We start from the raw sequence: 56,942 nt of genomic DNA, 5'->3' as shown, positions 1-56,942 counted from the left end.
CTGTTTATTATTCCAGCCTGGGTTTTTTTTATATTAACATTTCTGTTTATTGCTAATACAAGTGTTTATTCTGATAACAGGATATGACGTTTGTCCTCTATTATTTTATGCATTTTTGCTTACCACCCTTGTTGTTACCTTCATGAATTAACGCAAGTCTCACATGTGGGCAAAATATCACAATGTTTGCCTTTTAAACAACCTATCTATTAAAAAGTTCACCCAAAAATGAAAATTCTGTCATCATCCACCCTCAGGTTGTTCCAAACCTGTATACAATTCTTTGTTCTGTTGAACACAAATGAAGATATTTTGATGAATGTGGGAAACTGAACAGTTCCGGGGCACCATTGACTTTTTTTTTCCTATGGAAGTCAATAGAGTTACAAACTTTCTTCAAAATATCTTCCTTTGTGTTCAGCAGAACAAAGAAATGTATACAGGTTTGGAACAACTTTCATTTGTGGGTGAACTTTTGGGAGCCTATTTTTGCTACTCATATTGGGCTAAACTCAGCAGAAACATTTTAAAATGTAGGCTACTATAAACCTACTTAGTCTTTTACAATAGACTTACGAAGCTAAGTAAAAAAAAAAGGCACAATACTCGCCTGTAAAAAACTATGTCTCATAATTGGGCTTGATGCAAGTTCCACAGGCAGACAGGCAACCAAACAGTGCTTTCTGTTGTGACACGCTTTGTGAAACAGGGCTGCAAAAAAGACAGAAAGCGATTGTGAAATGGCGTGAAAGTATACAAGTATACAAGGCCTAGGCTCATAACACTCTTTAACATATTTTTCTCTTTTCTGATTTGTAGCCCTGCCACTGAAATTTGAATTATTGGGTGTCTGATTGCAGAGTATAAGAGGTGTCCAGAATGCCAGTCGTCATGCTGACGTGACCTTCCTGCCATTTTTCCGTTTAGTGTGGCCAGGCAAGGCTAGAGTGTTCTCGATTCTATTCCTGCCCACCACGCACCCACAACATGAACAAGTTGTGGCAACACTCGTGTTACTGAGTTTTAGCAGTTGCAACGATCAGCAGGGTGTGTTGCATCTGCAGTGGTGTGTGCGTATAAATAATCCATACCCATTTATAATCCATGAATGTCACAAAATAAAAATTGTAATACTTTTTTTCATGAAATGAACAGCCCTCATTATGTCCATTAATATTTAATTAATAATGAACTACTCGTGAACAGACAGCATTGGGCCAACTAAAACTGCAGTGGAAAGTTTTCAGAGATTGTGAAATGACCTGCATACACAGAAACTGACCAGACTCGTTCTGTTACAGATGTCGTGATTATCTCTTTTAGAGCTTGTCTGCAGCAGAGAGATTTAAATGGTTCATATTATGAGAAATCAAATCTTCCTTGATTTCATTGTACCATGAAAACATACTGTAACTTTCAAAACTTCCTCACAGTGTTGGGGAAAATTACTTTTAAAAGTAATGCGTTAAAAAAAGTTTATTTTTCTGGAAAGTAATGCCTAATGTAGTTTTGTTAATTGGCCGTGCTTGTGTAAGGATCACCAGTGAGAGTGCCCTGGATAACCATCAGAGGGCACTCCAACCCGGACAATCACCGCACAGCCACAAACTAAATTTCCCATAATCCTTTGCCCAGACTAATCAGCCAGATCACATTCACCTGTATGTCATTACCTTGTTTAGCTCACCCCATATAAGCCTGGCTTTCACATTCATTCCCAGCACAGTCTTATTTAGTGTTTCTACTGCAATTCCAAGAGTCTTTGTATCCTGTTTCTCTTGATTCTCTGCCTGTTCTCTCGGATTTCCCTTTTGGCCTGTGCCCCTGTTATTGTTTGGACTGATTACCCAGTGTTTTTGACCTCTAGCCTGTTTTCTGGATTATGTCTTTGAATTACCCTCTGTTCAATAAAACTGCATTTGGATCCTCAACGTTGTCTCAGATCATGTGTGTATGTGACTGCTTGCATGTTTTGGTCACGCTTTAGTTTTGGGTCCAATTCTCACTATTAACTATGACTTTTGCCTCAATAAACTCTTAATTACTGCTTATTATTAGTTAGTAAGGTAGTTGTTAAGTTTAGGTATTAGGTAGGAATACCATAGGATTCAGGGATGTATAAGTGTGCTTTATAAGTACTAATAAGCATCCAATATCCTGGTAATGTGCATGCTAATAAGCAACTAGTTAATAGTGAGAATTGGACCCTAAATTAAAATGTTACCAAAAGTTCTATTTTTGACAAATGTAAACTTTTTTTACACCAAAAGTTAGATGAATAAGCCTCAGGCTGAAGGAAATGCAAATGCACGCGTGTACAGTAGCTCAAACAAACCTTCAAACTTTGCTGCCATTCTGGATTGCAGAAGAATAAGATGCAGGTGAAGAAAGTTCAACACTCTTACGTGATGTTTATCTAAAGTAATTTTCGCTAATGTCATTTTGACATTGGTTAATAGAGTGAGATTAAATACATAAAGTATATTTGTATTATTTACCTGTATAATTATTGCAGGTTTGCGTGATATTCTGAGTTTGCATTTCACTGTTTTTATTCATTTTGAAGAATACTGAATCTGTTTTTGTGCAAGTGAGATGAGTAAAATGCATGGTCACAGTTAGTCTACAACAACCAATAACCATCATGTTTACACAGCGCACACAACTCCTCTGCACTTATGATTTCTCTCAACATGGGGACAGGAGACGTGTCAGTCAATACATGGGAAAACAAAGTAACTTGAATAAAAAAAGTAATTAAAAAAGTAACTGTAATCTGATTACGTCACTTGTAATGCCTCCATGTAGATTTGAGAATAAGCTTAAATTAAATGTGAATAATTCCTCATGAAATTTGAAAATAAAGTAAAAGTGCATGAATACTGTAAAAAGAGGCAAAGTAATGGGTGAAAAGATGTTTAGAAATCTGGAGTAATGCATGAAAATGAATGCTGGCACAGTCCCACTCGTTTGCCTTTGCATGGCACTGTTAACTGACGCCTCCTGCTGGATCTGATGTGTCATTGCTGTTCTCAGTGTTCCACAAGTTCTCCAGGAGCTTTTTAAGTTCACTGAAATCTGGTCTTTCGTCAGCTGATTCTCTCCAACACATCAGCATTATGTCATAGATGTGCGATGGGCACTTATTGGGCGCAGGCATCCTGTACCCCGAGGAGATCGTATTGTATACCTCTTGATTCGAGAAAGCTGTAAAAATATACAAAGAATTAAGGTGAACTCTAAACCTTGCTCAGATCTACATGAACAAGAAGATACATGAGTGGTGTACATACCTGGATATGGGATTCCACCATAAGAGAATATTTCATATAGGAGGACTCCAAATGACCAAACATCAGATTTATTGGAGAACCTTCCATGGCTGATGGCTTCAGGAGCACACCACTTATATGGTATCTTTTGATCAGCAGACGAGTAAATTGGCTCCTGTGAAACAAAAGCAACCACATATTTTAAAAGCAAACTTTAAGAATTAATATTTTACAGATGTTTTTGAATAACTGGAAGGGAATCCTCACCTTTACGATTCGAGCCAGGCCAAAGTCGGCCACTTTACAGATGTTGTTGGCTCCAACTAGAACATTTCGGGCTGCCAGGTCTCTGTGGATGCTGTTCTGTTCCTCAAGGTACGCCATCCCATCAGCCACCTGGCTCGCCATTTCTATTAGTGTCAGAGCTTCCAGTTCCCGCCCCTCCTCACCTATGAAGGGAAAATTGAAGGAATCATGTCTGTCTGCTTCAGGACTCAGGAAAGGTGTGTATATATAAGTGTGCAGTGTTGGGGAAAGTTGACTTATTACAATATTGTGTTACTCTGCCAAAAAAGTAACTAATACTGAAGGAGCTTTTATATGTATACAGTGATAGGTGTCGTATTCCTATAGTTAGATGTGGATCAGCTGAGTCAGCTGATGCGAGCTTGACTAACGTGACCTGCCAGAACTTGATGTTTACACAGCACACACAACTTTTGCACTTGCTCTCAATTTCTCACAACATGGGGAAAGGAGACGTGTCAGTCAATACATGAGAAAAGAAAGTAATTTGAGTTACTTATTTTAAAAAAGAAGTAAATTTAAAAGTAATGCATTACTTTACTAGTTAATTAAAAAAAGGTAATCTGATTACGTAACTTGCGTTTCTTTTAATGTGTTACCCCCAACACTGCAAGAGTGTCTGTGTGTATATGTATTTGTGTATATATATATCGGTATGTGTGTGTTTGTGATGAGCTTTATCATTTTAAGTCGCGACGAGCAGTTTGTGAAGAAACAAGATGGACTCCTCACATTTTCTGGTATGTGAGTCATCATATTTGGATAAACTTCTATAGTTGGGAATGGGAGATTTAATTTTTGTATTTCGGTTTGCTCCAATAGCAAAAGAATAAAATCTGTAACAGCATTTCAACAACATTCCAAAAGAAGGAAAAAGAGATAGATATTGATTTCAGCAGTCAGAAGAGAGAAAGATGTCAAATTTGCCATCATTCCCTCAGCTGTTGTATTTGAAACACTCTTGCTGCAGTGTTAATTGATTCACATTTTGTCATTTACTATCAAGGTAATATAACACAAAGTTGACTCAGTTGATAACTGTGGAAACATGTCGTCACAGTCTGTCAAAAGGCTCCATTAGAAGCAAAAACTAAATATAATCATTTGGATTTATAGTCTTTTATGTTATTTTTCATTTAATTGTAATCTGCATCAAAATTACTTGCATTTTATTAACGATAATTCAATTTCAACAATACATGTCATGTGACTGATGATTACTGTAGCCGCCTCAATTTAACCGGCAGCACAGAGCGCGAGCGGCCAATCATCTCTTCCTCTTTATGAACGAGGTATCATTTTTGGTTTGAAAAGGTGTTTCGCTTTTACTTTTTCATTTAATTCAAGAACCTCAAAATGTGTTTCTAGTCAAAGCGACTCAAAATGATGGAGCAGGTCACATGTAATCAACAAGTTGATGTCTAAAAACTTTCAGAATAACAGCTGAAATATGAGAGTGAAAGAGATTTTGACCTCGGAGAAAACTGAGCAGGTTGCCTTTTTCCATAAGCTCAGTTATGATGTAGAAAGGGATGGAGCTTGTGCAGACGGCAAAGAGTGTGATGAGATGTCTGTGTCTGAGCTTTTTTAATATTTGAGTCTCCAACAGGAAATCCCTGTGGTTGAGAGACTCTAGAGGAGAAGGAGAAACAAATAAACATCAGTAGGGAGCAATATAGCATTTATGAATACATCTGTCAAAATATGGAATTTACTCTTCCATGGGAATTTTTTAATAGGCTGAAAGACATGAGCTTAAACAGAATTTTAGAACTGTTCTTCGAGTTCACGGTGTTGTGCTAACTCTACTGGCTTAAGTTTATGAGGGCCTCCAGCTCTCACAATCAAGAAACACTGCATTTCTCGCATTCATGCATCTCGCATTTCAGGAACAGAAAAAAAACGACGCAAATAGGCAAAGAGGAAGTAGTCCATTCTAGTAATCCACCATACATATTCCCTCATTTAGCCTTGAATTTTATTTATTTATTTTACTGTACATGCACCAACCCTACCATTTCTTTTGAGGATTTTGACGGCAACATTGACCATGCCTTTCCATTTTCCACGGTAAACATCAGCAAAGTATCCTGTACCGAGCTTCTCTTCCAGTGTAAACTCTTCCTTAGGTAACTCCCAATCATCTACTGTTTGATGGGAAAGATCCTGTTGTTTTGGTTCTGGCTGTTAGCAAAACAGAGAGAAACTCTATGAGGAAAAGTACACAGTAAAACAGACAACTGCGTTTTGTTACATTTACATATTGTATATTCAGTGTGTGGTGATCTGCTATTAATCTGATATACAGGAATCACTGTATATAGGCAGAATATAAATTTAAATTTAACATTACTAGTGATTTCATCTAAAATGTACGGACAAATGCTTGCTTATTTCAAAGGACAATTTGCCTCAAATTAGTATTTGATAATCACGTCTTCCCATAGACAGTCTTTTTCCTCATGTAACAGGTGTTTTCTTGTGGTAGGTCTCTTACGATCTTAGTTCCTCTTAAATAGCACATATTAAATGTCACAATGAAAAGAACATATCAGACACACCCTATTCACTTGCTTAAAGAAATAGTTTGCCCCCAAAATGATTTAACAAACCCTCATGCCATTCCAAATCTGGAAACTAGAGCTTTCAAGTCTCAAAAAAGCATTGTATTGTGAAAGAAACTAGTTTTGTGAACCAGATCAAATGATTCATTGAAAAGAGCAGACTCAAAAGAGGGATTCGGTCATGAATCGGATGCAGCTGATTGTCCATGAATATGACAAAGTAAGTACAAACTAGTACAGTTGTGGATTTCCTGATTCCAGACTTTTATTGAATAACCTAAACAAAAATCTATCATATGACTTCAGAAGACTTGGAATTAACTGCACAAGTTGTGTGGCTCACTTTTATTACACTTTTTGTGTCATTTTGAAACTGTCAGGCCAAAGTGTGGCCAGTTATTATTCAAAAAGTCATACAGATTTGAAATGACATGAGTAAATATTGACGGAATTATTACATTAATGACTTTCTGCATTTTACTTTTCTTTTTTGATTATTTTACTCACCCGTACGCAGGGACGTGTGAGACGGTTCCCAGACCTCAGGGAATTCCTCCTGTAGTGCTCCACCAGCGTCTCCAGGCTCTGAAACATTTCACTCTGATCCAAATAGAAATTTCCATTCTGATTCTGATGGATCTTAATGTGTTTCACTTCCTCGTCACTGATTACCACTGGCAGAATGACACACAGAGAGAAAGGATGCAGACAGCAGAGAAGCACTGTTTAGATGTGATCTGATGAAATGCAACTGGCATGAATGAACCAAATAGGCGAGAAGAACACAGATAGAAATGCTTGCACTTTTAGCAAGTCTATATATGACTGGATTGACTACATTTCCATTGTAACAAAAACAAGTGACTCAAAGATTATTTTTCTACATTATATAACAATGACATTAGTTATGCCGTGTTACTTGTTTAGACTAGTGTAGGCAGAACCTGATGTAAAATTTCAATACAGTTCAATACAGACGACAATCACTCTGACATACCTGATAATACACACCCTATGTGATCTTTTTCACTGTGTCGCACCAGGAAAGCACCTACTCCATTCCCTGGAGCCATAAGCAAATTCTGGGTCTCAAAACGGTTCAGTGTCCCAAAATACCAGCTAAAGAAGAGCACAGTCAAATCACATGCATGCACCAGAGTTTGGACAGGACTGCATTTGTCTTGGATGCATGATACATATGACAATAATAAATCGACAGTCTGTTTCCTATGGAAGCTTTTGGAAAAAAAAAGAAAAAAAAGGTATGCTAATTGAGACCTTTTGTCTTACAATTTTGAGGGGTTTTTGGTAACACTTTAGAATACTGTTCCTTCATTAATGAATAACTACACAGGAACAAATGAGTAATGCACTATTAACATTTTAGTAACTACTATTAACTAACAAGAAACTCTGATTAACGAATTAGTAAGTCATAGCGTTCAGTCAAATGTGGTAGTTCACTATTAGCTAATCAGTAACTACTATTTTTCATATCTCACTGAAGACTACTAAGAACTACTATATACAGGTTCATAATTAATATTAATAATGCATAATATATAATAAGGTAATGGTAACTCATTAGTAATTAATCAAGTGTTACTACATCCTTCTAAAGGAACTACTAATAATTTGGATCAGTATTATAAAGTGAAAAACATGATAAATACCTAATATTGACTGAAGTCATTGTAAGCTTTTAAGGCTTTTGTAAGGTTTTTGATAGTAATGACTCAAGTGTTAGGCTACTACATATTTCTAAAGGAACTATTCATTATTTGGATCAGTATTCTAAAGTGAAGATCATGGGAACACACTAGTAATGACTAAAGTGTTACCAAATCCATTGGAAGGAATTACTATTCAAAATCTTACAAAAATCTCAAAAGCTTACAATGACTTCAGTCAATATTAGGTAGTTATCATGTTTTTCACTTTAGAATACTGATCCAAATAATTAGTAGTTCCTTTAGAATGATGTAGTAATACTTGAGTCATTAATAGTGGGTTACCATTACCTTTTATTATAAATGATGCATTATTCATGTTAATATGAACCTTTAGATAGTAGTTCTCTGGGAGGTATGAAAAAAATAGTAGGCTAGTTATTGATTAGCTAATAATGAACTACTACATTCATCTGAGCGCTATTACTTACTAATTTGTTAATCAGAGTTTCTTGTTAGTTAATAGTAGTTACTAGAATGTTAATAATGCGTTACTCGTTTGTTCCTGTGTAATTCTTCATTAATGAAGGAACAGTATTCTAAAGTGTTACCGGTTTTTTTTCTTGTAATTGCGATTTTATAACTCGCAGCTGTTCAGCTCAAACTGAGCTCTTTTGCATCCGTTCCTCTCGAAGACGTGACTTGGTGAGTTTGGCTTAATTTTCAGTCACAGTGGCCCAGGAGAAATGTAGCCTACGATTTTGGATATTTTGGTTAGAAATATATGTCAATCAATATTAATTTACAAATTAATAATTTATGTTATTTTTTTCAATAGAATAATGATAATACGAATTAGTATGATTTAATAATTGATAATATTATTATTAGCCCTACTTTTATATTGTCATTAGTAACTAATTAAGTTTTCATTTTTCACTGGTCGTGTCAGCGCTCAGAGTTCTGGACTCTTTCTATTTTCTGTATAGAGAATAGTCTACTTACGGTTGCTCTTTCACAGTTTGCCTTCTCGCCAGGTAATTTTGAGGAACGACGCCCTTGGCTGTCACCTTTCCATTTCCGTCCAGTTTAAAGGCTGTCCACCAGTCACCCTCGCGCTTGTAAATTCGGAACTGCTCTCCGTCCTGGAAGGACAGCTCCTCGTCCGCGCGGGCCTGGAAGGGCCATAGCGCCGTGTATATCTCACCGTCCGCCGTGTATATCTCACCGTCGGGCTCAGACGGAATTTGTGTCTGAAGGTCGTCAGTTTTTGCACATTTTTCAACTTCAGGCTTAGACGAGTTGAAAAGTCTTTCACGAAGCGCCTCCAAACATGGGCACGAACAGCACCCGTTCTTGAACATTTCATTTGAATGTGAATCTATGACTGTAACAGGTTCCGGACTGATGAGACGAGGAAGCTGGATGGATCCTCCATCGGCAAGTGTCTAAACTCGAGTGTGAGAGAGAGACTGGGAGGAGCACAGACAGGTTGTGTCTTACAACAACAGCTGCCAAACGGGACTGCATTTCTGATAGCGTCTGTACACAAGAATGTTGTTAGGTGTTGCACAAAGAGTTTTGAGACACGACCAGTCAGGTACGAAACTCCTCAGGGCTACACTGCTTAAATATGCTGTTCTAACAGTTTAAATATAGTGCAGTATAAGCAATACGTTATTTGAACATTGACTTAAACAGCAGTCTAAGGCTAAGCTATATTGCATTTTATTTCAAGATCCAAAATGATATTGAGTGTAATCATACAAAACACCTGGTCTTTATGCCACTGACTTTGTTACATCAGTACTGATTTTTTTCTAAGAAGTGTATAAAGGCCCAATTTAGGACAAGAAAATAAATAGTGATCATGATCACTGAAAGAAAAGCAGACTACAGTGTGACTTCAGTTCACAGATTTTATTCAGACAGCTCTGGAGGAAAGAGCAACTCAGGTTGCACTGCAGGTGCTTTCTCTGACCACAGCGATGACACCACATCGAAAATTTTAAAATGTCTTAGAATGAGTCTCTCGGCAAAGTGATATGTAAAAGGCAGGAAAATCACCCACCTGTGCTTCTCATTTTTTTTACATTTTTTTTTTTTTTACATTAAACAAACAGAAATGAATTTTACCTGCCATATTCTCCATCTTTTAGGCGCTTCACATGTATATATATATATATTTATGTTTATCAACACTTTTCTAAAGAGTTCAAATATTCAGCCACATGTACTGGATTCACTTTTAAATCACAATAAATATATAAAAAACAAACTAAACACAATCATACATAGCAAATCCAATATAATTGGGTTGATATTGGAGAGAGGGAGGACTCGTCAGCCAAGACGTACAGACCTGGTTAAAAAAGAAACACAGATCCAAAGGGTTCCTGAGGTTTGCATGTTCCCCGTACATAAGAACAGTGTAAGGGGAATGGCTTTCCGACTCACTGAGAGGCTTCTGACCGAGGTCAAAGAGCACAGGTCAGTTGGTTTATGAGTTGGGTGGATCTACCCCATCCCAAACGTGACGCCCCTATTCTATATTCCCAATAAAAACATTTAAAAAATGACATGACATCAAGTTTTTTTTTATCTTTTGCTTATTCTCTAGAACAAGCAGAAATCACTAAGGGAACTACTGTAAGGGGCCATTTTACTCCCACATTTGTGGAGAAGAAAGTTAGTGGTGCCCTTTGAGCTGATGATAAGTCCCTCCTCTCTCTCGTCCTCGGCATCTACCATCAGTAGTGACAACCACGTCTAAAGGCCCTTACACAGAAGACATTTTGCGCTGGATGTTTGACAAAGCAAGAAACAAAAGCGTAGCTAATAACTTCATATTCACACTGTTATGTTCTTCAAAAAAAAAAAAAAAAAAAATTTGCATGGATCATAGCAATAACTTATGAGAAGATAAATATACAGAGATTTATGCACAAAAGTGTGCAAAGGCCTTTACTGTGGTTTAAGGTCAGCATGTCCTTCAGTGTTCCCCTCTATTCTGATTTGATTTAAAATAAAAAGCACGTTTTGAGGTCACGACAGGACAAGAGGTGGGGCTTTACTAGGACAAACAAAACCAACAACAACAAAATTAAAAGCAACAACAGAAAAAAAAAATCTTAAATTCTGTACATGTAAACATCACACACTTCCACTGAGTCAAAAAACCAGAAAGAAATCATACAAAGCTTCACATTGGTACAAAGAGAAACTGAGCTTCAGCGTACAGTTTCTAGTAAGAACAAGAGTAAAAACAAATAAAATACCATAATCATAATAATGTTACAAAGCACCACAAAATTAAAATATATCACAGGCAATGGTTGTTACCACATTTGATTTGATTTTAGCTGCACGGTTTAAAAAAATAAAAACTTGTAGCTTTTCTTTTCTTTTCTTGCCTATCCTTTTCTTTACATGTCTTGTGTTCACCAACCTCAGATGTCCAGAGAGCTTTCAAAAACATCTTGCACTTCTAACGTCAATTATGAAAAAAAAGGTACAAAAAAAAAAAAAATAGGGCAAACAATAGATCAATAACCTGATACAACTTTTGGACAAATATTTTGATGCTGTCACCATATAATTAGAATAAGCCCAAAAACATGTCTCGTCTTTCAACTCACATTTTCCTGCATGGAGTAAAGGGAACAAATAATTACAATGCAGAGCAAAAAAAATACAGAAACATTATGGCTTGAGAATGATCAGCTGCATTTCATAATTTAGGATCATTTAGGTGGTTTTAAGGCTCCATCCCATAAACATTTGACCCCTCTTGTGTGTACATTTTCCTTTGCGGATTGTAAAGTGCTACTATGTTAACCAATTTAATAATTTATAAAGTGTAACATCTGAATATAAATGAATTAATGTTCCTATCACTTCATCCTTTCATCAAGGAATCTATTTTAGTGAGTAACAAGTAAGAGGTAATAAACAAGCTTCCATCCATGTATCAAAACTAAGTTGTTGAAGACAACTTAGATCTTTTTTTCTCTTCAAAATTTGTGATTTGAATGTCATATTCAGTCCCTTAAAGACCCGTTTGAGATGTGTGTTTTACATTTGGAATGTTGAGACTCACAACACCGATTCCCTTCAGACTGTCAATGTCGTACAACCAGAGTTTTTTTGTTTTGTTTTGTTGTTTTTTGTAAAGTAACAAAAAGATATTTAACATGTGGAATAAAAAAGTAATACAAAACAACAAATAAAGCACAAATGGAATGGCTAGACGACTTAAATAGATCATTAAAAATGTGTGTTTGCAGCTAAATAGAGGAAAATGCTCTGTTCCACGTAATCGGGTTGCAGAGTGAGGACACGGTTCAAGCTATGGCTACAAGACTTGAAACTTGAAGGCCCTGTATTGTCACCACTCTACTAAAGGCTAGAGAGTCAGAGTGAGATCTCACACACCGCTATGCTGTTTTACGAGGGATCAAGTCACAATAGTTCAGGATTGTCTTTTGCTTTTTTTAATACAGTTTTTTTAACGATGGCATTTGTGAACATGAGAAGATGCAGGCAGGAGGAAGAGCGAGGCTGGTGTCAGAGCGGAATTGCATCGTCAGTGTTCTACGTACCACTTGGTTCATGTGGATGATGCTACCTTAGTCCACCAATCACTGCCTCTCAAGCCCCTGCGTGTTGTTGACAGAAAGGAAATGATGTCATCATCGTTTTCCTTCTGCTGATATTAGGTCCTTTCTCTCAAACTCACTGTGCATATACAGTATGTGTGCCAATAAGATGTTAAGTCCCTCTGTTTTGATTGGTCCCCGTGAAAATGAAAGTGTCTCAGTCATGGTTAGAAAAAAAGAGCAGCATTCACAACTTAACAGAATGTGTTTGCAATGCAATGCAGCATGGGAAATGCAATCCTTGTCCCTCCCCCCCCCCCCCTATTTTGTTTTAGTCCATCAACGCCGCTCCTGTCTGGAAGGTTGATGTCACCCATGTGTTCCTGTGAGAAATGTTCCTACAGGATGGAGGTTTGCCAAGGCAATCGAGCATGTAGAGTTTGAAGCGTTCCACTCAGCACAGCTTCATTTGCATAAAGTCCAACATTCCCAGCCAACAGAATTTCAGCATCTTCTTTTTTTGCGCTCACCAATCACGGTTTCTTTTAGTAGACTTTTATGTGTGCATGTGTAAGCTTGAATGAAAATTCTTATATTTGAGAGGAATATATATATATATATGTACAAAGGACATCTGTTAAAGTGTTAACGATTGAAAATGATGCATTTTCAGACACGGACACACTATAACGATTATCATCTACATTGCACCTTCTCCCCAAACCTCATTAGCATTGAACAGATAAAAGAGATTTTTACAAAAACCCTTTTCTCTTGAATCTGTTCTATATCTAAAATGGCTAAATCTGGAGCAAAGCTGCTGCATGGATATGTCTATGGTAACAAAAGAACTTAAACATCTGAGGAACTTTTCAAATTCAATAAAACAAGATGCCAATGACAAACAGGAATCTAATCTGATAGTAATATTTTGTGCCATAGTGTAAACTTCATGCTGGAGTTGACATCATTTTGTGTTTGTTTTGGGCATCACTCCTAAATTTACTGCTTTTGTGTCTCAGAAGATGAAAGGTCTGGACTCTCTGTGGTGGACTGATAGATCTCACTGTGTTGTGCTCTGTGCAAGACGATTGTAATGCTGTTGTGAGTACAGACACCTCTTGCTTTGTGTTCTCTGATCATCTCATCATAAAACAATGTTTAACAAGTCATCTCAGCCCTCCGAAAAGGATTAAGCCCTGATGGACTCAAAGGTAAGGACATTTGATAAAGACACTATAATGGACATAAAGCCGTCATGAGCAATGTGTGATAGGTAGGTTTACAGGAAGAGCATAGGCGGAGTTTGGGGGGTGCCAGGGGGAATCGAGTGTCTAGAGCCAAAACTGTTTTTATCTTTGCGTGTTTAAATCTAAAAAATCTAATATTTTATTATAAACTTTTTATTATTGAAATCATTTTGGGCAAAATGAGTGTACCCTACTTCTCGGGCACAACCGTTGCTATTGTCATAAATTGTTTTGCTGAGCACAAGAATCAACAATCTACTTCAAGTGCATTAAACATTACTGCTAATGACTGCAATTCCAGTTTAAGTACATTTATTCCCTCATGTGCATTAACAAGTTTGTGTAAAGCACCTTACATAGTATATAAGCCCAAAAATAATACTTGCGACTGGCCCAGTGCCAAACGCAAGTACAATTTGTTAACTTTATTTGGAACGGATACATAATACATGGTTTTATTTTAATATTTTCTTATAAAGTTCAGGTTTCTTTTCCTTCTGTAACTATTAATTCTATTAAGCCACCAAAAGAGTTTTTATGAGAGGTAGCATTTCATATGGAAATTATATAATTACATGTACATTTAAATAAAACATTTTAATGCAAAAATAAATAAAAACTATGCAAAATACAGGTTCATGGCAAGTGAACCTGAGAAAATGATGGCTGGTAAATGTTATCAATTGTAGACCCTGTACGTGTGCTTGAGATACAGCTTCTTCTGACCCCTCCATTTTTCTTCCCCCCAAGCGAAGTGAAACTCCGCCTATGGACTTTAAGTGTATATGTATGTAAGTGCACATAGCTACATGTATCTTTCCTGTCATAGTGTGCATTTATGTGTATGTGTGTTTATGAGAGAAAGACGGGTAGCACCAGCCTGTGTGCAGTTCTCAGTTCTGCTGCAGTATGAGATTCTCAAGCTCATCAGCAGAGCGAAGCAAGAAGGCCGCAGACTCGCGATAACCCGCAATCAGTTGCCGAACAGCCGTGACCTCGGGCGGGCTGAGCTGGGCAGATGCCCCTCCGCCCCCTCCACCCTGACCATGACTGTTTGAACTGGAGGAGGAAGTGCTGTTGGATGCCAAAGATTTCATACTGAGATCAGTAGGCCCTGAAAGAAAAAGAAAGAGACATTTATTAAAATTAATATCTTGTAGATCTAAAGAAAATACTAGACTAGGGTTGCTTCAATACCAGTTTCAATAGTCAATAGCAAGCATGATGTAGGATGAGAACGTAAGTCCCCCCCAAATTCGTCAATACATCGGGTCAGAGTTCATTCTTCCGCAGGAACTAGACTCGCATACGGAAGCCAGTGATTATATTATAAGTTATTAATATGGATATTTTTCTTTAAAAAACGCATCACTTTGCTTCAGAAGGCCTTTATTAACCCCCTGGAACCGTATGGATTACTTTTATGATGGATGGATGATCGCTTTTTTGGGCTTCATAATCTCAGTTACTATTCACTCCCATAAAGCTTGGAAGAGCCATGATATTTTTTAATATAACTCCGATTGTGTTTGGCTGAAAGAAGAAAGTCATATACACCTAGGATGGCTTGAGGGTAAGTAAATTATGGGATAATTATAATTTTTGGGTGAACAAACCCTTTAATACCAATTTTGATATCACAGCAAAAACGAACAAAATTAAATTGTTAAATTGAACAATTAAAAATTTCTAATGAAATATTAAATTAATATAGCGTTTTAATATGAAAGTATTAATATAGTAATTAATATAAAAAAACAAAGAGTGTGCACTTTTTTTTTGCTGTTTATTAAGTCATAATGGGAAGTCATCTTCTTTTTGATTATAGACATTTTGGCCTTCACACCTAAATCAACTAGGAAAGTGTGGAGACTGCATTGATGGGAATATAAATATGAACAAACTAAAATGAATTATTTTTAATTGTTTTTAATTGTTTTAAATAAATAGTAATGGGGGGCAGATTTGGCCTAGTTAAAGAGTGTGCACTTGGATGGGTGAAATGCAGAGCACAAATTCTTTTTTCATATTACTCACCATTGGTTTGTGATGTGCCATTGTTTTGGATGTTGTTGCCAAGGGTCCCGTATCCACGGAAACTGTAATTAAGTCCACCATTGGTGTAGAGTTGGTCCTGGGAGTAGGCCGAGGCGGCCAGTGAGAAGCCTGAGTTAGACAGGGCAGCCGGATCTCTGGAGTTTGGCTTCTCTGCTGTAACTGACTCATCCTGAACAGGAGTGCATGGAAAGGAAAAATGTGATAAGGCAAAGAAAGACCAAAAGATAACTCACCAAGTAATCTAAAAATGAATTCAATCTGATTAAAGATCTAGAGATCAATGCACACATGCACTCACATGGGCCTGATAGATGTCAAGGCGCATCCTCTTAGCAGCATTACGTGTTTCACTCTCACATGCTGCTGCAAGGATGTTCTCAGCCATGGCGGAGGTGAGGTGAGGGGGTGTGGGCCGTGTCTGACATCATCGGACAGGGCAGAAAAATATACATGTTATTACTTTATGCATTCCTGTCTATGTTCTAATCTTAAAGTATGGTGTTTTTAACCCATTTGTTACCCAACTAAATTGCTTTAGTTATGAAAAAAACAATCTCTATAATTATTTAGCTTTTCCCTGGAACTGAATACATTCGAAATGATATTCTGTTAAAGCATTACCTTATCTTTCAAAAAAGGAAAATTACTGTGAAGCCATCTTCCTGGTTTATGATTATTGAAAACATGTTCTGCATCGCTGCACTGTAAAATCTGATTTTTGAAGCTAGTTGGTTCTCTTCAAATACATTCAACCAATTCAAGTTAAAAAAAACCCTCTGTTTTCTATAAGTTTTTGGCTCTACCAGCACCACACTTTCTAGAAATGCCTGTTTGATGGCATTTAATTCCTGTGAGATGAAGAAAATAAGATATGACTTGAAAAAACATTGAATCTGTTCTTTAAGAGCAGTGATTCTCAATCATGTTTTTCTCAATCATATGACAGCACTACACATTTAGGATCTTTCTCCTAACTCGCACACTTTCAGGTCATGGATTTCATGAGTTAAATCAGGCTCAGTGCCAGGACAAGGGTTAAAAATGATTGCCCGTGACCCTGTCAGCCAGTAGAGGGCAGTAGTATGCTATCGAATGGTGTGTAGCACAACCAACGGTAAGCTTTAATATGTGAAACATTTTGGATTATCTGTGGTATTGAAATAGCACAGAGGATTATGGCAGATGTGTGTGTTTGCTTGTCAACATGTGCAAATGCCCATGTTTCCATACCTCGAAGCCACCCTTCTTCATGCGGCGACAGGATTTGAGGTAGGTTCGGATCCGTTTGCGAGCACGTTCTTGGAACTCTGGGAACTGGCGGCTGCAGGACTCAATGATGGCCTGGATTTTCTCTTTGGGCTGCTTTGAGATTGGAACCATCCGGTCCAAGTTCTCATCCACAAACAACCGCACAAACATCTAAAAACATGAAGAAATATTAGAGCAATGCAACAAAGGAAAGAAAAGAAGATGGAAAATTGAACATACTGCGTCAATGAATCAGAAAAGGGAAATTGTGAGGAAGATGTAAACGTGAAGGGGGTAAAGAAATGTAAACGAAGAAACTTATGGTTTAGCATTGAGATGAAAATAATAATTAAGGTTCAGCCGGCCACTGAAATGCTTGTATTTTTTATAATACCTCATTGTATATAATTTCTCATTGTAAATTATATTACCAGCATAACAATTTGAAAGATAGGTGGAAATTGAAACATGAATATGATTTTCAGTATTTCATCATATTTGCTTTGTCTGTTTTTTGCTTTCACTGCTTCATGAACTCCACAAGTCTGTGTAAAAAGATGATCATATTATTCAGACCATTGTTATTTATATACTTAATTTTAGTAATAATTTCATTTATTTATTTATTTTTTAAATATTGCTAAATATATATATATATATAAAAAAAATACTTTTAAATTTAACTAATTTTAGTACTTAAACTTGTAATTATTTCAGTTACCTGCCAAGTTAACATTTCTAATTTTCGATTAGTTTAAGTTTTTCATCTAATAATTATATTTAATTTTACTTCTGCTTTATTCCAATTATTATTATTTTTTAAATATTTTTAGTTTTGATAATGAACTTGAGAATAGCCCAAAATGATTGAAATAATATTTCTTATCTATTTTATGTAAATTTAGTTTCTTTACTTTATTTCTTTAAAAACACTAAAACTTTGTTTATTTACAAAAAGACTGTCAAATGTGGTCTCAGACTTTTGGACTTTACCTCCAAACCTAAGCAATGTAGGTCATAAAGCTTGAAAAGATGAATAAAAAAAACTAAATCTAATTTAAACCATAATATGAGAGAGAAAGCGGTAAAGGGAGTAAGTCTCACGTTAAAAGCTTTAAGCCGTTCGGGGTCCAGACCCTCAGCGTCATTTATCTTGTCGCTGTCGTCATGGTCATCGTGATCGTCATCATCATCGTCAATGACCTGAGAGCGACCCGGGGTCATGTCGTCCCCGCACGTGCTCAGTTCCATCTTCACAGAGTCATAGCTTCCTGAGCTGTACTGAGGCGACTAGAACATACAGTATGTACAAAAGTCAAAACCTCCATCTGAACACCATTATGCTTATTAGTACTTTACTTGTTTATAAATACACATTTTTTGAATTATGTGGAAAAATGTAGTCTCATACCTTGTTATTGTACTCAGTTTTGACAGGGAATTTTCTGTTAGGGTCAGATGAGTAGGATCCGAGCGTTACTCCGGGTAACAGTCTGTCACTCAGGTTGACAGGCTGCTGTCCCTCCTGTGAGGAAGAGGACGATGAAGTAGTGCTGAAGTCCAGCGGCGCTGCGGCACCATTACCGTTCACCTCACCGTATGGAACCACCCCCTCAGATGCAGGAACTCCTCCTGTCGCCATGGCAGCACCACCAGGCGGAGTCAGTGCAGGGAGACCGTTAACTGTGCTGCTATTCTCTGAAGAAGAATCATCTGAGAGAGACAGAATTAGATGTTTGAATGCGTATTCATAAGGTCACACACAAGTGGATGCGGGGTCTAGATGCGTGTGCGTGTCAGTGTACGTCTAACGGGGGAAGGGGAGTGTGTTCTGTGAAGGTTTTTGTGTGAACAGGAAAGCAACATTGGGGTCAACTGTCAAACCAGTGGAAGGAGGCAGAGGTGAAGAGAGAGACAACAGGATGAGGGGAATGAGATGGATGTGGGGTTCTAACAGAGTGTCTTAGTGGATGGGAGGAAGTATTTGGAAAAGGGGGGAAAAAAGAAAAAGAAAGAAACCCCTTCTTGTCCACCCAGAGAACAGAATAAGAAAGAGATGTAAGACATGCTGAAAAATAAATAAATAATAAAGTGAGATGGCCAGACATCATTCTGCTTGTAATGTACGCTGCAAAACACATTTTTATAGTCTTGTTTCCAGTAAAAATATGTACACTACCATTCAAAAGTTTGGGTGGGTAAGACCAAAAAACAGTAACCAGTAATATTATTAAAATGTAAAATAACTGCTTTCTTTTTTTAATATATTTTAAAATGAATTTTCAGCATCATTACTCCAGTCTTCAGTGTCATACGATCAGAAAACATTCTAATATGCTGATTTGGCACTCAAGAATATATTTTTTATTATCAATGTTGAAAACAGCATATTTTGGTGGAAACTGTGATACATTTTTTTTTTTCAGAATAGAAAGTTCAGAAAAGAGCAGCATTTATTTGAAAAAGAAATATTTTGTAACATTATAAAAGTCTTTACTGACACGTTTGATCAATTTAATGAATCTTTTCTAAATAGAAGTCAGATTTTACTGACCCCAAACTTTTGAATAGTGTAAACATTCCTAAAACAAGGGAACTTTTCTTAAGAAGCAAAAAATAAGAAAAATAAATCTTATCTTTCAAAATATTTTAAGCATAAACATCACCAAATTGCATTAGTTCTATGCTTAAAACAAAGAAAATTACTATAACATTTACATTAACATTTTAATTGATTTTTTTTTTTAATTCAACATACATTCTCTGAAAACTCTTCTGAAAGGTTTTCATATTTAATGCAATTTTTCTTGTAAGTAAACTGATAGCAGAAGAAACATACAATTGTTAGTTTAAGGATTTATTTCTATATAGCCTTTTAAATGACTTTTCACCATTTTGATTCAGTCATATTAAATAATATATTTGATTTGAACCTTAACTCAGATATTCACACAAAGTACATTTAGGTTATTTTAGGATATATTAGGATATCCAATCAGGCATAGACAGACACTGTGTGGTCAATGATATTGGCCTAAATGAAAAATATAGCATGTCAGGAACTAATGACATAAACACAGAAAAGGACGGCTCCTCTCCGAAGGCTGGGTGTAATGGTAGAGTGTGGGTTAAATCATCATCCTCTTGCCCTGTGTCTCTCTAAACAGCACAATAGTCTGCCATGAGTCTAGGCAGGGATCCATTAGTGCATGGGTACATTTATATAGAGTACAGGATGGGAAAAAGACTCATTATTTCACAAAACACAAGCAGTGGATCGTAAACACATCCCATAACAACCACACCAAATTACAAAGCAGATTTGAGTAAACAAGGGCAGTACTGGTAGCCATACAAAAGTGTGTCTTTGGGAGAACACGCATGATAACGGCAGGGAGTGAAAGCTATATAAAATTAATAAACCAGTCCCAGACAGTCTGGATGTGCTTTCTCCACCTAAACAGTGTTTTCAAGAGTCAAATTCTCACTAAATAGAGAAAATATGTAGTTGTTACCTTTAAAGACACCATGACATTGTTTGATGTGCACAGTTTGTTTTTCTGCTGACATTTCCTATTAAAACTGGAAGTTGTGGAAAGACATATCGCAGCCCACCCATCCTCACCCCCTCCTTTTTTAAGACAAAGCCAATAGTTTTTATTGACATCACAGACATGAATCATAGGCTGCATCCAAATATGCATTATTTCCTATATATATATATTAGGGCTGGGTAAAAAATATCGATTTCTCGATTTTAATCGATTCTCATTTTTATGAAACGATATCGATTCTTAAATCCCAAGAATCGATTAGTCATCCTGTTTTCAGTTGATGAATGACTGGAACATTGTAACGCACATCCCATTCAATAAATCGCAATAATCTTTGTGCTTTGTTATTATTGATATGAAACAAAGTCTCAGATTTCAAATTACGTCCATTTTCTTACGAAATTCAAAAACATAAATACCGTTTTGGCGCTGTGGCGTGAGATCGCTCTGGCTCAGCTCAGCTCAAGAGAAGCAGCAGTGCGGAGCGGACATGACCTTCTCTTCCGCCTTAATAACACCAGTTACAGCGCGAAATAAACATGAATGAGCATCTGAAAGTGTGTTAAAAGACAGAGTACAACTTATCGAAGTCCGTATCATGTCACATGGAATCGCTCAATCAGTGTTTTAACCGTGGAAAGACGTTTGTAAACAATGTTATGTAACGTCACATTTACCTCAGAAAAAACATATCCAGTGACCATAAACTCATTAGTCAGCTAGAAAAATTAACTCTAGAGAGGAGCATTTTGTTAAATATATGCACCATATTACATATTCATTATAATTTTTAATGTTCTTAAATATTTAATGCATGTTTGAATAAATCTGGAAAGTTTTTTTTATGACAGCCACCATTTAAATTTTTATATAATTTCAAAAAACTTTATTATTATAAAAATAAATAAAAGTGTATTTTAAGTGTTTGTATATAAATCAGTTCATTTTTACCTTCAATATTATAGTAGGCTAATGAAAGCCTATAGGCTACTATAATAGTTAAGAGATTTGTTTTCCTTGAGAAAATTTGCAATGTATTGTACCTGATATCCAAAATAATCAATATTGAATCGAATCGAATCGTAATCGAAATTGAATCGAATTGCAAGCTTGTGAATCGAAATCGAATCGAATTGTGAAATTTGTGTCAATACCCAGCCCTAATATATGTGTGTGTGTCTGAATGTCAAAAAACACAGTAAATGCTTTAAAAAAAACTTACTGACCACAAACTTTTGAACTGTAGTATAGATGACTTAAGAAGCTAATGCATATGGACAAAAAGCCACAAAACTCAAATTTTGATTTTACAGCGCCTTTAAGAACCGATTCCCACCTGAAAAAAAATAACTTTGGTTGCTGTAACCTAAAGCAATCAGGTTGATTCAATCATTTTACATCATATAATAATTTCAATTCATGTTTAACATTTTTTTTGTTGTTGCATTTTTTAAATTGTAAATATTTTGTTTGTTTTAACATTTTTTAAAAGTGCAGATGCAAAAAGCATTTTTACTTTGAATCTGAGACAGCAATAAGTCAGACATGCTAACATGCATGATCACAGCTCTGACTGCCATTCCTAAAATACTATCATCCCTCTTTAGGATAATTCCCAGAGGGGCCTCTACAGCTGTCCGTCAAGGGTAAGGTGCACTGAGCATGTGCACAGCCCTTTAGTCACTTTCTCTCTCCTTATGATGGAGTAAGTGGACACACGTCTATGTGTGTGGCCGAGCTGTTCCCTGCAGCCCCCTCGGAGCAAGATTACACAGGATTAGCCCACAAAGAAGCGACCCAAGCTGCTTCCTCCCTATCTACCACCCAGTAAGACCCTCGACTGTCCCAGCAGCCATTTTAAAAATCATCTCCACATCCCCCTCCCCCTGCCCTCATCCTCTTCTCTCCTGCCCCATTCATACGCCACCTCAGCCCCCTGCACTCAGCTGAATAAGAGACAAGACAGAGGGAGCGAGTGCTGGTGAAACGAAGGAAGTGTGTTCAATTCAAAAGGGGGGCAGGGTCAACAACCTTGGAGTCCTGCAGTTGTTTACCCTCATCCGCAAAAATGGGAGCCTTTGCCAAAGATTATTGTACACATTCTGTGTTACAGATAGGATATATATTGGTTACATGAACAATAACACTGATGATAAAGATGAAATAACATTATATAGATAATATTTAGATTTAGCATAGAAAAGATTCATAAATTTGTCATAGAGTATTAAATTTGTCATTTAATATACTCTTTTCTCTAACTAATCTATCTGTTTATCTATCTGTTTATCTATCTGTTTATCTATCTGTCTATCTATCTATCTATCTATCTATCTATCTATCTATCTATCTATCTATCTATCGCAGATTTCCAGACTGACATAAATTACAGAACTTGACACCGAAGATTTTCACATACAAACCAAAGTGAAAAAAACAAGGCTGTCTCCGCATGGCTCTACATACCCCAGACATCCATTAAACTGGGATCTGTCCAGAGAGTGATGGAAGAGAGCAAGAGAGGCTGGAGTGCTGGGAAAAGGGCTATAATGGGCCTTCAGGCACCTCTTCAACATCAGCTTTATAAGACGCTTATCAGACTCTAACCAACACAGAGTCTTCTCTGATAAACGCTGACAAAAATTGGTAAAAGGTGGCTGTTATTTCAATGAAATGCACAGCTACATAAACACAGTGTGAGTGAGTAAGAGACATCGTACCTTCTTCCTCCTTAATGCTGGGCTGTGGGGGTGTAGGCATCCTCTCTGTGTACGGGGTGGTGGGGCTGCTAGGCTCTGCGGCTGGAGCACGCTCAGTAGAGACCCACGCGGGCTCAGCCATGTCCAAATCCTCACTGCTTACCGAACTCTCATCCTGTATGTGTGTGAGAGAGAAAGAGAGGGGGGAGGAGGAGGAAGTCAGAGAGCTCAGGATATTCTGTGCACAAAATGAAGCTCACCCATCCCATTATCGCCTAGACATCACTAGATTCTCCCATATCTCCTCCACAGCATCTCGACACAGACAAAGTCCTCATACCTGTGTCAAAATGAGCATTCTAAATTTCCTACATTTCCTGTTTGGTTCAACCATGCTGCTATATGTAAGATTGTCACGCAACATCTCACTTTACAAACTCTTTCTTCAGTCCATTATCTTCCCAGTGTATCCTTTATTGAGGAAACTCCACATTTTGGAATGTGTGATGGAGAGGGACAGAAGGAGGAGACTCTTAAATAATGAGTGAATACGAGGGGAGCTATTTTTAACCCTGTTGGAGCCAAAACCCAAAAGATGCACACACAGAATGAGAAGAACACGAGATATGTATTGTTTTCTTCAGGAATCATGTTCTGGGTGGGAATTTGCAGAACAACATTTAGTACACACAGTTCATTGCATGCACATATTTTTGTTTTTTGGAGTTTGGAGCTGTGAAAAATCCACATAAAGTGTGTATGCTTTCGCAGCAGTGTTACATTTCCAGTGTTGTTATTGTTAACTAAAGTTTGGTATTTGAAATAAAGCTAAAATAAAATGAAAAATAAAAATTTTAGATGAAAAACTTTTTAAAAAAAAGACCTAAACTAACTGAAATAAGTTGAAGTACTAAAATTACTAAAACTGAAATAAATATTAATTACAGTAAAGCTATATAGAAATAATAAAAAAACTACTAAAAGCTACAAAATACAATATTTTTTTAAAACATAATAAATACAAAAACTTGAAATGAAATGAAAACTGAAAATATAAAAATAAAAGCCAATATTAATAACTAAAATACCAAAATAACACTCAATTTCAAAGTCTTTTAAAATTTAGTTGGTTGCATAACGGTCCATTGTCCAGATTTTCTTAACAAAAATAACATTTTTGTTAACAATAATATGCAAAATGACAAAAATGTGTCATACTGTAACAAACCAAACTTTGTATTCCAACATAATTTTACCAGTGTTCAGCATCTTACAGCTAATGTTTTTTCTTTAAAAATATTGTTAGTGCATTGCTGATATCTCTTTTAGCATATTTTTGCCATCAGTGTGTTCTAATTAAAATGTTAAATTATCATCAAAGACCAAACAACTTAACGTTTATTCAGCCTAAACGTGTTTTTAAATATGATCTGCATTATCTATGCACGCTGACATAGTGTATGTGAGCCAGAATAAGTGCTGGCCCATGTTTAGCAGGCTGAAGGCATAGCGAATCACGTCGTGACCCTTGTCTTCACCTACGCTATGGGCGTGAACGCACCTCTCTACCTCTGTTGTCATGACGATGAAGCTGTGAGAAAGTTCACTGTGACGTACAGCAGGTTCTAGAGCTTCTGAAGTTAGCATCAATGCTTTCTTCATAGCCTCCCCTCAAAACCCCTCCCCAAATGTTCAGGAAAACCCATAATAGACCCTGTGCCACCCATCTGCTCAGAACAAACCTTCACAATGCCATTGCTAATCTTGTAGCCGCTGAGTTAAAGACTAGCAACCACCCCCACTCATGTGTGACACTTCCTCATTTTCACAAACAAACCCCTAATTTCACAAGCCAACCATCCCCCATCTGCATTAACATACACCTGAACGCAGAATTTAATTCATCTCACCCTCAAGCCCCTGGCCATCAAAGTACTCCATTCTCAACAGGCCACTCATTCCAATTTTATTAATTAAAACACTTTAACTTGCCCTGAAAATTAAAAGTAAATTCTACTTACTAATAGGCACAATTTATTTAGCATCACATTACCAAGAGTCTTTCTCTTACAACAACGCACACACACACACACACACACACACACACACACACACACACACACACACACACACACACACACACACACACACACACACACACACACACACACACACACACACACACAAATCCGGCCTCTACACTATGTGTCCCTGATTCTGTGTTTATTGTTACCATGGGAGTAGAGCAGGCTGAAAGAATGTAATCATCAGTGGTGCTCAAGAGAATGTGAGAAATGCAGGTGTGTAGATAAAGATGTGTGCGTGAGAGAGAAGAAAAAGTCACTGTGAATTGCCTCTCAATGTGCCTCTCAAACGCACAGGTTCACTTCCCTTTTCAGCACTGCACTGCTAACAGGAAGGAATTCTGGGACAAACATCCTGAGACCCCACAGATCAGCTAATGGTCACAAACTAACTGGTGTAACAACAGATTTATCAAGCGTTGGATTAGTTTGAGCTTGAGACCCCTGTTGTTCTGAAACGAACAGTATTGTGACAGAAAGCCTGAAGCCTGAAAAAATTGGTCACATGGCGTTATGCCGGTCATCATCATGATCCCAACATTTATTATCTAAAGTACAGACTGAAACCATGACAGGTGTTTATTTGTAAAAGTGATTTCACACTGTCCTGTACAGCTGTGAACCAATATGTATGCATGTGGTAACACACACACACAGAGACACACACATGTTGTAAACATTTGTCCATGTGATTCATAGAGTTAAGCCTTGTGAAAAATTGGGTTCCCTCTGAGGTTTGTTTAGAGGACTGATGTGTGCGGTGCTGACTCCATTAGGTACCAAGTGGAGCATCAGTAACACAAGCAATGAGAAAGAGAGAAGAAAAAGACAGGAGCAAGAAAAGATCAATGTAGTCACAGGAATTAAAGGGGCATGTAAAACAATAAAGAGGGAGATGAGAGGATGAAGAAGAAAATAAACTATGTAAAAAGATATGATTTAGTCAAGTGGGCCATAAATTAATATTAAACAAACAGAAATTGTGTGCACTTTTAAATCAGAATTTCTGTATGTAAAAAAAAAAAACGCTTGAGGCCAAAAAAAGATTTTTTGTTTAAAAAAAAAAAAAATGCATTCTACTGATTAAAAGTGACAGTAAAGTCTTTTACAAATTATATTTCAAATAAATGCTGTTCTTTCAAACTTTTTATGTATCAAGGTTTCAACTGTTTTCAACATTGATAAGAATGACAAATGTTTCTTGAGCACCAAATCAGCACATTAGAATGATTACATGAAACAACATGTGACACTGCAGTAATGATGCTGAAAATTCAGCTTTGCCATCACAGGAATAAACTACTTTGTAAAACATATTAAAAAAAACACAAAAAAAACAGTTATTTCAAATTGTAATAATATCTCACAATATTACTATTTTTTACTGTATACCATAAGAGAATTCTTTCAAAAACATCATATAGACCCCAAACTATTGAATGGTAATGTCACAAATAATAATAAACGATTATTCTCCTATCTAGTTTACTTGTAAACCTCTGAGTATATTTTAAAGATTTGATGGCACTAACCTTGCAAGCATTGACTAATCCATTGATTATTTTACCCTCAACAGCGTTCATTGTATCAGCCTGGTACATTTGTTTCCTGGCGGACTAACAAAACAAAACAAAAAAATCCTGTGTGCCCCCACTCCAGAAGTTGCGTAAATCCAGCCAATTAAAATTGAGCGTGCCAGATGGAGAAAGTGCAATATGCATCTGAAATCACTGAACAACAGACGGCCTGTTGGTGTGCTGTCTGAAGGTAAGACCACTCTAAACATAACCTACCCTTACAATCTGAGAAAAATGATTTGTTGATAAGAATGTTGTTTGAACCCATACCCTAGCCCTAATCCTATATTTAGCCCCAAAATCTGATTGGTTGAAAGGAATGTTGATCCCAGAACACATCTTATATTTAGGTGAATTACATTAAGCAAAAGGGCAATAAAACAGAAAACTCCAAACAATATTCAACCAAAGCAATCTGATTGGTTGCCACCTGACATGAAGACGAATAATAGTACTTTCAGTTTTTGTGTCTCATTTTTACGTATACTTATTTTACATTTTAGATCTTATTGTGTCTTATTTTGAACATGAAGAACACGTAGCTTAAACAAATACAACAATTCTATTCTCATAATAGGTCTAACAATTTTAGTTTTTATAAAAGGGTAGTTTTCTAAAGTCACATAGCCTATTGCCCAGAAAAATGTGTGACCAAAATCATCCAACTCCATGCAACTTATTTTCACTTCAAAGAGTGATACAACAGCGCCCCCTGCCCGCAGGCCTGAAGGATACCTCCACTTAAAAATGATTGTTGGTTTAACTTAAAAAAGTAAGTAACCTGGTTGCCTTCAAATTTTAAGTTCATTGAATTTTTTTGTTTTTTTGTTAATATAATGAAAGAGATTGGTTTAATCAACAAAAAGTCAAAATATTATGTTATCTGAACCACATAAATTAAAAAGCTGATTTGACATAAGAAAAAATGTTGTGATAACAAATCATGAAAATATTTTTTAAAGTGTACTAGTATATATCTACCTATATTCCTATTAGTATAGGTGTTTACTGCAGTTATCCAGAAATGGATCGTGACGTGTTTCATCAAGAAATTGATAAAAACTGGCAATTTAAACAGCAATATATTACATTAAAATATTCAATAAAAAAAGAGAAGAAAACAAAACAAAAGAAAAATTAAATAAAATAAAATATTAACCTAAGAAATAAATAACGATCCAGATCTGCTATAAAGGTTTCCAGTTTCTCCAGCTTGGTGGATGTTTCTAACCTAAGCTGGGACAAGGGCAATGCAGCATGTCACAGGTACACAACGGCCTTTAGACTTTCCTCTGGATGTTTCACGCTTTGCATGCAATCTTAGAAAACTACAAGGCCATTAAGTGAGCTGTAAATGCATCTTGAGCTTTCTTTTATGAACATATTCTACAGTGAGAATATTCTCTAAATATGTGCTCTTTAGTTTCAGCTATAAAATTACATTCATGTACTGTTTTAGTTCAGTGCTATAAGGAACTATCTTTCACAAGGATGGGGGTTGTGTGTTTATCATCACCCCATTTATATAGCACAGTGACCCACAGACACATCCAGCTCTTGCTATTCCAGGCATCCACATATACTGTTGCTGAGGCAACCATGTCTATAAGAGTTAACCTTGACAACCACACATTGCACCATAAGGACTTGTCACAGTTCCTTAGAGCTGAATGACTTTTACATTCAATTCTTTGTCCAGATACTAAGGAATATTTAGCATCATGATACCATATATTGTCTCAAAAACTCAGGAGCAGTCAGCCAACACACAAACCAGTAACGTCAGTACTGAATTATTTTAAATTTAATAAATATATATATATATTTTTTTAAACTGACAACTTTGATGTATTGTAAAACAATGCTTTTTTCTCTCTTCAGTGCTCTTGTATCTCTCGCTCTCTACCTACCTGCTCATTGGTGTTCATGCACTGTAGTTTCATCTGTTTTAGATAGGTGGCAGTGAGAGGCATGTTGTAGTCGATGAGGTCTGGGACCAGAGAAGTGGGCCGGTCATTCTCTGTGGGTGAAAAACAACAAAAGAAATAACATTTCAATTTTTACTTTCACATTTTTTTATTTTTTTAAATGTCAGAATTAATATACATACTACTGTTCAAAAGTTTGTGGTCAAATTTTTTAATAGATTTTTTCATATTTTTAATAGCAGTCGCTTACGCTCACCAAGGCAGCATTTATTAAAAACAGCAATACTGTGAAAATAACTACAATTAAATGTAATTTATTCCCGTGATTGTAAAGCTGAATTTTCAGCAGCCATTACTCAATCTTGCTCAAGTGCTCAAGAAGTATTTCTTTTTATTATCAATAGTTGAAAACAGATTTGCTGTTTAATATTTTTGTGGAAACTGTGATACATTTTTTCACGGTTCTTTACAAAATAACAGCATTTATTTGAAGTAGAAATCTATTGTAATATTATGAATATTTTTAGTGACATTTTTATCTATTTAATGCATCCTAGCTGAATAGAAGTATCAGTTTCTTTTTTCTTTCTTTTTTAAAATCTTGCTGACCCCAAACTTGAACGGTAGTGTGTATATATATATATATATATATATATATATATATATATATATATATATATGTACATATATATAAGTGTATAAATAATTTTCTTCAAAAAGCTTATTAGTCAAAAAATGTGTAGCTAATTTATAAGACTTTCAAACATGTCCTACTTGTAATTATTAATTTGTAAGTCAATATTGTTTCACTCAATCCTTCTCAATAGTGTGCATGACTCAGTTCAGTCCCCTAGAAGGCGCTCTTGAGACAGCGCTCCAACAGAGCCTGCTGAAACCCCCTCGGGTCTTTGTTAAAATCAAACACAATAAACACAGACAGGCTTTTGTTTGGACACAGATCTTCTGACTCTATACAGAGTTCCCAGTCGCAATATAGTGTGAAAAGTTCAATAGCAATTTTTATTCTAAAACCTGCTTTGGAGAGCAGGGATGACTCTTCCTTTCAGAACCCCTGCAGGCAGAAGCTGGTCAGCTAATTCAGTATTCAAAATTAGTTTTAACATTCGTTCTCCACAAATGCACAAATCTGGTTGTGCATTTGAAAATCATTTTTTTGTGAATATGAATTAGGTTATGAGTTTGAGCATTGCACTTTGCAAATATATAAACTTTTTTTTTTTGCAAATGTAAATTAGCTTACACATTGGTGAATCATTTTACTGAAAAATTTGAAACTATTTTAGCTCTATAGAAATCAAGCTTATCTGTGGCAGCGTGAATTAGTCACATCAGTCTGTGACTAATGGCAGACCAACATCACGTCTATGCAGATAGATACAGCACATAGAGTACAATATCTCAGAGCTGTGGGGAAATGACACTTTCTGATTCGTGTGCTGGGAAAGGTATTTATTGCTGACACTTTATGACAATAATGAAGTTGTGATTGAAACAGCTCTACTGTCTCTGAATTAAATAATGATGCAAATATCCAGAGAGAAAGCATATTTGAAGGTCATCACATGAGTGTCTGCTATGTCATGTCTTGAAGGATTGCGTGCATATTTCCTTTAGCGTTATTTTTCATTCTTTTTTGTTAATCAGTAATCTAATTTGTTTACTGTGGGAAGCGCAGAATTTTAGTCTTGCCTCTGTGGCTCATCAAAAACAGTGTGACTTTAATGAACATTTTGGAATCCTAATCTTTCCTAATTACCGCTAAAGGGTGATGCACTCCCAAAACTTTAATTAATGATAAAATTAACAAAAACTTCCCATTTACTCAGCGGCACATATTCATAAATATGTGTACGGTGCAAAATCATTAAACATGGCAAATCTAGACGTGAAAGTGCAAGAATGGTGCCTAACCTTTTAACTCTGCCGTGCTGGGGTTGATGTGCATCCTTTTCTGGCATTCTCCACAACTCATCAAGAAACGAGTCACCGCCTCACGTGGAAGAAACGCGTAGGTCTCTGCAATCTGACAACCAAAGGAGAGAATGGAAAGGAGTCAGCAAATATTTTAGAGATTAAACAGAGAAGCAGAAACAAGGGAGCGTATCAACAAAAATAGTTTACTGTATACCAAAACCCACTGAGGATAAAGGGTCTGTATGCAACTTGAAGGTTGTTCACTTAGTTGGGTTCAGAAATAGGGTGTAGGTAGCAAGGAACCACAGTAGGTTCTGGAACAGAGCTATTCATTTTCATCCTAATGACAACATAACTGCAACACAAAAGGTATTTGCTATATAAACTAATTTTTAACAATGTCTACTTAGCAATGCCTCCCTTTTCTTCTTTCCCCTTCTCTAAATTTTCGAATCTTTTCTGGTCTCTCTCATCCCTGCGCCCTCTCCCTCCTCTCTCTTTTGCTCTGGCTTTCGTCTCCTGGAGGCTTTCTGTGTGCGACCTTCACACAGAGAGGGTGATCGAGCAGTAGCAATGGCAGGCCCTCCACCCTCCCCCCTTAGGTGGCACAGAGGGAAAAGGCCAACCAGGGAAAACCGCACCTCCCAGAATGCCATGCTCCCAGACTGCCCCCTCCTCCCAGACTGGCAGGGCTGGTCTCTGTGGGCTGCTTGTGCTATGAGACCTGACAGCAGGGCTCTCCAGGGCACTGGCTGAGAAGAGGAGGTGAACGTTGCCCCAAGGACATTGTGCAGCCCCTGCCACCCCCGCACACACACATGCAAACAGCTTTTTGCATCTTTAGTATTGGGGGTGCTCCCTTAGCCTTTGTGTTCTAAATAATGAACCAGTCATCTTCAAAGGAATAAGCTGAGGTCCAGTGTGACAGAGAACATTGTTAAAGCACAAAAACATTCATTTCATTTTATAATAAAAGACAAAAAAGAAAGAATGCATAGAATATCAGGGAGTGGTGTGGGTGCCCCTTCAGTGGCCTCAATCTCAAAACAGCATCATTGCAGTCCCATCAGGCCACCACTAGAGGGCAGTATGCAGATAGCAGCAGTATTTGAAAGGGTAGTGGGACAGGATGAGAAGGGTGATCTGGAATAATAGTATGTCCCAAAGCTTGCCCACTCTACTGCTACACACTCAAAAGTATGTACTTTTTTCCCCACAAAAATAGTACATACTTTAAGGGCATAGTATAAGTATGCGAATTGGGACGCAGCATAATAATCATTTTTTTAGTCACAGACTCACAGTAGTTATGACTGAAGTTGATTTATATACATATGTGCAAATGAATAAGAGGTGAAAAAGTGAGCACACATACCTACATCGTATTAAATAATACTATAAATAGTAATGATAAAAATTTGTATTACGATTATGCAGTTATTATTATTATTCACCCCACCCAAATTTTTATAATAAATATAATAAATAACAATATAGAATTATTTGAATTATTAGGTTGTAAAATACAATCAAAATAATTATTAATTACCATAGCATATTATTTTCCAATAATAATAATAATAATTATTATTATTATTATTATTAATACTACTACCATTACTACCTCTATTACAATTGGAAAATATTATTATTATTTTTATTACAGGAAAAACATACCATTAGTCACAACTCCAATAATAATAATAATAATAATAAATATAAATAATAATAATAATAATAATAATTATTGTTGTATTTTAGATTATTTTATTATGACATACAATCTAAATAATTGATAATTAATAGAATATATTATTTTTTCAATAATAAATTGATTATTATATGAATCACCCCAAAACGATTGTATTAGATTAGATGGTATTGTAATACTGATATACAATACAAATAAATAATATAATATATTCATCTGCAATAACTATTTCTGTCACTCTGTTACTGGTATGGACTTCATAGCAGACCTGGCACATATCACTGTCATTATGCCAAAAGTATGGACTCTGATCAGGACCTGAAAGGCTCAGGCGGCATTTGGGACAGGGCCACGGATGTAAAAATGTAGGCTTCTGGACACCACCAATCAGAGTCAGTAGCAGCTAATTATACATCCAATGAAAGTCAGTTCAACCAGAGCAAATCAAGCCAATCACAGCTGATTTCTGAAGGTAATAGCCAATCGGTGAGACCTTAGAGTGTTCTGATCTTTGCTTGTCTGATAGTCCAGCAGTTTAAGAGTGGTTCAATGTGTGCCAAATGTCAAAAACATGGCTATCAGGCAGTTAATTACTTTAATTAGGTGATTAGCACAAAGCTCAGTGGGGGCTGGAACCCAACACCTGCTTTCACACACCAAGAAATCACAGCACAAGAGAGCATAATCAAGCATACTAGGTGCACACCTACACATCCCCTATCTACCTCTATAAGAATATATGTTAAAGGACCATTCACACCAAGAACGATAACTATAAAGATAACTATATTAGTGTCCACACTAGCGGATGATATCGTAATGTTTATTCTAAGTGTGTGCTTGTCTACCGCTTTAAATGCTCGAGCTCTTTACAGCAGGATGGATTCTGATTGGCTGTCAATGTTTTTATCATTCATCAGCTGAACAAAATCATTAAAAAAAATGTGTCCAACGATATTCTTTGTTCCTAATCATTTTAGCTGTGGTGTGGACTACTTTAATATTGAGAACGAATTTTTGGAATTATATTTTTATCGTTATCTTTATAGTTATCGTCCTTTGTGTGAACGGGCCTTAAGTCTAGTTCCTGGTGTTCTGCTTTAATTGGATCAGATGCTGCATTATGTCGTACTTCGTGTCATTCTCCCTCCCATATTATCAAATAATAAGCAACATAATAACTCAATAGCATGCTGAGTGTTTGTGATAAGAAACATAATAGTCTGCTTATAATTACACACTACATAGAGAAATTATGCTGCGTAAGAGTAAAGGTATATATTAAATCCCTATCACAGACAGTATTTGGCTCATATTCAGTCACTAACTCATTCATGTGTATTCCTCCTACTTCATTCACCAGTGTCTCAGATAAAGTAGAGGTGAGTCACAAGCACATACACACACACTCACACCTTTTTTTCTCCACTAAATATCATACAGAAACTCTGTCTGACACTCTTAAAGTCGACAAGAAATCAAAATTGACCCTATTTACTTTGTTAGCGCATATTACTAGTCTTGTGGTGAACAAGTAATCTGTGCAAGTTAATACACAGAAAAAAATTGTTTGCCGTGGTAATCTTTAATCAAAATCTGAAAAGTTACTTCCGGTCTGGAATGGCGTTCCTTTTCTGATGATGTCAGTTTGACGGCTTGGGTTGAAAACGCTTAACCACTCCCCTCAAACCGTTAGTCTGCTATGAGCAGAGATGGAGAGGAGGAGCGCTAAAGTAAAAACTTGCCCTCAGTTCAATATTCCGTTTCACTTGGAAATACGTCACAACACTGGAGAAAAAAAAGTTCCGGTTCACAGGGACTTTAAAGTCCCTATGATATCAAAATGAATTTTTTTGTCTTTTAGTATGAATGTTTGTCTTCCTGTTTTCTATAAGCTAGTGTGCTCCAAAACAAAGACAAAATTTGCATTTAAAAGATGTAAGCAAACTTACAGTCTCTCACTTCCTCCAATATGGATCAATGACTTTGATGACATCACTCTGCACTTCAGCTTCTCATCAGATTTTCTGTCCAATCAAACATTCTCTAGAATCTAAAGCGTCCCGCCCCCTACATTATAAATAGACACTGAAGCTACATCTAAAGTCGGTCACTTTTCAAACATTTACTATTTTCTACATGGTGAATGGCAGATATATTGGGGATATGGAAGGATTCAGACAGTGTAAATATGCCATTGGGGTGAATGAAGTCTGGATTCACGTTAATGTCAAGTGAACTGCCGTAGCACACACACAGTCTGCTCCGGTCCAGAGACATGATAGCACAGATCGGATCATATGCAAAAAACATCGGACCGATTTGAATTCTGCACAGAATGCTACATTTTAAAGCGATATGGAGGAGATTAGAAGGAGAAATGTTTACTGGAGACAATATAGGTTTGCAGTGCTGCTGATAAGCAGGTTGACTCATACTGTACCTGCAGTTTGGGCAACTTAAAATATAGCTGGATATCAATCCATAATTATATCCTCTGTCTGTAGCTATAACAAAGCTCTAGTCAATCAATCAATCAAATTTATTTCAGGAATACATGGCCTCTCGGCCCATAGTTCCACAAAGTCACAATAGCATGACAGATGCTTTAGCTCTAGTCCTATTATAGGGAAGAAAACAAGAACAAATGAGAACTCATTAATATAAAATATTAATTCATTTGATTTCATTCATTTTACAGCTCTACACTCTGTGTCAGTTGTCTCATTTTGTGTTTATTTATCCTAAGCAGTTTTTAGGAGAAACATTGTCTTACTTGGTTAAATTTACTAGGGCTGCACTATTTTGGGAAAGAATCTAATTGCAATTTTTCTGATAAAAAAAAAATATATTATTGGGATTTAAATTGTGATTTTAAAAAAAAATTAAAAGTTTCCTATGCTTGTTTTTAGGGCTGCATAATTTGGCCAAAATGTTATTACTGTATAAATCAGTATGACTGGAATAATAACAAAAAATCCCTTTTCTAAATAAAAAAAATTAAACAAAATATTTCAATATTTCAGTATTTGTCCAAATTAAAAATATAAGAAAAATAAGATAAAATATATATAAAATATATAATAATTATTATTTTATTTGACTGTATAACTGTAAAAAGACTAATTCTAATATTTAAGACTGTCCTAATTTCTTAATTTTCAAATGTTAAACAATCAAGGATTTAGTTTGGTGGAAAAACTCAAGGAGCCCTTAAAGCTTTTCTTTTGTTAACAAAAGCAGGTTTATGTGCTCTTCTCATAACAAATTTTGGGAAGTTGGTTGATTCATGTTCAAGACATGCAGAGATGAGTTTGTGTGAAGCAGCATTCCACTTTGAGACATTGAAAACACTGTATGATGAGCTGCTCGCATGTAAAAGAAGCGCCTCGTTTCACTCTGAAACATGCAGCGCATATATTTACTTAAATCTCAGCCATTGCGGTTTTAATCAGATTAATCGTGCAGCCCTACTGAGAACTACAGAAGTCCTGAGTCATGAAAGGGCAAACTCTGAGCAATACAATTTTCCTCTGGGCTTGGCGAGCCAGGCAGCTTTATATAAGTCCCATGATGCAATACTTGTCACTTGGGTCTTGTCATGTTTGACAGCTTGAGAGGTAGTGATGTTGACTTATATCGGTGGGTCAGACGGGTTCAGGTTTGAAAAGATTTTAGATTGGGTTGGATTGTTTTTCACAAACGTGGGTGGGTGCATACAGTACATCACTAGTATGCATTTGCTGTTATGGCATAAAAAAAAAAAAAACATAAAAGTAAATTCAAAAAACATAGTGTTCCATTTGAAGTTTAGACTCCTTGCTGATTTATAGTCTATAATAGCTCAACAGTGCGACAGGTGTTTCAAAATGGCTGCTGTTGCCCCAGCAACAGCCTCTACTCATTATAGTCATTCAGATGTTCTATTTTAGAGTTGCTTCTGTGATCGTTTCAATAAATAGAGTGAGGACAGTTTTGCACATTGCTGCACATGAAGCCTATGTTGCATGTACTTTTTTATAGCAAGAGAAAGGGTTTCGCTTATGTGTGTCTTGACTATATTTTATGCACTGAATGATTGTGTCTCACCGCCTTATAGGTCTTTTTCTGGCCGGCGTGTTTGGGTGCTCTACCAGGATCCGCCCCCATCTCAACGTGCATGGCATAGATGATATCAAAAAAATCCTCCACTACAGCAACCCGCTTCAAGGAACTGTCCTGGGTCGCCCCTCCATCTGAACACTGCTGAAAGACAGAGAGAAAAAGTGATTATAAAAAAACAGAAGAAAGGTCAACATTCAAAAACTATAGCTATGTTCAGACTGCAGGCAAATGTGGCCCATATCTGATTTTTTTGCTCATATGTGACTCAGATCTGTTTTTTCTTTAAATAAAAGTGTGAACAGCACAAACTAAATGGAATTGGATCTGTTCGATTCTGATTTGGGCCACTTCCACATGTGGTCCAAAATCATATACAGGTCAGATGTTTTGCAATGCAGCCTTAGTCTGAACAGTCATATTGGAATTCATGCAACTACCACATTTGTGGTAAGATTGGCTGCACATGAATTTGCTGGTTTCCGTGGCACATCACCTTATAAAAGAACGTGTAAAGGCAGACTTCAGTTGCTGCATGGCGTCTTTGTTATCAATCTTCTCCGCATGTGGGTCAGTTCAATTAGATTCTCATTCGAATCTGATATTGACCACATTTAAAAAATAATGTGAAGAGCACAAACAAAAAAAATGGATCTGAGCAATAAATCAGAATTTAGCACTAAGGCTTGGAGTATGAATGTAGCCTATATGGTACCTCATATTTCACTGGGCTTTCCACAATTACTGCATGGTATTACTGGGTATTATTCAGGTTTCAAAATTTCCCACTGTACATCTGAAAATCCTGGGTTAATGTTCTTATTTGCATTTTTATGAATCAGTAACACTGATTGGACAAATAACAGCTCTGTATAAAAACAAATAAAACATTCTCTTCTTCACTCCAGTTGCATTTGCTCAACATTTTCATGTTTCTCTCAAACACCGCCACTATAACACAGCATGTGAAGGCCTCTGACGGCAGCAATGACATAGCAACCAGATGAACTTTGCATGCACCAGTCCACAGACTGGCATCTTTATGGGCACAAATCTTTACTGCTCAAACATTATTTGAGTTCCTGAGTTGCATTCCAAACATTTATGCTGACTTCAGTCAACTAAACAGCTCCTGGATGAGTGCTGTGCTATGGGGCTTTATGAGTATTGCTCTGGGCCCTGGCGACTATGTACGGCTAAGACAGTCTCTTTTGTGTAGTGTATTATTCAGACGTTCATTGATCTGAATCTAATATTAAGTCCTTCACAGCTCAATAGGTTTCTTACTGAATATCTCCACTGTTAGATTTATGTGTGAGAGAAATACAGTGTGGTTTTTGAACACTTTTCTGCAGCATTTTGAAAATAACTGCTTTCTTGACCACAGACACACACACACAACCAGCCCCACCTCAAACCATCGCCACCTTCAACCCTGCTTTCCATAAAGCTGACCCTGTCGCTATGGCAACTGGCAGCGCTCTCGGGCAGGTGTGCAGGGCAGCGGGTCATGTGACACCTGCAGGAATTCTGATCACTAAGACAACCTTCTTATTCTCCCAGTCCCACTCGGGCCCAACCGTCACCTGTTCATTATTGCTTTCACACCTTTTTCTCTCATTACTTCTTTCTCAGCTTTACTTCAGAATGGCATGTCTTTTTTTCAAAGTAACTGTGACTTATTTACTATAGCTTATTTATAGGTGAAATGTATAATTGTTGTGCCAGTAGTATTCAACTGGATTTTATATTGTTTATTTATTTTAACAGAGAAAATTACGTTCTCAAAGCATAACTCTTTTGTCACTAATATCACAAACATCTCTTCTAGACTTCAATATTGCTTTCATTTTTATGTTTCCAGATTCTATACCTGGCATAAACAAAGCTTGTATTGCCTGTTTCAATCAGCAGGTGTTGTGTAAAAAAGGAAGTAGCAGTCATTATCCTTCCTCTTCATATAGTTTTTTTCTCTCTCTCCCTCATTTTTTAACGGCACATTTCTACTTTGATTCCCAGAGGGGCTAACGTTTTTCTTTCCTCTTTTCTCCACTTGTTTTCCTTTCTCCATCACATTTTCCCCAAGACATCTCTTTTTCTCCCTCTCTCTTTCCCTTTTTTCTCCTGTCCCGCTCCATCTTTCCTCTCTCCCTCTTTCTCTCGCTCCCCCTTTCCCAAGTGCCAGGTAATGAAGGTTGCCATGGCAACTAAAACCAGCGCACATAGCGGGCTCGCTTTAATCCGGCCCTCTCCAGCCATCCGGCTTGTGCATGCGTTCCCTCCTCTCGTCATAATTATAAGTCTTATTATGCCACGATCAGTCAAACATGCACCACCCTGACCCTGGTTTTCATGATCTCGGTCATGAGGTGATTATGCCACACCTATGCAGAAACCCTCCTGCTCTCTGTCAACCAGAGAATATTCTAGAAATGGTCCCTCTAGGACACAGGACGCAGACTCTAGGACCAGATGCAGTCTCCACCAATACCTTAGAGAAGAATGCCTCGGTTATAGCCATGGGGGGAGGACTGTGTGTGTTTGTCTGTATACAAACATCTCCATCTCAGCTCGATTGCTCCATTCCGGTTGCTTTCACACATGCACTTTCAGACACAAACATTTCCTCTGTCCCCCACCATTTCCTCAATCTGAGGGCACATCACAGTCTGTGGGTGACTAAAGTAGGCCAGCAGGATCAGGGAGATCTGCTCAGCTCTACCGAAGGCCTAACTTAGTCCAAACCTGACACACAGTGACACCATACTGCACCCATATAGATCCAAATATGAGCCAGTTCAGTGTTCAGTGCACAGAATCACTGTGTGTGCAATAATAACAACATATCGCAATTAAATCAGCAGGTCATCACAAAATAAAACTCAATGCGAAACAGGGGATCTGATATCACCCCAAAGTGGGTTTTTTTGGAATAGTGACTGAAAACAGTTCATTATTCTATTTAATACACAGCTAGGCTAAATAAACGAAGAAACAGATATGAAATATTGTATTCCATTGACTGTACTCAGCACAATAACCGTAAAGTTGAATCTAATGTAATTTAAGTATAAATTTTAGAAAATAGAAAATAAACTGCAAAATGAAATGACAGACAATAGCTGACTATTTACTATGTTTAGGAACAGGAACAGTTTCTCCAAAAAAAAGTTTATTTACCCTCATGTAATCTCCAATTCCATTTAGAAATGATCACCTGTTTATTGCCTTGCTCTACCTAGAGTATTTTATCCTATCTTCTTAAGTGTTTTTATTTTATTTATTTTTTGCACTTGGCCTGGAGTGCAAAGTGTTGAAAGATGCACAGAGAGCATACCACGCTACCACGTTTTTACTGAAAAATTGCTGTACTGTAAAAAACGGCACTGTAAGTCATACAGCACAACGTGAAGGTGAGTAAATGATGACACAACTTAGGCGATCAGTTGACTGCAACAATGGTGAAGTACGGAGTTCAGCGGTCAAAATATTTACTGCAGGATGTAACGATTGACCAATCAGAATCAAGTATTCCAGAGCACTTAAAAATAGAAAGAAAGAAAAAATATTACAGAGCACTTGGTTGTAAACATTTCTAATTTGAAAGTGGCGGACTGTTACTAATTTGATAACCAATTGCGACTGCAGATAGTATGACTCACACAGTGAATGTTTTATTAACCCTGATGAGGTGAACACACTCCTCATTCACTCTTCCTCAAAGCACAAAAGCGCAGTGTTTAGATTCTCAGGTTGAGCTGACTGTTTGTTCCCAACGTGGAGCAACAGCGTGTGTGTTTAATCATTAAACCACTGTAGAGCTGAACTGGTGTGTGTGAGATGCTGCTTTCTGGGCCTGAAAGTGCACGGTTGCATCATCCTCTCATCATTTTAAAGAAGCGCTGTGAATTGTCAGCAGCAGCAATCAGCATTTCCTCTTCTACAACTCTATCTGTCTCTCTCTTTTTTTTTGAGACCCGGCAAGCCTTGGCTTTTTCCAGATGTGGCATATTTTTCAATCTCCCTCTCCTCTTCTCTATCCCTCCTATTCTCTTTCTCTCTGCTTCTCTCTCTCTTTCTTTCCCTCTCTCACCCGTCCCGCTCCAAACAGCTCTGTTGCTAGGAGACTGGAGGGGCTGATTCGGCAAGCGGCCACCCCGACCCCCCACCCCCTCTGGCAGTCGCACACACACAGACAGAGTCTCTGAACATTCGTACACACACAGGGGCAGTGAAGGGAGGGGGCAAGAGAAAGGAGGCAGCTGGGTCACACTCACTCACACATACACGTATGCATGGGCCGACAGAGATAGAAGAGCCCTAGCAAATATTTATGTTAAAAGGGTAAAGAAGACCTGATAGACTAGAGCTACGTAACCGAACATGACCGATTCAGCAATAAACAGGACACGATAGATACCCATACATCTAAGATGCTTTTTGAAAAAAAGAAAAAAAAACACTCAGTACTTGAACCATATAGCTTGAGTAGCAAGCCAGTACATTTACACATTTGGCAGATGCTTTTATCCAAAGCGACTTGCATTGCATTTCAAGATACACATTTACATTCTTATCAGTTCTTGGTTTCCCTGGGAATCGAACCCATGACCTTGATGTTGCAAGCGCCAACGCTTCACTGCTCCACACATTAGCTTTATCAGTGTTCAGATAAACTAAAGCAGTGATAAACTACAGCATTGTAAATGAACAAACACAGATGTAACAAATAATAAAATATCAGTGTCTTTTGGGGTCAAGAATAATTTTTATTTGTGTATTTTCTAAAGAAAATTGACTATTATACTTATTATTATATATGTTATTATACTTCTTTAAAACGTAAGTTAGAATGGTTTAAAAAAATAATATCACACCTCTTCTGCACAAGCCGCACAATTTGAGATATCATTCATCGCTATAGCACAAATGGTGCAGGACGACTTCTGTCCGAAGTTTAATTCTAACCCACCCATATGAGCAATAGTTACTAATTATATTACAGTGTGAGTGAATTGAGTGTTGTCTGCCTTCAGACACATAGACACTTAATATCCAGCAGTATATTTATGAATTGCTTTGTTTGTTAAAGCTGCCATAGCACATTACATTGATATAGTGCTTGAGGGAAAATGGGGGAAATATTTGTATTACAGTGGAAAAGCCAAAAATGTGTGTGTGTGTGCACATGTGTGAGAGAGGAACTGTTTCAACAATGCAGGTGATTCAGATCAGATTGTTGCAAATCTGATAACAGGTCACCTCTTAAATTCCCATCTCCACACTGTGAGGCCAGCAAAGGGTATGGACCTAAAATCGTAGAGACCGGTTTTCTCAGCGGGAGGTGGGAGCTTTAGAGGAGGTTACAGGGCAGGGGTGCGGCATGTGAATCTTTGTGCACGAAGGTCATGGAAAGATGAAGTGTAATCGCTCCTTTCCTCTCATCCCATTTTTTTCAATCCTCTGACCCCCCACCCATTCTCTCCACCTTCCTGCCACTGTACATTCACAATGCTTTTCCATTAAATCCATATTACACTTTTCCTCATTCCTAACCCTCCCTCTCATTCAGCCACTCGTTTCTTTCTCCCCTCGTCTCTCTCTCTGACTCTGACAGGGTGTGACGGACGCTTTCAGCTCCTCGAACGGGCTCTTCCCTTAGTTCCATCTGACTCCCTGCACCCACATTACCCAGACACAACTGATCATTAACTGTCATCTGCATTAGTCTGTCACTACACAGCTTTGGTCTCTATCGTGCTCCCTTAAAAGTATTTTTTGTGTGTCTGATGTGCAGTTCCTTATGTGTGGTCGTCAAGCAGGATAGCAGACATTGTTATGAGACTGCAAAAGTCAACATGAAATCAAAATTGACCCAATGTCTGAAATGAGTTTCCTTTTCAACTGACATCACTTAGCTATTGGATAATGTTAAGCTACATTATTAATGCACATTTTAGTATACTTGCATTCCAGTATGTAACGGTCAATCCAATCAATTCCCGTCTTAATTTTTTTTCTCATTAAATATCAAATTTGACTCAAAAATAAGTCACATTACAAAGTGAAATGAGTTTGCAAATGGAAATTCATTGACTAAAGAAAAGTTGGTGTGGTTGCCAGTATGTCCAGGATGTTTGGTTTTGGACAAAAATTTTCATTTTGATGTATCACATGACCAGATGATCTAAAGTAGTTGATGACACAGCTTTCTGACACATAGTGTAGTTGCGCTTCCGGTGAGTTTGAGTCCTGGCTTGTGGTCTTTTCCAATCTTGTCCCCCCTCTCTCTCTCACTTTGCTTCCTGACTGCTCTCCATATTATAGGCATACATGTCAAAAGTAAATCTAAAAAAAGATTTTCTAGAATTTCAAGATTCAATCATTGAAAAAACCCATTTTAATCAACCACTAATCAGAAAACCTTAAGCTCTACATAAGGCTAAACCACAGAAAATAAAACACTTGTTTGCATGTGAGTATAAACGTGTTCTGTTCATGCTCTGAGGTGTCTGCTGGGTCACGTGACCCTGGTGTCATGGTGTAATTGCGTGGTGGGGAGAGGGGTGCAGACAGTGAGACAACCGGACAGGATCACAACGCTAATGAGAGACTGCAGCAGTTAATTACAAAGGAGAGAGAGAGAGAGAGAGAGAGAGGCACAGAGGGTAGGGAGGGTGAATATGAGGAGGGGGAGATGGAGTGAGACACTCTTTTGTCCCAAAGCTGCATCCTCCCAGAATAGAGATGGGGAAAGCTTTTATTCGATCGCACACACATGCACACATCCTCCCAAATCCGCTCAGGGAGGCAGCGTGTACCAGGACTGTGTCTGTGTGTGGTTATCTGTGTAGGTGTGCAAGTGTGTGTCTGTAGGAGCTCTCTCTCTGGTAGGGGGGAGGCCCTGGAGCCAGTTAAAAATGGTGTTAATTTCCTCTCCTATGGGAGAGGAGAACGGTCTCTCCATGGCAACAGAGAGAAGGAGCCGAGGGGAGGAACACCAGAGCAGCACCATCCGCGACCCTCTCTCACCACACACACAAGCACATGCGGTACACACTAAAACAAACACACACACTGACTATTTACATATACATTCACCCTAAATGTAAATAACTTTGCTTTTCGCATTTATACATTCCTCCTACATTCCTACTGATTCAGACCCAAGGGTTCACACAAATGGACAGATTCTACTTTTGTGAATCCCAAAACCTCAAAGACAACATCATAAAAGATGGAAAATGGTAAGAGGAGAGGAGAGAGGATACTAGATCAGATCACCTACTTCTGAATCAAACATCCATTTCAAGTAGGAGGCTTCTCACTTCTAAGAGACAGACTGAAGTGGGTCAATCAAGTGGTGTGTGTGTATGTGTGTGTGGTAGCACAATCAGAACAGTTCTTAATGAATCTAGATGGTAACATGGTAACATTTTTTGAACCTCTGATATGATTGCTGGCAGCTAACAATGCAAACTTTTAGTTCAATTAATCATTGGTTTGTATAAGCAACAGATGGCCTCCATTAAGCAACTTTTAACTTGTATAACTGTTCAAAAGTTTAGGAACAGTACTTTTTTCTATCTTTTGAACTTATTATTCATCAAAGAAACATGAACAAAAAGTATCATGGTTTCTACAAAAATAGTAAGCAGCACAACTGTTTTCCAACATTGATGATTATAATAAGAAATGTTTCTTGAGCACCAAACCAGCATATTAGAATGATTTCTGAAGGATTATGTGACACTGGGAGTGAGGGCTGTTGAAAATTCAGCATTACAGAAATAAATTACATTTTAAAATATATTAAAATAGAAAACAGCTATTTTAAATTGTAATAATATTTCAAATTATTACTGTGTTTTTACTGTGTTTTTGATCAAATTAACGCATTCTTGGTGACTTTTAAGTTTAATAAAAGTCTCTTTCTTTGAGTTATTGTGTTTTTTTATATATTAAACTTTCAGAAGAAGAATTGATTTAAAGAATTTTGGGTCAGTGTTAATGAAGTATGTAAGATAGAGAGAGCCTTTGTGTCGGTAGACATTGTGGCTGCCTTGTATGTTGCTTGTGGACAGCACAGTGCACTCTGTGGGCTTTTCATGTCGTAACCTGCTATTGCAAATGCATCATGCAAAACTGTTAGCATTCATGCAAATGACTGGTAGATAAAAGGCCACTGTTGAGACACAGAGTGTCTCTGGGTTTGGAGGGGCGGGGAGGGGAGCTGAGGGAAGGTCTGTTTAGATCCCTTTTTCTCCAAGGCTCTCTGCAGATACGCTCGCTAATTAATCACTTATCATAATGAGATTTTTGCCTGATTTTCTTCCTCAGTGATATGCTAATAATGGAATCGAAAAGTGGTTTGCTACAGTTTAAGTCCTTCTCTTCTTCACGCATTTGAGTTTGGATACGTGTACTGTTGTCAGCAGTCATTTGGGTGGATATGTGTGTATTTTTGAGATCTTCAGGACAGAGGACAGTGTCTCCTGATCCCTGCAGGCCGGACAAGAGCGTCTCTTGAGAGTGTTTATTTGCACAGATTAGCCTTCTGCTGACCTGGAGTTCTGAGCAAGAGAGAGTAGACGCTAAAAAACACGCAAAAGCACACATAGACTGATGAAAACAGCTGACAGCAATGTTGCTTTGGAGAAGGTTTAGTTCTGAAGCTTTTTTTCCCCTCACTGTCTCTTATTCAAAGAATTATTAGAGAAAATCTTTAAAGCATATTTACAGCTTGTGACCGTTTGTTTTTACAAAAAAATCCCATGAAGTATTAGGGCTGGGCATTGACAAAAATGTCAAGATTCGATTTGTTTTTGATTCACAAGCTTGCAATTCAATTACAATCTCGATTCATTTTAGATATATATATCAGGTACAGTACATGTTAATTTTTCTCAAGGAACTTGTTTTCATGACGTATTTATTCAAACGTTTATTAAATATTAAACAGGTTACATAAAAATATAATAAATATGTAATATAGTGCATATATTTATCAAAATGCTCCTCTCTAGATTTTTCTAGCTTACTATTGAGCTATGGTCATTAAGGCTTTTCTGAGGTAAATATACCTAGCTCTGTCATGAATCTCTAGATGGCGCAGGCTGACAGGTCCTTAAAGGGGTGGTTTAATGCCCTTTTCACAAGATGTAAAATAAGTCTTTGATGTCCCCAGAGTGTGTATGTGAAGTTTTAGCTCAAAATACCCCACAGATATTTTTATACAGCATGTTAAAGTTGTCACTTTTTTAAGGGTGAGCAAAAACGCACCGTTTTTGAGTCTGTTCCTTTAAATGCAAATGAGCTTCTGCTCCTGGCACAGAAGGTGGCGCTTCAAGAGCTTGTGTCCTTTTATCTCACACAGACATGCACTAAATCTTTTTTAGCCTTTTATGTTCAAACCGAAGTCAGAAAGATGGAGAGACTCAAGAAGAAGTGACAACATGTAGACAACAATTCTGAATGGTTAGTTGGTGAATTTATGTAGCTTATGTGTAGTTATGTTCTAGTCATTGATTAGCAAATTCTGTCTAGATAATATATAAATCGCGTTCCCAGGGGCGGGTTTATGTAAATTTTAGGGTTAGTGATGTCACTAACTTGGAAGGAATGTCGTGTAGTCCCTACCAGCTGTTTGTTGTAGTCCTTAAAAAGCAATTTCTTTAAAAGAAAATGTCTTCCTTTGCTTTCAACTTTGAGCGTTGTAACTTCACAGATGTTGTTTATGCTCAAACAGCAACATTACTCACTAACTAAAGTTAGAAAAGTGAAATCAGAATCAACCACCTCTTTAATGCTACCTGGTGATATTTAGATCATTAACTACATGTCATGAGACAAGCTGATTGGTTCATGTTGCATTTGCAGCCAATGAGCTTGCTGCTCAACATTTAAATTGTTGGTTAGCATTTACAATAGCAGTTTGCAGCAGAGTTCAGAGTTCTTCTGAAACCCCCACCTTCACCTGCTCCACTTGTATCTGCTACGGTTCATTTTATACATGCTATTTGTACTGAAGCAGTATGTCTTACATGCTCAACAGCAGCGTATCAGTGTATGTATTGGCAGTAGCAAGTTCCTGTATATGCTCTGCAGCAGCAACAGCAGCAATAGCCTACAACATTAGCAATAATCAATATCAGCAGCAGGAGCTTAACAGATCTATTCCTCCATCAATTACCATGATAAAAATCTTCAGAGAGTTGTCATGATAGAAATATTGAAACATAATATATTTTTATCAAGCTGTTTATTGACATCTTTCCGCAGTAAAAACACTGATTAAGTGATTACATGAGATGTCCATTTTTTTCAACATACCTTTTGATGTACAGTCACCTGTATTTTTGTGCTATACTGTAACTTGAAGTTAAGAGGAAGAGATGATTGGTTCACTTGTGCTCCGTGCTGCCACTTTGCTTGAACTGAGATGCTGTTTATTTATGTATTTATGTTTACATTTCATAATTAAATTGACATCATTTGAAAACTAAGACTTTGTTTCATATCGAAACTGACAAAGCACAAAACAAAAAAGTTGTTCACGCATCAACTGAAAACAGCATACACCAAAAAAAAACTATTCTTTTAAGATTTAACAATCAATGTCGGTTCATCAAAAAGAGATCTTCTTGATTTTCAACCAAGCCTAATGTATGTACCGTCTTGCTTTTCTTATAATTTTTTTTTATTTATTACTTATTACCTAGTCATCATATTACTCAGCAACTCTGGTGCAAGAAACAAACAAAAATCACAAATATTTAGTTTCACATTGGCCATGCAAAATATGAATAATTTTCTTTCAATTTTATACTTAAAATTCACTCATCTGACATCCAAGCTTCTCAACAGATAAGTCATATTAGGTAACAGATATGATGTAAGACACCTAAGGTTTTCTGAAACACCTGTATGCTTTTGTAGCATCTCTATCCCTCAGTAGATATGATGGATTGAGTGAGTCTCGAACGCTTGACCAGGAGATTTCCCCCAGCTCAGGGAATATACTCATGGCTGTCTTGCAATAGGCCCATACTGCAGAACACTGGCTAAACCTTCACTCTGTCACACACACACACATACATGGCAATGAGGATATTTCTGTTTCCGTTGGCATAGCAACAGAAAGCAATCATTTCCCTCACTTAAAATCTTGCAGCATCCTTTCTTCTCTTTTGCCCCCTTAATAAGAAAAATCTTTAAAAAGTCGCCCTCTCACTGGACTCTTCATCAGTTTCTGAAAATCAACAGAGACAGATGAAGGGGGAAAACGAGAGTGCGAGTGGTAGGAGAGCAGTGTGAAGTCTTACAGTAGGCTGTAGTATATCTGTTATTGTCAGCATTTGGTGCAAATGCAGCAGACTGTGAGATGTGTTTTAAAGGAGGTTTTACAATAAACGCTTATGGATGAACCAGGGCTAGTGTAAGAGACTTTTGAAATGGTTGTAAGTTGTTGGTGACTAGATGAGGCTTTATCAAAATGACAAGAATGAACAGAAGGCATCAAATAAATCAGTAATGTTTCGTACATTATGCAGCTGTTGTCAAAAGTGTCTACTTTATAGCTTTAATACAATGATAGTATTTACTGGTAACACTTTACAATAAGGTTTCATTAGTTAACATGATCTAAGAATGAACAATACTTCAAAATCTATTAATCTTAGTTAATATTAATTCAAATCAAAAGTTATATCTGTTAACATTAGTTAATGCACTGTGAACTAACATGAACACATAATAAATTACTGTATTTTATAACTAACATTAAAAAAGATTAATAAAACTGTAACAAATGTATTGCTCATTGTTAGTTCATACATGAACTAATGTTAACAAATGAGACCTTATTGTAAAGTGTTACCGTATAATTTATAATATTTAATATTTTTATGTTATAAAATTGTTACATGATATATGTATATCCTCAATAATCGCTGATTATTATTGCAATTTAAAACTAATAAATTAGTTCTAGCAAATTTTGTATTTTTTTTTTTTTTTTAAAGAAGAGAAAACTTCTGATTGCCTAAAAACATATGTATATGACAACTGGGTGATGCATAAGAATATAGCCTACTGTTGAAAAGTTTGGGATTTGTAAGATACATTTTTTTTTTTTTTTTTAAGAAGTCTCTTGTGTTCACAAAGGCTGCATTTATTTGATCAAAAATACAGTAAACAGTAATATGGCAGATGGCAAAGCTGAATTTGCAGCAGCCATTGCTCCAGTCATCAGTGTCATATTATTCTTATGCTGATTTGGTGCTGTTGAAAACAGTTTCATATTTTTGTGGAAACCGTGATATATTTTTGATGAATACAAAGTTCAAAAGAACAGCATTTACTTGAAACAGAAATCTTTTGTGACCATTATAAGTGAATTTACTGTCACAAAAGCAAAAACCTGATTGAGATCTCTTTCAATCTTTCATTCTGAGCACCTGTGAATCTGTGGTTGCAACTAAATATGATATTGCGTGTTTTACTGCACATGAGTGTGTTTTTGCTCCCGATGTTAGCCACAGGACATAACAGGTGATAAATGAAGTTACTCCCCCTCACTAGAAAGAGAGCAACAAAGAGAAAGAGCAAAGAGACATCGAGAGAGAGGGAGAGAGAGAATATTAAAGCAACATAGAGAAAGAGTTTGACAGACAGTGAGCAGAGCGAGCTTGTGATGCCCTGCAGCTGAATTGAGCACCACTCTCATGAAACAAAGTCCACAGTGGGCCTGTGACACAACAGATACATATTTAATAGCTTTATGAATGATATGTGCTCTGACAGAATTGCACGGGCTGCTCGACTTATATGCTATTGGTGGCTTTTTCGCTTCTCTTTCTCTCTCTCCTTGACCACAGTGATAGTGTAACTCTCCTAAAACCACACAGGATAAACATCACCTGCTCTATCAGGTCCCCCTCCTTCTCGCCCCCACACACTGAAACTTGGCACACCCATGGAGTAGCTGCATCAGAGAGGCCCTCCGCCACTCTTCTGCATCCCACACTGCACTGGGGCTCCAACCCACAACATGGCACCCAGCAGCCCTGCCACCCAGGGGGAGGTAAAAGGGAAGACACTACTCACATGGGGGGTGCTGCTTCAACACTCTGGGTGAAGTCAATTTTGTGTTTATTGCTGATGATAAAGAGAAAAGACTGAGAGAGTGTGACTGATAAGCAACAGTGTAGTCTCTTGACACAAAAATAGAAGCAGGAAATAAGAAAAAAGTTGAACTAGGAATTAAACATGTAAATGTATACACACAAACTAACCTCAATGGACATGTCAGTTCTAGATAAATATCCTCTTTTCAACCTGCTGTATTTAAAACCAAACTTTTACATGATGAAAACAATTAGCTACATGTAAAGTGCTAAATGGAAGCACAGATATATTGTGCCACTTTCTCTGTATCTTATTACTGTAAAAAGGTCCCCATTGCCTCTGTTCCTCTTATTATTCTGCTCTGTTTTGTTTGTTTTTTCTTTGTTTGTTGTATAATTTGTGTACATAGAAGCAGGTTGGGAAGGATCCCCTACTGTCCCAGTCCTTAATGAGATAATAATGATGATGTGAACACGTGTGTACGTGTGTTGATGGTTACGCTTCCTTGTTCTTGGACACATTGAGGCATGCTTATTGGTCAAGAGAGTGGCAGGGTGGGTATGAAATTAAGTGACCTAAGTTGCTTGAATTCATTGGCCTTTATATTGAAAGCTGCCATGTTTCATAACTGATATATATATATAGCCTATTAGGGCTGTCGATTTACTGCATTCACTAATTAGTTATGGAAAAATAACGCCTTAAAATAATTTAACACATTTAATGCACCCGCCCTGCCTTGCCTACGTAGTTAATCTTACATTTCATAAAGTCGACTGGAGATGAACATGATGCAGGGCAACAACTCACTGCGTGATGTAGTTAGAATGCCCCTAAAATTCAAGATATCAGGGCAAAAATGCCCTTGTATGAGTTTTTTTATAAGCCTATATGGTATGATATAGGCTACCAATGCCATACAAGTAACGAGCGCAATATGACACAAGTGCAGTTTTTATCCCAAATAGCATGACTGCAAATATTATGACTTATCCATACAATATTCAATAAATATAATATTCGATAATAATATTCGAGCAACACACAGTGTTTAGTTTCTGAATGAATCCGCGTTTTGAGCAATCGGGTGAACCAATGATTTAATGGCCCATTTATAAAGAGAGCCATTAGGTGTGTTCAACTTGCGAGAGCGATCCCTCTCGTGGTACTTTGATATCATACACCAATTGGTCTGAGCAGCGCTGCTTCAATATCTGTCGAACACAGATATTTACTTTATTCCTCAATGAATCAGCCGTTTGAACGAATCGAATGAATGTAATTTCATATTTCATTTTTTTTTTACTTACATTTACTATGGCCATATAGATATATATATATATGTATATATATGTGTGTGTGTGTGTGTGTGTGTGTGTGTGTATAGCCTATATATATATATATATATATATATATATATATATATATATATAGATAGATAACCTCCTCCATATGACAGAATAACTGGTCATCTGTGTGACTGACAGATCATATGTAAGGTGTAGTGTATATGAGGCTGTGTATTAGGATGCACAGAGGCTCCACAGAGAGACAGAATGACTGATTAAGGGTAAAACAAGCACGGTATTAAGGAGCTGTTAAATAATGATAGTGAAAGCCAGTGTATACAGACCTCTGATCAGCCACATGTAAGAGAGAGAAAGTGGTGGGTGGAGAAATGTGCGTGTATTCTGGGGGGGGAGGGGCGTATTTCTCAACAAGTAATTCATATGTGTAATCATGAACTTCACTTTCACATCTGACTTGCACATTCATTCCATTACAGGAGCAATTTATGGATAGAGGATCTGTAATTGCCACAGGCTCACTGGACGTCCTTTGGGTAGTTAAACCCACACATCTGTGTGAAGGGTTAACTGTGGCGGGAGACATTACTATGTTCAGAGTTCTGCCTCATTTCTTCTTAACACAGTCTTATAAATTAAAAGCACGCTGGGAGCTGCCTGTTAGGAGCTGTCAAATGGTTGCATAGCAATTATCTGCTAACGAGGATTAATCTACTGTAATTTAGCTTTGTTTATTTATTTATTTTTAAGTTAAATTATTATTATTTTTTTTTTTTTTTTAAGTGATCGAAAGGCTCACTTGGTGGCTCCCATCTTGCTGATTACCGATCCTTGTTGTGTTTTTATATGCACAGTCAGACATCTAGGATTTTATGTGAATAGTGAAACAGGAACAGCCATTAAAATACTCATTAAAAACAGTCTTGTCACCATTGTTCCTAATTTGAGTACTTATTTTTCTCAAGCTGAGGTGTGCCAGTCTCTGGGGAGTCAGTCCCTCTTGGATGGCAGACAAAGGTCTGCTGGTGGGACCCCTTGAGGGCAATACTCAAAATGGTGTCTGTTCATGACATTTTGAATGGCATAATGCACCAGTGGTAGTCGAGGACCTCCTAGTGTTCAAGAAAACAGTCACTTGCATGTATATCTCAATCTCAGCCTTTACTGTAGCCATTCAATTTGTACATTTTTTAAATTCTGAAAAAAAAGAAAAGAAAAAAAAACCTTCTGTAATAGGTCGTGATAACCATTCATGTCTGTTAAACTATTATTAAAACTATTATTGGCCTGACCGGAGCTTTAAATAAGCTTCGTGACCAAATACCTTTATGCATCGTAAAAAAAATTAAACAGCGACATCCTCGCGCATCTTTGGGGTGCAGAATTTTTGTCCATTCCTGGTGCATCACATTGATTCTAAATTAAATTCTGCTCTGGTTGTCTTTCTAATGATGGATTCTGTCATAGTCCTGGGATGTGTGGAAAAAACGCGAGCATTGTAGAGCAGAACAGGTAGGTTACCAGAGCAACGGGTGCCAACCGTCCGCTCCGCCCTCATCCGGTACAGAACAATGCAAGTGCTCTCCCTCTCCAGAATAAAAACGTACGAGGCGCGATCTTAATATAGTTGAGAATTTTATTTTATACTTGCTCAAAGTACGCTGTTTTTATTAAGTGTTTAATGTTTGTTAAATGTCGCTCTAAATGACACATTGATCGGCGAGCGCGCGAGTGTCAGATGCCCACAGAAGGATGGTGCGCGAGACCCTCAAGTGGTCCACGAGAGCAGCTGAAGTCCCTCAAACACTGATTTACCGGAACACACCGATTTATTTACTTTAATATAGCTGTGTTTTAACGTCCACCATGTCGTTAGCCCCTCGGGAAAACTCTCGCGCCCATCTGCGCCCCGGCATCCCCAGCATTTGGGTAACGTTACACGAGCTCACCGCACTCGCGCTCCCGCTTCGAATCGAATCATCCAGTGACGAAAAACATAGTGAATAAAATCACGTTGTCCCAATCAACATTATCATGATTTCATATCATGGTTGAAAAACGGCCCACGTTTTGATTTGCTATGGCATCCCGATCCCGTCAGCAGGACAACGTCATGCCAATTCGTCAGATACCATTACTACACCGCCGTTATTGCTTAGAGGGACCGGCGTTGCTATGGCAGCCAGCTCTCAGAGTAAGGCTGTTCTGCCCGGTTGGGGTGAGGGATGAATATGTTCGGTCAACCCGAGGTGTAACGATTGAAAAGTTGCGCACAGCAATGTGGGTTGCGCGTAGGTGGAATCAAACGAGCGCTGTCCCGAAGCATCTTGAGAAAGGTCTAAAGCATCGCCAGACCCATATTGAGAGTTGAAATCCCACAATCACATACACACAGACACAATTCACTCACATACTGTCAAGTGGAAAAAACACTTTACCGTAGACTTGACAGGGACGTACAGGACGGGCTTCCCCGATGTCTCTTTCTTGTTGTGCTCGCCCAAGATGTTGCTGCCGACCTGAAAGCCTTTGGACTTCACCCAGAATTTGAATTTGGCGTTGATGTGGCTGTTGTCGACATAGATACCGTCGGACTCCTCGTTCTGTAGCAGGGTCTGCATGATTTTGTTGTATTTTCGGCGCGTGACGGTCTTTGTTTTACCCGAGTCTCCGTAAGTCCGGAGACACCAGTCCTGAAATTCGCTGAACATCTCTGCCTCCAGCACGACGGGACTTCGGCTCCTTTTTGTTAAATCCGCGCATGGTTTCTTAGTTGCCATTCCTTCCTCTTTGTGAACCGCGTGCCCCTATTCGAACGATCAAATGCAACTACAACGCCTGAAAATGATAGTAGACTCCCCCTCCTCTCCCTGTCCCGCTACGAGGATGGATCGCTTCGACACTGGTGCTGGAGGTCCGCCTCCGCTAAACAAGACGAAAAAAAAGTCGTATTATGTGTGTCTGTTACGGGCAGTCGCACACCTGTTTGCAGAGACGCCTCGGTTACTGTCCCAAACCGCAACGGCAAATGTCACTTGCACACATCATCCGCTGAGGAACTGAGAGAGGGGGCCGTCCTACCAAGCGGGTATCTCCCACCTGTGCGTAAACGGCCAGAGGACCAGTATAAGTGGGAAAAACCCCGAGGGTTGATACCGTAAACGTAAAAAAATACGCAAACCTTCCTGGCTCCAGGAAGCGATAAAAAGAGCTCGGCGTAACAGACTTTAACGGCCCACTTTTTAAACGACCGGCGCGAGCGTTCTAATACGGGATGTGGCACAAGCCTGTTGATGTCATACTGGCGTGAGAATACTTAGCAAAAACGAATTGAGCGAATAATTTAAATACTGATGTTTCAAACAAAAACGCCATACGGGTTGTAATACTGCCTTCACGAGCCGCCGTCATGCGCTAGTACTGTCCCACTCTTTCCACCTGTTTGAATCGGACCTGCGCGTGCACTGCTAAAGCCAAGCTAGAGACCGTCCCAAATTGACATTTCTCGTTTATAATCTTCAAAATGTAATAGCTGATGGTAGTTTTGAGCCAGAAACGTCTGTCGTAGCTCACAATAGAATAAAAAGCAGTCGTAACGAAGTAGTAGGCTGTTTTCTTTCTATTTTTTTTTTTTTTCAGGAAGTAGACGGTGCAGCGCGTGGACGCAGTGGTTACAAAGCGGGTAGGCAGAAGGTAGTGTCGCAATAAAGAGAACAAATTTCTTATTCAGACAAAGGATGAAAAGGACCGACTTGATATTTCTAGTAATCAACATTAGTGAACACATCCCTATTGCGTATATTTAAATATATTGAATAAAATAAACGGCATAAATTAATATGGTTTAAATGTTTTTTTCTCTCTTGTAAAATGATGATTACAAAGCAACGATAGCAATACCAATTGGTAACATTTTTCTTCATTTTTTGAGCATTACGGTGATTTTGGGGTATTTCTTAATGTTATAGTAGCCTACCCACTGATGATCTTCTCAATATAATAACAAAAATGTTATAAGCCACAAAAGCCACATATATATTCATTTATAATTACCAGTATGTAGTACTTGATACAGGGAATGTACAGTGGGAAATTACAAGAAAACAATTACAAATGTGTTTTTTCTCTATTCACAATGTGTTTAGTAAATTAGGCTATATAGCCTAGTTTAAAATGATGGAATAATTTCAGGTAAATTGAGCAGGGTGCTCTGCTGTCAAAGTAACACTGTAATTAACACTTGGGCACCTTTCAGCACTAATATGGATTGATATTTGTGAAAATTTCCCATGCTTTTCAGGAAAACAGTAACTAGTGTTTAATCATTTTAATATCCAAGTTAAAACATTGCAATTATAATTAGACAGTTTGAAGAATCTTTGCTGAATGCTGTTACTATAATAGGATATATATATATATATATATATATATATATATATACATTCTTTTTTTTACTGCTTATGATTCGTGTGGTCAAGTGGGTGTCCTCTGATGTCAGGTTCCATGTGTGTATTTGGTCTGTTTATTTCTAATACACTCTGTGACAGAGTGCTCATGATTGGTCATGTATGTGTACATATTAGTTGCATTGTGTTTGTGTGTGTGTGTGAGTGCTGGTATGTGAGCATCCTCTCTTTCTCTGTGCAGTCAGTAGTGTGCGAGTGCTCCGGGGCTGTGTCGAGGACCATGCTGGGACTGCTGGTGATGTCGGCTGCTGTTGCTATGACAGCAGCTCAGCTCCAGCAGCTGAAGAAGCAGAACAGGCCGCCTGTATCTGCCCCATCCAGACTGCATTGCCTCACTCCAGAATCTTCTCTCAGTCCTAGAACCTGTTCAGAGTTCTAAAAGGTTTCACTGGGTCCGGAATCACTTCAGCATTCCAGAATCCTCCCTGAGCTACGGAGTTCTGTCAAAGGGTCTGGGATTCAATGGATGAAGCTGACAGGAATGTGTCCCTTTGATGTTCTCTGATTCTTAAAGGGGTATTCCACCTTGTTTAAAAACCATGTTAATTTTGCCCCGCAGCTAGTATTGACTAGTCAGTTCTAATGAAATATATGACTGACAGCACTAAATCCTATTTGATTGGCACAACCCTGCATGTCTGTCCCAGATGTGCACCCCTTTAGTTGGAAAAGATATTAACAAACCAATTAACATCACAAGCAAAGGCTAAATTTAGATGAAATAGATTTTTGAGGAAAATGTATTTAAATCAATCTTTTTTATTTAGTCATCTTAGTGAGAGTAATCTCATTATTTAACTTTTCTCAAAAGAAATATTTTATAGACAGAAAAATTGTACAGAGGTGTTTGATAAAATCTTTTTTCATTGGTCTTCAACAGCATGCGTGTCAAATGATAAACAATGTTAGAATATAGCAACGTGTGGGCACATATTAAACTAATTACTTGATCTTTCAAACACCTCAAAGTGCCATGAAGGAGACATAAATGTTAGTTAATTAGTAACTATATAAAGCCAATTGTGATAAATATAGCTAAGTTAGAGTGATTTAGTAAGATAAAGGACTTGAAATGATACATTTATTTGCTAAAATAATAATTTAAGCAAGCTATTTTTAACAACAATTTTATTTGATTGTGTTTTATAATCATTAGTATATTTATATTTTATAAAAGTAAATTATCATCATTATTATTAGTATTATTTATTGCTTATGGGACATGACTTTTTCATAACATTATAAACCCATTCAGAAAATAGATTTAAAAAAATACATGAATGAGGGACAACCAAAAGATTTTCTGAACATTTTGGTCTTAAACACCTGCCCTTTTAAAATTGACCTCATGTTTACCCTTGTTTTACCATTTTTCCTCATGAATCACACCTTTTAAAAGATATATGCCTAGTTGTTCCACATACTTAAGGTAAATATTGACAGGCTTTCCTATAAAGATTTGATCGCAAATTTTGAGCTTAGTGTC

General features: G+C 37.4%; 2 protein-coding genes across 3 annotated transcripts; both read right to left on the bottom strand.

Annotated features, from left to right (window-relative positions):
* Positions 1 to 2,386: 2,386 nt before the first annotated feature.
* Positions 2,387 to 9,276, bottom strand: ptk6a (PTK6 protein tyrosine kinase 6a). Its single transcript, XM_084087345.1, has 8 exons — positions 8,818 to 9,276; positions 7,140 to 7,261; positions 6,650 to 6,816; positions 5,594 to 5,762; positions 5,052 to 5,210; positions 3,540 to 3,721; positions 3,294 to 3,447; positions 2,387 to 3,207 (listed from the first exon to the last, which is right to left on the bottom strand). The coding sequence occupies exons 1-8, from the start codon at positions 9,174 to 9,176 to the stop codon at positions 2,990 to 2,992; spliced, it is 1,530 nt and encodes a 509-aa protein (XP_083943471.1). The 5' UTR covers positions 9,177 to 9,276; the 3' UTR covers positions 2,387 to 2,989.
* Positions 9,277 to 14,428: 5,152 nt separating this feature from the next.
* nol4la (nucleolar protein 4-like a) lies at positions 14,429 to 54,571 on the bottom strand. Of its 2 annotated transcripts, none has more exons than XM_084087342.1 (11): positions 53,429 to 54,571; positions 36,544 to 36,699; positions 30,741 to 30,852; positions 28,791 to 28,900; positions 23,241 to 23,394; positions 18,378 to 18,679; positions 18,071 to 18,256; positions 16,949 to 17,137; positions 16,017 to 16,136; positions 15,698 to 15,887; positions 14,429 to 14,774 (listed from the first exon to the last, which is right to left on the bottom strand). In XM_084087342.1, the coding sequence occupies exons 1-11, from the start codon at positions 53,768 to 53,770 to the stop codon at positions 14,554 to 14,556; spliced, it is 2,082 nt and encodes a 693-aa protein (XP_083943468.1). In that variant the 5' UTR covers positions 53,771 to 54,571; the 3' UTR covers positions 14,429 to 14,553. The 2 variants fall into 2 exon arrangements, with proteins under 2 accessions (XP_083943468.1, XP_083943469.1); XM_084087343.1 differs by having other exon boundaries at positions 36,544 to 36,696; positions 53,429 to 54,016.
* Between the last annotated feature and the right edge of the window lie 2,371 nt (positions 54,572 to 56,942).

The sequence above is a fragment of the Abramis brama genome (assembly GCF_963993115.1).
Source record: "Abramis brama genome assembly, chromosome: 16".
Classification (NCBI taxonomy): domain Eukaryota; kingdom Metazoa; phylum Chordata; class Actinopteri; order Cypriniformes; family Leuciscidae; genus Abramis; species Abramis brama.
Note: the sequence above shows the minus strand (reverse complement) of the source record. Positions and strands in the feature narration are given on the sequence as shown.

What these genes read in the sequence shown, in the direction of transcription:
- ptk6a (XM_084087345.1), bottom strand. Translation starts at nt 9,176, where the DNA reads ATGTTCAAGAACGGGTGCTGTTCGTGCCCATGTTTGGAGGCGCTTCGT. An exon ending in CATAGGGTGTGTATTATCAG is followed by an intron (nt 6,817 to 7,139) that starts GTATGTCAGAGT and finishes TCATTCTGCCAG; the next exon opens with TGGTAATCAGTGACGAGGAA. An exon ending in TGGTGGAATCCCATATCCAG is followed by an intron (nt 3,208 to 3,293) that starts GTATGTACACCA and finishes ATATTTTTACAG; the next exon opens with CTTTCTCGAATCAAGAGGTA.
- nol4la (XM_084087342.1), bottom strand. Translation starts at nt 53,770, where the DNA reads ATGGCAACTAAGAAACCATGCGCGGATTTAACAAAAAGGAGCCGAAGT. An exon ending in ACGTCCCTGTCAAGTCTACG is followed by an intron (nt 36,700 to 53,428) that starts GTAAAGTGTTTT and finishes TCTGTCTTTCAG; the next exon opens with CAGTGTTCAGATGGAGGGGC. An exon ending in CAGCACGGCAGAGTTAAAAG is followed by an intron (nt 28,901 to 30,740) that starts GTTAGGCACCAT and finishes TTTCACCCACAG; the next exon opens with AGAATGACCGGCCCACTTCT.